Source organism: Cryptomeria japonica, chromosome 1 (assembly GCF_030272615.1).
Source record: "Cryptomeria japonica chromosome 1, Sugi_1.0, whole genome shotgun sequence".
Classification (NCBI taxonomy): Eukaryota; Viridiplantae; Streptophyta; class Pinopsida; order Cupressales; family Cupressaceae; genus Cryptomeria; species Cryptomeria japonica.
The window spans coordinates 703,957,810-704,029,898 of NC_081405.1; the positions used below are offsets into that span (position 1 = coordinate 703,957,810).

General features: G+C 33.7%; 3 protein-coding genes and 1 long non-coding RNA gene across 8 annotated transcripts in view; 3 read left to right on the top strand and 1 right to left on the bottom strand.

The window, feature by feature from the left end:
- The window catches only part of LOC131858669 (uncharacterized), a 720-nt gene extending 310 nt beyond the window's left edge, over positions 1–410 (bottom strand). The window contains exon 1 of the mRNA XM_059211959.1: positions 1–410. This exon is cut by the window's left edge and continues 310 nt beyond it. Within this exon, the coding sequence (XP_059067942.1) occupies positions 1–410 (410 nt within the window).
- Positions 411–26,216: 25,806 nt separating this feature from the next.
- On the top strand, positions 26,217–30,642 carry LOC131036287 (uncharacterized). Its single transcript, XR_009104071.2, has 4 exons — positions 26,217–26,269; positions 26,448–26,527; positions 26,661–26,745; positions 28,854–30,642. It is a non-coding gene; the product is annotated as an uncharacterized LOC131036287 (long non-coding RNA).
- A 21,806-nt stretch (positions 30,643–52,448) lies between these two features.
- Positions 52,449–57,957, top strand: LOC131036288 (uncharacterized). Of its 4 annotated transcripts, none has more exons than XM_057968141.2 (4): positions 52,449–52,712; positions 52,844–52,942; positions 53,100–53,327; positions 55,971–57,957. In XM_057968141.2, exon 4 carries the CDS (start codon positions 55,987–55,989, stop codon positions 57,607–57,609), a length of 1,623 nt encoding a protein of 540 aa, XP_057824124.2. In that variant the 5' UTR covers positions 52,449–52,712; positions 52,844–52,942; positions 53,100–53,327; positions 55,971–55,986; the 3' UTR covers positions 57,610–57,957. The 4 variants fall into 4 exon arrangements, with proteins under 4 accessions (XP_057824124.2, XP_059077549.1, XP_059077543.1 ...); XM_059221566.1 differs by having other exon boundaries at positions 53,100–53,321; positions 55,996–57,957; XM_059221560.1 differs by having other exon boundaries at positions 52,451–52,712; positions 55,996–57,957.
- A 12,348-nt stretch (positions 57,958–70,305) lies between these two features.
- Positions 70,306–72,089, top strand: part of LOC131876371 (uncharacterized) — a 4,146-nt gene continuing 2,362 nt past the window's right edge. The window contains exons 1-2 of one of the 2 annotated variants that reach the window (XM_059221569.1): positions 70,306–70,513; positions 70,670–70,897. The gene's annotated coding sequence lies outside the window, so the exon portion shown is untranslated. The remainder of the gene's footprint in view (positions 70,514–70,669; positions 70,898–72,089) is intronic. The other variant, XM_059221570.1, reaches the window with a different exon arrangement.

A 72,089-nucleotide genomic window follows, 5' to 3' on the forward strand; every position in this document is an offset into this window, starting at 1 on the left:
AAAGACCTTAAAACCTTTTTAACAACAACCTTTTCCTCCAGAGTTTCACCAAGACCTCTTATTGAATTTACAATTTCTGAAATCCTAAGAAAAAAATCAGCTATTTTCTCATCTTTAGTCATTTTCAAACTTTCAAATCTAGCCCTAAAGGTCTGCAGTTTTGCTTCTTTAACTTTATCATCACCTTTATAAATACTAGATAGTTTATCCCATATGGCTTTTGCATTTTTGCAATCCATAACTTTAACTAACACATCATTTGACAGACCACAACATATAGCATTTGATGCCTTAGCATCACATTCATAAGCCTTTTTCTTGTCAGAGGTTTTTGGGGAAGTAGCAAAGGTATAGGCAGTTTCAACTGCAGCCCACACGTCATAGCCTAAAGAGGTAATATGCCTTTGCATTCTAAATTTTTAGAAAGCATAACCAGTGCCATCAAACAAAGGTGCCCTAGTTGTGGACAGACCTTCTTGATTTGCCATAGAAGTACTCCTACCAGGAAATCCCTTAGCAAGAGTTTGGCTTTGATACCAATTGTAGGAGTACAATAAGCACTGAGAGGGGAGCGTGAATCAGTGCTTATGAAAAATAAAATTCAAAAGAACTTAAATGCAAATTACTTTAATAACAATCTGTCAATATAAACTGTAAAGCACACACATAGATTGAGAACAAAAAGTTGTCCTGAGTGGAAACCCTCTAGGGTAAAAAACCACTCGCTAAATGCCTCACTGGCTTATTAAAAATGCTCTGTACAAATGTCTCACTGACTGAAATGAATGTCTTACTGACAATGCTACCTCACTGGTAGACTTTTGTACATGCCTCACTGGCTTAAACAATATTCTCAAAGTAGTTCCAATACATACAGAGATTTAGCTCTGTTTCATTTCATAACTTCTTCTAAACTCATAAGAGTTTGAAGCAACTGATCTAAAAATGCCAAATATAGCAAGAAAGATTATACATCATAATAATATGTAGAGAACAACAAAAATTGTTCACATACACAATATCATTATGCACAAACTTTATACAAATGTGTTACAGCCAACTGAGTAAAAGATATGCTCATATAAATATAACTCTTTTTTCTTCTCATCAAGACGAAAACCTCTTCATGGTTAAATAGGTTTCATTGAAGAAGATACATTCTTTTGTTTCCTGCATCAACTGTATTTAAGGAACTGATAACTGTAACTATTACCAAATACTGCTGCAACTGAAATCATATAAGAACATAAAACCGTCATTCTTTTCTCAAACATATAGTTGTAGTAACAAACTGCAAAGAAAGTCTCCTAAAACTGTCGTATACACAAAACCATTTATCTTTATTTTACTTAACATCAAATGGTCAATGACTAAATGCAAGAACCCAAAAACCAAATTTACAACGAATGTCAACTGGGTTTTTTTTAATAACAAATGATAAACATACTGAATCGTTCCTTAATCACTGTAGTTTTTTTCTTAAACAATTTATGATAAGGACCATCAAATAACAGAAGAAGAAAGAATAGATACACCTGGAGATTTGGAAGAAAGATGTCAAAAAACATGCCATCAAACTGAGATTAACTGCCATTAAATCTGCACAAGTAAACCGTTGCAATTGCCTACGTTTTTCATGCAGAATGAAAACCCCAAATGTGAAGACCAAGCACTGAAAGAATGAATAAAATATGAGCACTTTAGCAAATATGCATCGTTATATTCAAGAAGCCCTAAAACCACTGACAGATATAATATAATGCAAAGTATTTGTCATGTAATAGTTTCACCGTCGCCGTGGGGAGGGCCAAAAACACAACTTGGTCCCTAGAGAACATCATAAGGCCAAGTTACTTTTTAAACATCAATGTGAACATATAAGTCATATTAAGTGACTTAACAACATGTTATCTGTCACTTTAAACATATAGTCACTACAACACACTTTTGACACGAATGCCAACAAAATGCCACGGAGAGGAACAATACAGTGGGTGTGTGACCTACTGCCTTTGCAAATGAGAAGGCGGGTGTACTATTGGAGGAGCTGGGTGGATCTTTTGAAGCCCACTAATGACTTGCAATCAAAGACTGTCAGGGGCAACATATCCATGCTTGTTGCTGGAGGTGCAAAGTTTTACTCTCTATCTTTGGCTGGGCCTATAATATTCGCTGAACGTTTGGTAGATGAGATTTGCTCTAGAGATAGCCCATTTTTGTTCAAATGTGACTCAAAATCTGATTCAACCTGTGACTCAGTTTATATTGAGTGGATCTTCCACAATGCTGAGAAATGCTTGTTAAAAGCCGGTCAAGTTGCATCAAAGGAGGTTAGGTAGTCGTTAAAAGAAGATGATACTTATATCGTATGTTGTCATGGAGATTGTAGCACGAAGGAAACAAAAGTCTTAACATCTGATTGCAAGGCAAACAAATCTTTAATGGCAGTTGATATTCATACTGCATCAGTAGATATCGATTGTAACACAGAGGAGGCCATAAAACTATTCATATTTGCTGCTTACATGGCAGAGCTCAAGTCAGGTTCATTGAAATCTTGTGACCGCAATTCTAATACTGTGTGTGTCCGCCGGTTCGTAGAGTCGATCAACGCCTATGTCAGAAGCGGCTATCCACCACTCTACAAATTACACTTGCAGAATGAAGTTGTCCGCTAATATTCCGTCAGATGATGCCTGAATGTCTCTTTTGAACTGCTTGACAGCTAATTAAAAGTGTATTAGATTGTTAGGATACCTTTTTAAAGTGTTTTCGTTAAGGTAGTAAGTAGTTCTTCTATCAGAGGACAGCTTTTCCAAATTATCCTGTAAGCAATTATAGTTATCTAATTGCTAAATTAAAATATAGAGTATAGGTCAAAACATATGTAGTAGCTAGATTAAAATGCAGAGCATTCTGTTATGATGATGGGGAGGTTTTCTCTTAGATGAGACTTAAAAAGAGCCTCATTTTGTTAAATTGCTTACTCAGGTCGAAGCAATATACATACCAAAGCCATCAATATTTTTGGATAATTATTTTGAAGCGCATGATTCATAGTGGGAAAAAATATCTGTCATGATCATGAAGTAGTTGCTAATGTTTGAATATTTGAATATCGGAATGGTTTTCTTATTGTTAGTTAGGCACTATGTATGTATGAGTTTATTATTTTATATATATAATAATGATCATAAACAAATTAATTGGCATTTCTTCTCTTTGTCAAATGTATATGTTTTTAAGGATTTCACACTTTTTATTTTGAAAGGAGATTTCTTAAACACATTATAAAAAATCTCCTATAGTTGAGTATGAGCATACTACCATCAATGTTGGAAAAATAGGAATCAAATTGCCTATATAAAATTCTATGGCAACTATGCAAAGACAAAGTAATGTGCTTAAGAATTCAACTCATCTATACTATACAATTCATAAAACTCCATGACAACAATATATTGGTCAACATTTACGAGGTCGGCGAAAGATTACAATCCTAGATGCTAAGAGAAGCTAAGAGAACCTTTAATATTCATGTTTGCAATATAATTATAATTTCTTACCCCATGATTTAGTACCAAGAAGGAAAGCCTCAAATGCATGAGGCAAAGAACACATTTGAATAGAAGTTTAATGGAGCACTTCATCATGTAATGAAAAAGGGAAATATGTCAATCTTAGTATTTGCACCTACTCTCAAACATAGGCATAGCCAACTCACATTTTAGAAATGGAAGCTTGGTTCCCATTAGAGAGAAGGGATTCATACCTCCTTTGGCAGTCATCAACAACTTAGTTAGCGCGTATGAGGCAAAGAACACATTTCAATAGAAGCTTACTTGATGCACATAATTATAAATGAGACTTACAAGAGTGACACATTCTTTGATGGTTGATCAAGGTCAAAGTATATTTACTCGATGCCGCAACATAAATACCAACATATTGTTTTATTAGATTACATGGTGAAGGGCCCCAACTTGTTACAAAATTGAACCAAAAAATCAAAAAATAGGCTTGGATATCAAGCCCTGACAACACCAAAGACCAAAGACCGATCGAAGGCAAGAAACAGGACAATCAACAAACATAAGGCTGAAATTGTTTACGTATAGGTGCAGTATTTTTCCCTATAGATTAAAATACATTGGTGTTCTGAAATCATTTTTTTTTTTTAAAGTAGAATGACTAAAATATAAACTATATATTATGAATGTAGGTATTTGATTCTTGGAAAAGAAAGGGGAAAGAGTTTGCCACAATTTAAGAATATTTATACATGTGAAAAATATCTAGAAAATAAAAATTTGTATTAGAATGGTTTTACGAAGGGAATCAAAACATAAGCATTTTATATATTATTTTTAATATGATAAAATAAAAGAATTTCATTTCAAAGTTAAAAATTGGAGGGAAAATTTTTGATAATCTAATTTTAATTTAGGATCTTTAATTTCTTATTGGCAAATACTTGTTAAAGAAGTTATGGATCAAGAATAAAAACAAATTTTCTTTCTTAAAAATATTCCTTCTAAGATTAGTGAGGAGGAAAATAAATGTTTGATAAAAAAACGTTTCCCTAGAAGAAGTTAGAATCACTTCATCTAGCATGATTGAGGATAATGCTCTATGCATTGACAATGTGTTGTCATAAATTGTATCCCTTAAAATTTTTACTCTAGGTTTGGTACCATTTTGACTATTGTTCCTAATTGTGCTTAATTTTGGGATCGTTTATATAAAATTGGTGCATTCCATTATTCATGACATTTTTCATGGCTCAATTTGCTAGGACTAAGATGTTAGGTGCCTCCACCTAGGAAAATTAGACCCAAGTCTCAAAAAATAAATGCGAGGAATACAAATTGCAGGAATTTGCCTCCAATGTTGGCCATCCATGAAAATTAAGTTCAAAAAAGTGTAAGTTGAATATAAATACAATTTAACCTAAATAAATATAACTCATAATAATTTAAACTAAATAATCAACTCAATGAAAATATTTTGAAGACGGATACTTTTAGTGGTGATATTTACACTAAATACTAAATTCAACAAGAATATTTTGAAGCCAAGTAGTTATCAGAAAAATGATTTCACCCAAAACTATATTTTGTTGGTTGAAAGTGTAAGATAGTTTTATACTTTTATTCTTAAAAAGCCCTTAATTTAGCTCATTAATAATAATTCTCTACAATAATAATAAATATGAATGATACATTCAATAATAGGTTTAAAAATTGCTTTACTTCTTTGTCCTTGAGGTGAAATATTCGTTGGTGTATAATATATTTAATGTCAAGATTTGACATTCCAAAACTGTAATTGCATTTGTCAAGTTGTGTTTCATGTACTTAGTGGCATTAAAACTATCTAGATAAGATCATTCTCATTGAACTTATGGACTACTTCCTCCCTTTAGCAAAATCTACTTTAGTAATCAATAATCTTTGATCATTCATGTTTTTAGCATAATATGGCACTAAGAAACACATTTGTATATTTTCTATGAGAAATTGTGAAACATTCTTCAGTGTGAGTTAAACTTTTTAATTTTAAAAGATTAAAGACACAAGAAAAACTTAAAGGGTTTAATGCATATAAATGTATTATATGTAGTGCATTTGTATCTAAAATGCTCTAATTTAAATACTTTTTAATCTAAAATGTTTTTACCTTTTGATAACTATATTATGTCTTAGAGATTGCCTATAAATCATATCTTAAGACACTCAATTCAACTATTAGGGACATAAGCTAATGGGAAATAGTTATATTTTATAAAAGGGTTGGCTTGGAAAGGCAGAAAAAGTCATTTGAAATGGGATGTCATGATAACAAGTGCATTTGAGTTTAAATGAAGAAATCGCAAATGTAATCTAGTCCAAAATGCATGAACAAATATATTGAAATTTACTCAAAAGCATTGGAGATTGAGATAGGATAATAGAAGGAAAATTCTATGTTTATGCTAGATAATGTGTAAAATATTCTTGATAAATTTCATCTTTAGTGTAAATACCACTGGTATTGAAACTATATTTTCCTTCAAAATATTCTCGCTAAATTTAGCATTTTGTATAAATGACCATACTTGTCATATTTTATAACAATTATATTGCTATTGAAATCTTAATAAATTTAGTCCATCATTAGTGGGCCAAGCACATTGAGGTCCATATGTACTACAAATAGGATTGTATCCATGGAGAGATCATTGGTATACACTATTGTTCAATTATTGATCTAGTTGTTGATATTTTGAACAAACCCTTACAAAAAGAAATTATCCTTAGCTATAAACTTTGTTAGGGGCATGCAAAATTTCATCTTCTAACCTTACATTCTAGCAAAGTTTATCCAACCACTTAAATAGTGCCCCACACATTATTTAAGTGTATAAATACATATTTTTTAGTAATATATTGATTCTTATTTAGGTGGTTGGATAGTAACTTCCTTACATTGTTGTCGATGACTATTGTGTGGTACTTTTTATACTCATTACTAGCCACACAACATGCTTGTGCTAACTCTTCACCACCAATAATTTTCTAGGAAGAATAAAAAATATAAAATATGAGGCTTCAAAATTTTGTAAGGGAAACTAGAGTTTGATAATTTTTGAGTCATTGTAGCTTTGTAAACTCTTCAAAAATAAATAGTTCTTAACTATAGGAAACATAGTGTTTACATATACTTATTAATTTGTTTGGTGGGTTGGTTACATCAAAAAAATAAATTTCAAAAAAATAAATTTACTTGTACTTATAATGTGACATGGTCCAAAATTTCCAAATAAAATAGTATAATATACAATACTTCCAAATAAAATAATAAAATATAAAACTGATAAACTTTAAAAACTATTGCACTGGCTACTAACAATTTTCCATAATCAGTGTGAGATGATACTAAAAATTTCAGAAAATAAAAGAGAAGTCATGTCACAATTAAGCAAAGACCATAAAAAAAGGAACATAGACAATCCCTTGCCTATTTTACATGATAAGACCAACCAAGCCTTACAATCTTGGTGACCATTGTTGTGTGGTAGGGGAGAGGAGCTATTAATTGAGCACCCTAACTTTGTGCTTCTCAACATCTAATGTGAAAATTTTTAATCACTCCCAATTTTTTACTGTAGCTTACTTGGCAATCCCCCTACTTATAACTAAGGTTTCAAGGCCACATCATCAAATATGATGTCACATCAACATGCTTTGTGTCCCAAACAACCCCATAAAAAGGTAAGACCAATGGTCATGTGAAAGGGACCCCCATAGTAGTGCAACTATTATGGCATCACATGATTGGTTGCTTTTTAAAACTAAGTGATACATTTCATTCAATTAGGGGTAGTCATCATCAGGAATAGAAACTTTAAAGTCACGGTTTTATTCATGCAAGTGTGGGTATTAAATAAACAACTCCTATCACAACCATTGGAACATGCTCAGGTACTAGGTCCTCTCCCCTACTTTCTATAGCTTGGTGGCTTTCACATTAAGTATGAAATTTAGCGAGAATATATTGAAACCAAGCAGGGGAAAGGACCCAGTACTTGAGCGTGTTCCATTTTTTTGTGATAGAAGTTGTTGTTTTAATACCCCCATACTTAGTGATTTAATGTTCAACTTTTGTACAACATTGCACCAATAGTTGTGACTTTAATCTTGTTTTTGATTGAGAACAAAATGGGTTTTATAGGGACCCAAAACCACAGAGTTTACAAGCAAGTAAAATTAAAATATTAAGAGTTCACTAATGAGAAAGATGACATGTACAAAAAACAAAAAGAAAACAAAAACAAATCGAAAGCCAGCACAAAACACCAACTAGGCTAACCTAAAGTTTTAATTATTTCAATAACCTCAACCTCAAGGGTGCGCATGTCTTGAGCAACCTTCTACAGATCCTATATGTCCAACGACGAAGCTTCAACTTTCCTCTTCAAATTCACTCTCATCCTCTTTGAAGGTCCAAAGTCTTCCTTTGTATTCTTTTCTTCATCCACTTCCAGGTCAACAAATAGAACCCCTTGTTGGGTTTTTTCAAGTTTTTCCACAATTATGCTCAGAGTAGAAGCAGTTTGTTTAACAACTCTATGGCTATATTCCATGATTTTGTTCATTGTACCCTTGATTTTTTTCATCTCTCCTTCAACATGCTTTATATTTTTCTCATTTTCTTTTTTGATTTTTTCCATAAGCTCTATTATTTTTTGGAGACATTCTACCATCAAATTCTTCTCCTCCTTAGTCCATAAAAAGCCTTCATTCTGGGAATTGCCTTTTGTTTTCATATCATCAAGCTTACTAGAAACTGCCCTATTCTTTATACTTGATTCCTTGATCTCGTGAAAAACCCCATTTTATCAGATGAAAATAATCAACAACCTCATTTCTAGCAATAGCCAAAATGTCATTTGGAAACTCTTTATTAGATTTAAAATAATGATCTTCATGTTTAAGAAAACCAGGAAATCTTGGATGATTCTCCCTATCTGTGTTCGGGTGTGAAGTATAGGAACCCTCCATAGCTTTAGGGGCTTTAGTGTTATCATTCAGGGAGTCTTCTGAGTATGATACCATTTTTCCACAGAGGTGTCCTTCTTCCTATTCTTTTCATCTTGAGGGATGCCTTTGGGGGTTTTAATCGTGACTTCTTTCTTACCCAAGGGTTTTCTCTGTTTCATTTTTTTGGACACATTCTTCAAAGAAAGAATCTCTTCCTCTTCCCAGTCAGATTCTGAATTTTCAAAATCCTCAGATAAACTAACATTTGTATAATACCCATTAGAGGTCGAGGCTGAGGTGGGATTAGAGGGAGCATGCATTTTGCTAAAGTAATCATGAATTAGCCTAATGAGACCTACATGCATGACGAGGTTCTTCCTATGCTCCTTAATGCTATGATTCAAAGAATAGAGTAGATAATGGGGAAAGGAAACCCTCACCTTATAAAAAAAGTGATTCAAGAGAGAAAAGTGATACCCATAAACTCTAGTGAATCTACCATGAAGAGTGATGTACTCCATAACAATTTTGAGTACCTCCCTTTATATGGTCTTAATCAAACCAGCTTAAAAATAATCGTTGGAGACTTTAACCAGAGTCTCCCTCTCCTCATTAATTTAAGAGAATTTTTGGACCGCTTCATCTGAAAAATTTAACCCCCTCAGTTGAAAGCCCAGTAATCTCCCCTATCAAATTCGCATCGACCTTAACCCTTCTGCTAGATAAAACAATCTCCTTCTTTCGATTTTTTTGGTGAATACTTAGTGATTTCCAGGTCAGGACCATGGAGCTTATCAATGAAGGAAAGTAGCTTGCCCCTGTTAATGCACCCCTAGACTTCAAGCTTAACCTTTCTCCTGTCGCATGTAGTGGGCTCAACTTGTTACCTACTTCCCCCATATCAACAGAAGCCTTTTTTCTGAAAATCACTATCTAAATGACTAGAAATAAGAGCCAACAAAAGAGCCAAAACACCGAAAAAATGTGCCAGTCCTTATCACCTTTAGGTGTAATTAATGCACCTCTATCATGACAACTAGTGTCGTCGTACCAAGTCCTTCTTCTATCAATCATTATTAAGAGAGGTAGTTTTCCCATAAGTGATATCATAGCCAATTAAGGCTCTGACATCAGCACTCAACTCATTGTAGGTTTGCTACATACATCGCCCATTAAGCTTGACCCCCTCATTGGTGAAAAAATTGGCCACTTGGTTGGCTTCCCTAAATATATGGGAGATCTTAACATTTTTAAAGTTGGAAAGAATGGATTTAGCATCATTTATCCAACTTTTCATAGTCCATGAAGGGGGGGAGTTGCCTAGAAGTCATTCAATAATATTTTTTGAATCTCCCTCTATCCAAATGTTTTTGAACTTCTTTTTATTAGCTAGGCCAATAATTGAATGAAATATACCATTTATTGTGAAAAGTAACCAATCATGTGATGCCACATCAGCTGCACAAGTATTGGGGCACCTTTTGCATACCTATTGGTCTCACTTTTTTTGGGCTATTTTGGACACCTTGGCAAAAAGCATGTTGATGTGGCATCATATTTGATGAAGTGGCCTTGAAACCTTAGTTATAAGAAGGAGACATGCCAAGTAAGTTGTTGTAAAAAACATTGGGAGTGATTTGAAATTTCCACATAGGATTTTGAGAAGCACGAAGTTAAGGTGCACAACTATAAGGTTCTCTCCCCTAGTTTCTAAGAAAAATAATTTTACCCAAAACTATTTGATTTGTTGTGAGTATAACATGGTTTTATACTTTTACCCTAAAAAATTCATTACTTTTAGTGTAGTAATAACTTTACCTTGAATAATACTAATATGTGAATGATACATTCAACAATTAGGAAATTGCTTTCTCCTTGTCCACTTAGAGTTCTTGATGTGAAATATTCAATGGTTTATAGTGTAATCAATGTTGAGATTTGATATTGTAAAACTATAAGTGCATTTGACAAGTTGTGACTCATGTCTTTTGTGACATTAGAACTATCTAAGATAACATAATGCTCATGAAGTTTGTGAAATATTTTTTCCCTCTAACAAATTCTACAAAGGTCATAAATTAACTTTGATCACTCACATTTTTGAATACTATGTAGCATTAAGAAGCACATATGGATGTTTTCTATGAGAAAGATGAATTATGAAACTTTCTTCTCTCTAAGTAACGACGTGTCAATTTTACAACATTAAAGACACAAAAGGAAAACTTGAATGATTTAGTGCATATTAATGTTTAAATGTAGTGAATTTATAGCTCAAATGTTCTAATTTAATTTTTTTTAAATATTGATTAATCATTAGATATCATGTATTATTTCTTAGAGATTGTATATAAATACATATCCCAAAATGCTTAATTCAAACTCTTAGGGGTATAAGCCGATGGGAAATAGTTACATTTTACAAGAGGGTTGGCTTGGAAAGTTGGAATAAGTAATTTGAAATGGGATGACATGATTAGAGATGCATTTGAGTTCAGTTAAAGAAATCATAAATGTAATCTAGTCCAAAATGCATTAATATATCTGTAGTGAGATTTGATCTAAAGCATTGGAGATTAAGATAAGTTAATAGAAAAACTATTCCAATTTTATGCTAGATTATGAATAAAATTAATTAAAATTAGATGTCAAAGCTTTTTGTATTTAAACAAGAGTCACAATACGTCAAGTTCCTGCTGATGGTGAGATTCAGGGATGTTTTAGATTGCAAAGAAGACTATGAAATTGATATATTGTGTAACATTTTCTTTATTGTATGAATGGGGATTACTTTTCAATCTGTAGAGGCCAGAGGAATAAATTGGGAGGCTTAAAGATTAATAAATAAACTTTGGTAAACAAGCATAAATGAGTTGGCATAGAAGTTGAGTACATGGCTGACTAGAGAACCTAAACCTAGATAACTAAATCGCTTTGTTATACAACATGAAAAAGTTCCTTTTGAGAGCATGGATATATAAAATAATAGTAAATGGTAAAATTACACAATACATAGTTAGCAAAAAGTAAATAGCATTGAGACCAACAAAATACTATTGGTCTAAAAGAGAAAAAACATAAAGGTTTAATGTTTCATAATCAACATAAATTGCTATTAAGTTGTAGAATATTAAATCCCCCCGGGACATATTCAAAATTATTGCTTGCCTTAACGAAATAAATAAAGGTATTGATTATGATGGCTTGAAATAAAAAAGACACCTTTGAATTGTGCTCTATTTAGTTACCTATCTAACTTGAATTATTGAATTGTTTGTAATTATTTATAGCTTCTCTATTACAAAGGATAAAGTTGTAATTGACTATACTTGCTAGTTACAATATGAAGAATTCCTTCCTATTCCCTACAAACCATGAATAATAGATTGAATTGTAGAACATGTTGAAAGGTCTAAAATAGTATTGGAACAAGTTAAATATTCCTAAGAAGATAATGTCCTTATGTTTATTTATATTATAGACATTGGGTGTCATAGATCAAAAAATGTCTTTGTAAATCTCATTAATTAACCATCAAGATTATGTCTATTATGCTTATTTAATTCTTATAAAAATAAAGCTTTTTTAACATTAAAAAACAATAATTTATGTTTGACTTAGATGAACATGAAAAATCATGCACATATCAAATAGGAAAATGATTTCATTTGTACTTTAATCAATTTGATGAGAAACAAAGTACTAGAATTTAACTAATAAGAAAAATGATAATTTATAAACATGTTTATAATCAATGGCAATGTAGTCTTCAATACTTGTTATCGATGCACTTTAATAAATACGTACACTCAATTAAAACATATCAACAAAAAAATCCTAAGCATTGAATTGTATCTAAATGATTAAAGTGTCAATGATATAATTTTGATATTTTATACGTGCATTAATTTTAATGTTTGACTAAGTACTTTACATTGCTTTTATAACTATAAAAATAATCTTTTTGTTATGTAGGAAGCTATCAACAACATGGAACATAAAAGAGGAATTCAATACCATAGCAAGACTAGGGAAAAGTTGATTAAATAATTGTACCATGTTTATCATTGGTGAAAAATTCAATAATAGTGGTTCTTATTTGAACTCTTTCATTGGCTTGCAACTAGTAGTTTTTATTTTTGTTCACTACAAAAGATGAACAATTCAATAACAATAACTAATTAAATAAATGAGAACAATGAATGATATTTTTGTTGTTTTCCTCCAAGTAATGCCTATCTTCTATTAGTTGATTTGAGCTTAGACAATTGAAATAGAATAAAAGAAATTTGTTGGACAAAGCAACATGTTAAACTCACATCCGTTCTTACTAGGAATGAAAAGGCCAAAATCCATGATATTATATGTTGTTGAGTTTGGATCCAAAAAAGTTGAACACAATCTAATCAAGAAAAAAACAACATATAATATAGTCATTGCTAATAACTCACAATAATTTTTTTTATCTTTAATATTTTCATAAATGTACATACTCATTAAACTCTCTTATTTTTATTGAAATTTTTTAGAATAATAGTAATTATTGTACTAATAAAAATTAATTCAATTGAATTAAAAATCATAAAGAATACTTATTTGCCAATTAAAATGTTTAAAAAAAATTATTGTGTACTCTTGTATGAGTCTTTCTGTTTACTAGAAAAGTAATGACTATGTTCTCTTCATCCACATTTTGCATAAATGCTTGTCAGAAGGGTTTCAAAGAGAACAACCAATTTTTTTCCTAAAAAAAAAATTGTGTAGCATTTTCAATAGGAAAAAAAGTATTTTATTAAGTTTGTTATTTTAAAAATAGAAGAACAAACAATCCGTGTGCACTCTTCCATTTTTGTTATTATTTTAGATGTTATGAGTACTATTTCTATGATACCAATTTATCAAACTTCATTTTGAAATAAAATTAATAAACATTTAATCATATCTTTAATTCTTAAGCCAATAATCTATTAAACAAAAATGTTTTATTTATCTAAACGATTACCTAATAGAAATAATAATTAATTTCAAGAATATAAATATCAAATGACAGTGTATGTTTGGAAGTTATCTTAAATATTTTACAAAAACTTACAACATACAATTGCAAACTAATAATACAAGGGAATCTGACGATTTATATAAGATGACAACATGAACCTGGAATTTAGAATAATTAAATATTCACAATGCCAAGCCCACTCCTCCACTAACCTCTCAACACTACTTGATTTTATTGATTGTTCCTTTTTAAATATTATGTCACTCTTCCTCTGTCATTTGAATGTAATGGTTTCATATAATTGGAAGCAAGTGGGAGGGTTCTATTTTATTTGGAGTAATAAAATAGATGACATATTTCATGGAGTAATAAAACTTTCACAAAAACCAAAAGATAGGCATATTTCATACATTTACCCGTCATTTACATGTCAAATTGTTTCAAAATTGTATTTTTGTTTACATCATTTTGATGTCATTGTAGATGCCTCTCACATAACAATTAGAAGTTACAATTATATTTATGGTCGTATGTTTTGAAATTAATGTTATTAAATATCATAAAAAATAGCTTGAAGAAACAAGCTGCCATATGTTAAAGACTACAGAGGGCTGCACCGAAGGTATTGAATGAAATAAAATGGATCTGTTTGACACTCCATTAACGCGTGTCACAACACACAGTTACGTGCGTGCAGAAGAGGGAAAGTCCAAGATCTACATGCAATCGGACATGTCACTTAAGTAGGAAAAAAGCACTTGCTAGAAAAAAAAACACATACTGAGAAGAAGACTCTTCATTTAGTTTGAGCTTATTTTCACTAATCAATGCAATTGGTGTAAGTTTTATGCACGTCTCTGAACAAATTCAGATCTTTAACAATTCTGTCTGATAATTATTGCTAAAGTGGGACATTTGGTTTTTCTTAATAGATATCACCTCACCAATTTTTCTTCTACAGGGTAGGAATTAAAGATGGGACCGAGGGTCGTTTTGTGTTTTTTTCTGGGTCCGATTCTTTTCTCAAACATTTCTAGCAGTGATGAGGGTTTGCCAAAAGTGCAATAATCCTGACTGTTTTCCTTAAATACGTGAATCTATCTCAATAACAATCTTGTAATGCTAAATATTTTTTCTAGATAACATGCAAATCTATAATAATGCTAGTGCTGTAATGTTAAAATTCAGTCCCTAAAGATAAATCTGATTGAAGTCGACAATTTATTTGTTTTGACTGAACTTGTCTTAGAATTTATTAAAAAAAAATCAAAGGGCAAAATTCTTAAATTTTTTTAGAATAATCAAAATTTCAATGATATCAGTTTGTTTGCGGCAAACTTCCTGAGATTACTTTATGTTGAATGCCAATTCTATGGTATTCTCTTTAAAGAAAGAGACATGAGTCAAATGAGTCAAATAGTATAAATAGTGGATTATAGAGGTTACAATTGAATGATCGACGTATCTAAATTGTTGCGATTGATTAACACTATCACGCCACTATTGCACGCCACTATTGCAGAAGAAAATTTATTTACATGACTATGAGAGTCAATGAGATTCTGTTAAATGAACAGACATGAAGTATGGTGCCCTAAGTAAGATGATAGTAGGCTCCAACAAAATTTGATTGCTTTAAAATTTGTATTCTACTCTGGGTTTCTGCGTTAAAGGATTTCATGCACTGCAATTTTTTGGTAGCTGCTAATGTGTCAGGTTGTCTCTATTCCCTCAGGATTGTTCTAGGGCTTATGGTTACCACTGGATTATTTTGTTTCTACCTTTTATTATCTGCATACTTTTATATAGCACACCTGTAGGCATAGCATGAATAGCCTTAACAAGTGATATCTTTCAAAGGACAAAAATGTATGGTGCCACTAACACATCACCTTCTGTGAGTTTAGAGTTTCTAGGATTTCTTGTTATAGCGGCTTCTGTAGTAATGACAGCCCAAGGCATTTTCTGTTACCCGTATTCTCAAACTATCAATATATACTGTGCCTATTTACGGAATCCCTAGCCCAAATCTTTGTGCTCAAATTGCTGCTCATGACAGTGCTTATGAAAGTAGATTAAATATGAAAGATTAATTCTGGACATGATTACGAGTAAGATGTTGCCAAATCCCTAAACGCAACACTTGTGATTAGTCCTAGATGTATTAAACTTAACCTTGTAGAAAATAACAATCGGTTTTATTTTCTTTGGACTCTGGCCATGCTGGATCCAATATTACAGCCTAAATGAAGAGATTCAAAACTTAAGATTCGTATGGTATACCTTGATGTATTATGGAAATCAAAGAAAGTTTCGTAGGCTTTGTGGCGGGACTTGAAAACTCTTACAATTTTTTTTTTATTATTTTTTCCTATATCTTAATAGTCAATAGTATAGAATGAAATTTGTAGATTACCATCTAAACATATGGTTTAACAACCTTCACTAATTAGTAATTCATGGAAGTAAGATCAATACGTTGAAGAAGTTTCATAGATTCAGAATTTCAGTGATAGTGCAGCAAATAATGCCATTTCGTTAGTTTTGTACTTAATGTTTGCTTTCAATGTTACAAATGAATTGACTACCATGTAATTGCTAGATGCTCTAAAATATACAAACCAACAAAATACCTGCAATAATTAATAATGTTGACAGTATTATTGCAGGCTGAAGAATTTGGCTATACCTTGGGGCACTGGCTAGGCAGCGGAGAAAATGGCCCGCCCCATGCCATGACGCCAATCAGCATGACCTATGCATCTATAACCGTCCAATCAAACCGTACACATCCTGCCGCCATCGAGCTACTCAGAGCCACCACGATCAACTTGTCAGCCCGAATGAATGACCTGCTATTAATCCTCAACGCGCGCGCGGTTTACCTGCCCTTTCTTTAATGCTCAACGCGCCTAAATTTCCCTCTCCAAATGGACTGGGAGCGGCAAAAAATCCCCATTTTCTTCCACAGATTTTGGCAAACAAGCAGCAATGGAGACTCAGACAACCAGAAGATAGAGCCGATCGATGAAAAATGGTTGCTTAGTTCAGAAAGTTTTAACAAATAGATTAGCTGAACGAATTACCTGCTATTAATAAAAATAAAATGTTTTTAATTTGTTTTAAATAATTTTTTAAAAAGATTTTGTTTCCATGTTTTTGGATTATTTTAATCAATTGAATTATTTTTTAAGAAATTGTATGTTGATTTAAACAAAAAAATATTATCAAAATAAATATATTAATTCAAACATGTTTCTTTTTTAATGGAAATAAATTAATAACAATTGTTGTTGTATGTAAAAATATTTTTTCACTTTAGTTTGAATTTATTTAAATAGGTTTTAGTTTTTTTTTACTTTATGTTATCTTGGTAGACAATTTTAAAATTCTAAATTTTATTAGGCAATATGAAAGTTTTTACTATTTTAATGATTATATATCATTATTTTTTCCATGTTTATATTTTAATTTTTCTAACATATTTTCTGTATCAATTGATTTTAGATAATATTGTTCAACAACTATATTTTTAATGTACTATAATTTTAAATTAAATTAATGATTTTAAAAAAATTAAATAGAATTTTTTTATAAAATAAAAGTGATATTATTCATAAAATTAAATTGATGTTTGATACATGAATAAGTTAACTATTTTTTCTCTCATTTATTGTTGTACTTATGTTTATGATTGATAACTTAGTTATACCAGAAGAGAAACATCTTGCCCTACTTATAAAGAATAGAATTGTTAATTTTATAGGATAAAATAAACAATAATCTCATTTTAATGATGCTTTTTCTTTTCTAAAATGGAGATGGAGTTCCTTAAATGAAAAACTAGCATATTTGAAGTCTTCATTCTTTGAATATTTCAATATGAAGTTCTATGTTCCATGAAGATTTAAATAGAACCCACTTCATAGTTAATCAATTATTAGTTTGAATGAGTTTTAAATTGGGACAAGATTCTATTTGGATAAGATATGTATGTACAAGTACTAGTAATGTTGATATTGTCTTTACCAATACCTTGATCTTGCTCATTTATTTTGTTTCTCTTTAGAAGATCTAAAATCTTCAACACATGTTTGCATATGTTTCCTCTTTTCACCCACTCACAATCACACACATAAAAATCAAATCCAAATTTTCTTACAAAATACCATTTGGTTGGAACAGTTTGGCTTCTTATCTTATATGTGTTATGGAGAAGATCGTATGGATGACAATTTGCATCTGGTTTTTTTTTTCATCTTTCTAATGTAGTCATGTAATATTGTTCCTTTTTGAAGTTTGTTAGAAACCCAGATAGTTGAAAATATCTTTTATCTTTATAGAAGGGCTCTACCCTATGAAGAAGTACATAGATAGGTCAGTCCATTCTCCTTGTACATTTCTTAGCACAATCACTTAAATGGTGACTCTTGATATGAAAGTGGTACGATTCTATGGAAGCATTAGTTTCTTGATTTGCATGAGGAAAGCTTCGAAAGTTTTTAGCCCACATTGCTAAACATACAAATATAACGATGTCAAGTAAAATCAACTTAAATGATGTAAATACATAGAAACCATAATGAATAATTTGGTGAGCTTACCAATATGCCTCTCATCATGACACCAAGTTTTTTGAAAGTAATCAATAAAAAAAATTCTTCTTTGAAATCTTCCATGAATTTGTTTATCAACTGAGTAATAATGCCTTCATCATCACTCTTTGAGTACATTATTTCACCCAATCTATTGAACATACTTGTTGTAATATCCTTATTGTTGACATACCTAAATTATAAAAAAAACCACTTAGATATGATTTTGCACTATGTAATATTCGACATATTTTAATTAAAGATTGACTTACCTATACACATTCTTCAACCATGCCCTTCGTACATGCCAAATACATAAAAGTATCCGACAATTAAAGGATAATCTACAAGTTACATTATAAAAGTTCATAAGTAACATTCAAACAAAATTTATTGTTCATAAGTAACATTCAAACTAAATATTAAGTAATTAAAATGGGTTGAAGTTATTTTAAATTAAAAAAAAAATTTAAAGTCAATAAAAACCTGATTGCCTCAATCTCAGCACTAGCATCATTTGTCATGAATGCATTGACATGCCACTCTTATTTACATTGTTTTCCTCTTCTATAAACCTTTGTAAGCCATTCATTTATATCATCAACTTTATTTTTTGAGGATATGGCCCATGCAATAGGTATGTCGGTCTCTTGTTCATCGAATACAAGCAACGTATATAACTCATACTGCACATGAATAAACTATATCAATAAATAAAAGATATCTATGAAGAAATATACATAGAAAAGAAGTATCAAAGATTAATTTAAGATACATAAATATGAGCAACATTATTTTACTTACACCATATTTATTTGTTGAGAATGTGGAATCCATTGCAATGACGAATTATGTGAATGTTTCACTATCATTTCTCGCATCCATGGTGTTTGGATTCCCATGATAAATGGAATATTTTCCACATTGTTTGGTCTTTTATAGTAAAAAAATTATCTTTCTCCTTTGTATGCCACAAGCTTACACTTTTTGTATCATCTTCATTTTTTTGAGATCGAAGGGAGCATACTCTTTTCCATGCATTCAATACATCTTTTCTCAACAAACATGTTTCCCTCTTATTCATCAATTTAGTCAAACCATGATCTAAGTAGTGTTGTCACATATTGTGTCAATCCCCACACCCATTAGTAGTAAGGTTTCAATATACAATTTACACTCATTTGATAATCTTGGTGCGGAATTGCTTCTTGGATCACTAGAAGGATCATCCTTTCCATGAAAAAATTCATCATTAGCATCACAATGGGTAAATTAATTGTATGTAATAATAGCAACATATGGTCTACCATACATAACCCTGACAAGAAAATGAGCCCAACAACCCCTTTTTTGGATGAACTTCCGTATCCTTTTCTTATTTCTATTTTTTTCTCTATTGTCCTCAGGGCCAAAAGCACACCAATAACTATTTATAAATTCACAAAAAAATAATATATTAATTGACATAATAAATAAAAAATATAAATTGTCACGTGTTCAATTATTATACTAAATATAGGCAAACCTTGAATATGTCTTGGTAGTGTGACTAGTATAATTATTCGAATTGGACTCTCTATGCTTCTTGCGTACAAAGTTTGTCTCTATGCTATCCAACAAACCTTCTCCTTTGACAAAGTGAGGGAGCCTTTCAAGAGGGATTGCAAGACATAAGTCCATTTGACCACCAACTCCAATAGGTGTCCATTCAAGGTCATCACTTGAGAAATGATTTCCTTAGTTTGGAATATCTTGGACACCTAGTTTGATAAGTGATTTCCATTTGTTGTTTTTGTTTTTACCCATTCTGAATAATATTAAGATAACTTTAGTGACCCTCTATCTTATTCATATATATTGGAACAATTATATTGATTTTTCTTATCACTCCATAACACAATTCTCTTTGCCTTAGTGTTCACACTTTCTTTTGAGTATCAAAATAATATTAGAATGAAATTCAATGACACGTTGCAAAAAATTATAGAAATAGAAACCATAAAAAATAATTTACTAATATTGAAATTATAGAAATATCATGAAATCCTCAATAATATAGAATATGAGGTTATGGTGTGGATGTAAATGTGATGTTATTAGTCTATGTATGTAATGGGGATGGTATGGATAGAGAATAGTGTAAGTCTAGGATAAAGGATGTATATGATATAAACGATGGTTTGACCTAAGATGCATACTCTGATTGGTCTAAACCTAGGAGATAAATGTTTATGAATGTTTCAACCTAAGTTGCACAAAGAATAATAATTGAAGTGTATAAGGATGCAGACATAAGATGTTATGATATCTATATCCTAAGATATGGATGCCAATGAATACATGATGCCCTTTTGATAGGACAAACAGATGGCAACAATATAGATGTTGATCAAACCTATGATATGGATGTCTACAATGATGTGACCAAGTTATGATATGACACTTCGAAAACAAGAGTGAGTTGCATTAAATGACAAATTAAATATCATTATTAATGTTGAATATCTTACATCCAATCGTAACAAAATATCAAACAAACCTTTGAACCACATTATATGAAATTCTATATTATTGAGGATTTAATGAATATATATATATATATATATATATATATATATATATAGAGAGAGAGAGAGAGAGAGAGAGAGAGAGAGAGAGAGAGAATTTCATATATTGTGGTTCAAAAGTTTGTTTGATATTTTGTTACAAGCGGATGTAAGATATTTTGTTTCATGTTTTTCCTTTTGTGTGGTTTAGTAATGAGTGGCATGTACCTATGGACTCTACTTTTCTTATTTTATTTTAGGTTTTTCATTTTTTTCATTTTTTTCATTTTTTTAAAATTAAATTTGACTATCAAAGATGAAGGATAATGTTTGATCATGTCTACATGTAAATGGTTTCGATTAAATGTGTTGATATATGATGGTTTGACCTAAGATGGATACTATGATGGTCTATACCTAGGAGATAAATGTTTATGGAGGTTTCAACCTAATTTGCAAAAAGAATAATAATGAAAGTGTATAAGGATGTAGACATAACATGTTATGATGTCTATATCTTAAGATATGGATGCCAATGAATACATGATGCCCTTTTGATAGGACAAAAAGATGGCAACAATATGGATGGTGATCAAACCTATGATATAAATGTCTAGAATGATGTGATCAAGTTATGATATGACACTTCGAAGACAAGAGTAAGTTGGATTAAATGACAAATTAAAAACATACAATTTATAAGACATCAAACTAAAAAATTAACCAAACCATTAAACTCATAAAAAATTTAACATTTTTAAAAAAATTCAAAGAAAATGGGGTTATTACATGAAAGTTAATGCGTTTCAAAGATTGAAGAAGAAAGCTACCATGGACAAACTTACTTGATTTTTGGTGTGCAATATGTAGGGATGGCCTTGCTTCACCACGTTTGACTTGGAAATAGCTTTTAGTTGCCTACAAATATTTAAAAATATAATTGATTAGTAATTTAAAATTCATTAACATAAGTTTAAACAACAATTAATCATTAAAAAATTAAGTCTAAACCAAAGTCAAATAATAAAAGTACAAAAATTATTATATAAGATATATCTGACAATAATTAAAAATCTATTGTTGCTTCTGGATTTGATTGTGTGACTTCATTTGCATCAACATTTTGGATCACATCAAGATGTTTAGAGAATGCCAAGATATAGTGTGATCCATCATCAAGATGTTTAGAGAATGCAGGAGAAGAATGAATGTGAATTGATAAAAAATCTATGAAACCAAGAATTTGTGAATACATATAAATTTAATATTAATTTAATTTATTCAATAAATAATTAAATATGAATATTAGCTGTAACATTTCTTGTTTGTCTTGGGTGGGATGGTGGTGACCCCATTAATTTGAAACAAATTAGGAAAACATATCTATAATATATTTTTATTTAAATAAAAAAAACAAAATGTTTCATAAAATCTGTTGGTATCAATTTTTTATCAATTTTACTAGAAATATAAGAAATATTTCCAATCAGATTTTAAAATTCTTCCTTTTTTAATAATAAATTATAAATATTAATTTAAAATTTTATTTTTTTTTCTAAATTTTAGGTATACCTAATAAAGCTAAGTTTGACCCGTTCAAAATCATTTCATGCTCCATTTTCAACAACTTATTTCATATTTGACGAATTAAATAGCTTAGAATTTCAGACAACAATTTGAAAGCAAAATACAGTTTTCTCAAGCAATAGTGTTGTCTGAATCTCCATAGCTACTTGTTTGCCAAAATCTGTGGAAGAAAATGGGGATGTTTTGCGGCTCCCAGTCCATTTGGAGAGGGAAATTTAGGCACGTTGAGCATTAAAGAAAGGTCTAGTAAACCGTGCGTTGAGGATTAATAGCAAGTCATTCATTCGGGCTGAGAAGTTGATCATGGTGGCTCTGAGCAGCTTGATGGTGGCAAGACGTGTACGGTTTGATTGGACGATTATAGGTGCATAGGGCATGCTGATTGGTGTCATGGCATGAGGGGCATGGGGCGGGCCATTTTGTCCGCTGCCTAGCCAGTGCCCCAAGGGATAGCCAAATTCTTCAGCCTGCAATAATACTGTCAACATTAGGGGAAGAGCACCAGTAGCTGTCATAGCTAACTCCGCGCATCCACAGATCTTAAACGGTACATCGGATTTTAATTTTTTTTTTTAGTTGTCTTCGTTTGCGACTTAACTGTTTATAGCTATTGATCTGGCTTCTGGGTAGTAACGATGCACGTTGTGGAATCAGTTATGCGCACAAAGGTCAAAAAGTACACATTTCAAAGTGTCCCCTGATACCTAACTAAAGATGTTCCAGTAACCGTCAACTCAAAATCGCTAGTACTTGTTGACAAATGTCCCAATAGTGGTGCACAAATGTTCCAATAGTCGTACACAAATGAGACAAATGTTCCAATAGTGGTGCACAAATGTTCCAATAGTGGTACACAAATGAGACAAATGTTCCAATAGTTGTGCACAAATGGACCAATTAATGACAAAAAATGATTGGCTATTGGTACAAAATAAATTTATTAATGGCGTTTTCACTATGACAGTTATTGGGGGGTCAACATGACAATAAAGTGACGGTTATTAGAACTATGTTATCTATTGATGCTCTTCCCCTATTAATTATTGCAGGTATTTTGTTGGTTTGTATATTTTAGAGCATCTAGCAATTACATGGTAGTCACTTGCGTGTCCGCAGGAACTTAAAAAAGCCCAAAATAAGTGTTAAATAAAATGATAAAAGAATGAAATATATACTTTTCCCCTAGGTATAACATTAACCAACTGTATTATTCCTCTCCGTGCTGTGTTCTATTCACACTGGCATTGTTCAAGCGAACCGATGAATTCATTAAATGATACGAGTACAACGAAACGAACGTAGATAATTACAGCATTTAAATTCAGTTCCATCGAAAGGTGTTTTACGGCATGAAACACGTATTTAATGAATCCTTCCAACGAACCGCTGAGTACACACAATCTGGTCCTTTGGATTTACTGATAGCTTTTTTAATGAGGATGTAATTTTCTGTGTGTAGTAGTAGAGGGAGAGCTTTAATTTTTTACAACAAATGTATTGTACGAAGATCCTCCATATGGAAATGTGCCTCCTTATACAAGTACTAATGTACTCTGTCAAATTTGCAATCTGGTCCTTCAGATTTACTTATAGCTTTTTTAATGAGGATGTAATTTTCTGTGTGTAGTAGTTGAGGGAGAGCTTTAATTTTTTACAACAAATGTATTGTACGAAGATCCTCCATATGGAAATGTGCCTCCTTATACAAGTACTAATGTACTCTGTCAAATTTGTTTTCCCTGCGTCCACAGCTTACCTGTTTTGTTTCTGCTATAAATCAATCAATTTACCTACTTCTTTTTCACAATTCCAACTCTATCTGAGCTGTCGTCTCATTATTTTACAGCTCATGTCAGTCATATCAGGCACACCGGTCATATTGGAGGGAAAGAGAACTGCTTAACCATTTCTGGTTTAGTAGGCATGAGCTCTGAGTTCATGTGTATGTGTACGAGTTAAGGGAGATAAATGTGTATGAAAGATTGATGAGTATAATTTGAAATGTTAGTAATTGATTCAAAAAGTATACACAGTTTATTCAGAAATTCATACATGTTTCTAATTTTATAAATTTATTATTTATAATTTTATAAATTTACTATTTATCAGTTTGAAAATACATAGTTGTTTTGGAAGCATGGAAATTTGAATGAATTTGATATAGAGTGTATCATTCATTGGACTGTAGTCTATATAATATGTTTTGTTTTTCAGAATTAATTAGTAAGAGTTTGAAATAAATTTATTATTAAATTATAATTTTAATAAGGGTTTAACATTAAAAGTTTATTACGACCAGCTATTTAGAAATATTTATGTGATTTTTGCTACATTCCTAATTAATATATTGTTATCTTTTTGAAAAAATAAAAATAAATAAGTTGACAATTGTATCACTTGAAGGTGGATATTTCATGTAAATTATTAAAAAAAATTATAAATATGTTGATAGGTGAGCTCTTCTAGAGTATAAATCTAGAATCAACAATCTCCCTCCTTAACATAGGTATATGACAATCATCAATCTCAGCCTTGTGTCAATACTAGGAATAATGTTAACATGAAATTGTAGTAATAATAAGTTGGTTGTTTTGTAGCAAGTTTGTTTATGCTTGACAATGAAGTTGTTAGGTTATGAGTCCATTCTTGTGAGTTTTAACATTTCCTTTGATGGTGAGTGGTTTTCAATTCATCTCGGGATGACAAGAATGGCCAACATTGAATTTATGATTAGACCAAGCAAGGGATACCTAAACATAACATTTTTGTTGGTTAGAGTTCATTTTCCATAGGTAAGTTAGTAAGTATGGAGAGTGTTATTATACTCTTTAATGTCAATTAGGTAGCTTTGATTCACCTATTTTGGTCTACAAAGGTGTCTTCTTTGTCACCTCTTATTTCATCATCCCTTGACCTTGGTTCTTCTCACCTCCTTGAACGATGTGATATCCTTTCCCCTTCCACTCTCTCTCTAACTCTATTTAACCTTTATTGGTCTACAATTTCACTCATTTTCATTTTACAACTCTCTCATCTTGATGATGGATCTTTGAGTATGATTTGAAATGTTGATGAAAACAAAGCTTACACAATATATGATATTGCTATCACGGTTCAACTGTGTAGTTTTTGAGTCAAACTCATTGACCCATGTTTCATGAGTAGTGGCTCACAAGAACCCATCTCTCATAGCCACTACTCATGAAACATGGGTTCTTGTGACCCACTACTCATGAAACATGGGTCAATGAGTTTGACTGACCCATGTTTCATGAGTAGTGGCTCACAAGAACCCATCTCTCATAGCCACTACTCATGAAACATGGGTTCTTGTGACCCACTACTCATGAAACATGGGTCAATGAGTTTGACTCAAAAACTACTCAGTTGAACTGTGATAGCAATATCATAGTTTGACTTGTAGTAAGTTGAGCAAAGATATTCATAAGGCCTTGGCTTACATATTCAACATTATCAAGCTTGAAGGTTTTTAGAGAGACTATATCACTTTGAAGAATTTATAGTCAAAATTTATATTAAATTCATACTTAAGATCTTAAAACCATGAATTCATAGATCATAGCAGATCTAATATCATATAATCTTAAAGTCTTGTAGATTTCACTTAAAAAATGGACGGAGAAGACCCAAAGAACAATTTAGTCTTAAAAGTCTTGTAAATTTCACTAAAAAGATGGACCGAGAAACCCAAAGAACAATTTTTTTATATCTCCTTAATGTAAATGACCACCCTCAAATTTAATCCCTTCTCGTAAGAGTGTGAATCCTATTTGTTCATAGTAAATGATAATAAAGTGAACGCTATGTGTATTTTATTGTTTTTGTTTGGAAATTTTTGAAAGTACGTTGAGCGCCAAACGGATAAATTTAGTTTCCCAAGATAACCCCACCAAACGCATTTATAAGTAATGCGAAGTGGGGAGGAAAACTCTTATGCGTAGAAGAGACTTAACAGATCTATGGCGATTGAAAATTTTGGGCCTAATTGCAATCTCAAAGGTAAGCTCTGGTTCGTCTATGTCGTCTGTTTCTTCTTTATTAAAAGAAATACACACATCCAAAAGCCAACATATTCAGCATTTTATAAACCTTCTTCCGAAAGGGTTTTTCTGTGATTAATGCTCTATTTTTGCATTAACATCCTATTAACACTTTGCCTTCCTAAACCTTTGAACAGCCATGGAACTTATCATTTACAGAGGATAACCGCACAAAGGCGTTTTCTTGCTAAGGTTACAACATATCTCATGTCACTGGGTAAAGTACGGCGAACCTAAAGAAAACCCAAAAACATCGTTTTAGTTTGCCCTAAAATTCTTACGCAAAAAGGCTTAGGGTTTTTTCCTTGTGTATTTTTTCTTTCGAGTCTCTGACCCTCGAGAGTTTACAGTAAGCGGGTGTTTACAGTCGGCGATTGCGGTTTAAAAACTGCGTGTTGGCCGGTGGGCGCTCACTATTGCAGATTGCAGTGAGAGGTAGGCAGCGTCCCCATTGCTATTTTAGGTTTGATTTTTATTTATATTTAACAACTTATTACAGATTTGGGTATTTCATGATAAAATTTCTGAGTCAAGTTTACAGTATATAATGTAACTTTCAATATTAATTGATCTATTTTTATATATAGATCTATTTTTTTTATTTTGAAGCATAAAATTAGGTTTAACAGTCTTTTATTTGTAATTTTTTCTTCATACTGATTTGAGAAGATAACTTTTTTATTTTTATATATTGAAAAATATTTCGAATTTAAAATTATAAATGAAAGTTGATAAATAATGTAAATAAGTAAATACACAGTTAACAAAATGAGATAAAAAATATTTAAATAAAATATAAAATATTTAAACATAAATAAAAATAAAATACAAAAATATTATAAGTATGTTAAAAAAAAAATGTTATTCGTCGTTAACTTCTTGTCCTCACTAAAAGAAATATTATGATTATCTTAAAGTAGAAAATGAAGGGTCAGGGATTTGCTGTGGACATGTTAACTTATAAGATGATTCTTTTAGAAAAACATGTTTAAAGCAATATTAATCAAAAAGCAAAGATATTGTAATTTTTCCTTTTTGTAGTACTTTTTGGACTGTTATACTTTTTTTTTTAAATATTATTTTGAAGTTTTGATCAATAAAAGAAACATTGATCTAAATTATGAAAGAGGAGACCATTTACACTTTTAAGAATTTGAAGTTTTGAAAATAAATTTAACTTAAATGTTTTTTAATGATGTTATATAAATTTTGAAGTATCTAAATTTTTTGTCTTTGATAAGACAGTTCCCAAATTTTCGATTATATTTTACCGGAAAATTGCCTAAATACGGTCAGACGGCCATCAAATTTAGGCTACAACGAGAGGCAAGGTCACTTCAGTTGCTGTTTACTGTCACATCAAAATTACAATCATCTATCGTCTGTACAGTTGTTTACAACCTGGACAGAACAGACGATAAGACAGGAGAAGACAAATATGATAAAACCTACCATCTGCCTTTATTTTCAGAATGAATCAGCAATTGCTTCCATGACGGGGACTATTTGTTTTTATTATTAGAATTTTTTATTGTATATTTTGATTTTTTCACAAAAGGAAGGAGGATTTATTAGTTGAGCATCTTTTAAAATATTAAAGAATAAATTTAAATTTTTTAATTTTCTTAGAACAGTTTATCTGTCAAGTTTCAATTAAGGTTTCAAATTCATATGATGAAATATGATGTCACATTAGCATGCTTTTTGTTGAGGTGTTCAAATAACCTCCTAAAGTTAAAATGATAGTTGTATACTAGATCATACTTAATTGGTGTGCCAATGTGACATCACATGATTTGTTGCTTTTTAGATAGAAGCAATACACTTTGAGAACATTATTAAGTTTAAAGTTGCAATTACTAGTAATATGGTATTCAAAATATTAAACAAGATTCTTAAAAAAATAGACTAGAAAAAATATTTAGGCAATCAAATGTGGTGATTGTATAGGTCTACCTCTATGAGTAAATTTTTAAAATAAATTTTGAGAATTTATTTTTAAAATCAAAACGTTATTTTATTCAGCAGAAAGAAAGATCAATTTCTATGAATTATTTTATCTTGTCTTGTTCTCTTTTTCCTTATTGATAGATCACATAGTTTCATAAACTCACACAGTTGATACCAGAAACTAAGATAATATCATTACTTAACTAGCTACTTTTGAATTTTATTGTGTATGAAAATTTTCTAATCCAGAAATAATTAGTATATTTTCATGTGAATTTGTGAAAATCTGATAGCATCAATAGATATATATAAAATGATAAAAAAAAATTCATACACAATCTAGAAGAACCAGTGAATCTAATAGCCATTAATATGATTACTTACCAAACTCATCTTGAAACAAAAGCATGGACAAAATATGAAAAAAAAAAGAAATAGTAAAATTTTTATAGTACTAGTTCGGTGATTGTATAGGTTTACATCTCCAATAGGTTTTTATTTTTATTTTTTTTTAATTTCATTGTCTGGGTTGTCCTCTACCTGTAATATTCTTTTAATATACATTTTGACATTTGATATCCTCACTGAAACAGATAGGGATCTGTGAAAATTATAAAAAATGCATCAAAAGGCAGAAGAGGAAAGAAGAATGAAGTGATCCGAAGAGCACTGAAGTTAGTCCGGCATATTTTTGGTGGAGAGGAGAAAAGAAAGAACTGACCCAGTCTGATTGTGTCTTGTCACGAGTTTTCATGGCATAAGAAGGAAGGAAGAAAATCAAAATTTCCAGAAGAGGAAAGGCTTATCGTTGTGGTTCATGGGTGTAGAAACTATGCAAGAAATTAAGGAAGTTGTCGAGACAGTATTGTTGCCATTGCAACTTAGCCTTGGAATTTTTCTGATCATGAAAACGACGCCTCTTTGGGCGGTAGTACATTGCACCCTTGCCTACTTGCTCCACTGCTCCCATTTCCCTTACACAGATTCCAAACAGCCGCAGGGATTCGATGGTCGAATCTTCAAAAAAGTGGTCTCTCATGCCATCACAGCAGGAAATGTGTCGAAAGTGAAAAAGGAGAAGGATACTGACAATCTTATGAATGCAAAATTTGAGAATGGTAGGTCAGTCTCCGTGAACTACCTGGGCAAGAAATTTGTACTGGAGCGAATGGAAGGAAACGAGATGTTAATGAAGAATGGGCCTACATATTACATCACAGATAAAATGTGGGAAACTGTGCAGTACATTGGAAAATAGCCTCCAGAGACCGTGTTTGTGAAAAACCATAAAGAGATATGGGAAGAAGTGGTCACGGGCGATATTATGGAGTTTGAAGAAGTGCTTGATTCGGTGATATTGGATAACCGCAAGGTTATTCGTCTGGACCACGATTACTTTCTGCCTGTCAACTTGTTGTCGGAATTTAAGTTGTTGATGACTTTAAACTTCGTGGATCTGTTCCTGGATACTCAAAAGCATATTCATTGGCTCATTCCTGCATTGCTAACATTTACAGCGGTAGTGATGGGGTTCAGCACAACACTGAGGCTATCTGTTGGTGGCTTTATCGGTAAAGTCTTGTCCAGAGGAATACAGTGGGTGTGTGACCTACTGCCTTTGCCAATGAGAAGGCGGGTGTACTATTGGAGGAGCTGGGTGGATCTTTTGAGGCCCAGTAATGACTTGCAATCAAAGATTGTTAGGGGAAACATATCCGTGCTCATTACCGGAGGTACAAAGTTTTACTCTCGATCTTTTAATGGCTGGGCCTATAACCTTCGCTGAAGGTTTGGTAGAGGAGATTTGCTGTGGACGTGGCCCAATTTTGTTCAAATGCGACTCAGAAACTGATTCAAGCTCTCACTCAGTTTATATTGAGTGGATCTTCGACAATGCTCAGCAGAAATGTTTGTTAAAAGCCGGTCGTGTTGCATCAAAGGAGGTTATGTTGAATAAAGCAGATGACAGTTATATCGTATGTTGTGATGGAGATTGTAGCAGGAAGGAAATAAAAGTCTTCACATTTGATTGTCGCAAGCCAAATGAATCTTTAATGGCAGTTGATATTCATACTGCATCAGTGGATATCGATTGTAGCATAGAGGAGGCCATAAAACTATTCATATTTGTTGCTTACATGGCAGAGCTAAAGTCAGGTTCACTGAAATCTTATGACAGCATTTCTAGCACTGTGTATGTCCGCCGGTTCGTAGAGTCGATCAACGCCTATGTCAGAAGTGGCTATCCAGCACTCCACATAGTAGAGTTGAAGGGTGTAGTCGTCCGCTAACATTCCGTCAGAAGATGCCTAATTTTCTCTTTGATAGCTAGTTAAAAGTGTATTAGAGTTTTAGGATAACTCTGTTTTTTTTCAAGTGTTGTGTTACGGGTAGTAAGTAGTTCTTCTATCATAGGATACCTTTTCAAAATAATCCTCTAAGCAATTGTAGTTATTGCTAAATTAAAATATATAGTTAAAAATATATGTAGTATAAATCAATTGTTTTTGGATTAGATTGTGTGTAAATTTTTGTATCAATTTTTAGGATCACATTTGGTGATCTATCATCAAGATGATAATAGCTAGATTAAATATTAAATTATAGAGTACTATGTTATGATGATGGGGAGGTTTTCTCATTTAATTATTGCAATATACATACCAAAACCATCAATATTTTTGGATAATTATTTTTAAGCGCATGATTCATAGTGAGTAGAAATATTGTCATATTTTGGATAATTATTTTGAAGCACATGATTAATAGTGGGGAGAAATATCTATGTCATGATTATGATGTATAAAATGTAGTTATTATTTGAATATTTGAATGGCTTTCTTATTGTTAGTTAGGCACTATGCATGTGTGAGTTAATAATTTGTACATATAATAATCACCATAAACAAATTAATTTGTATTTATTTGTGTCAAATGTAATTTCTTTTAGTTAAGCATTATGTATGTGAGTTAAAAATTTGTATATATAATAATGGTCATTAATTAATTAATTTATATTTAATTTTTGTCAAATGTATTTTTTATTAAAGGATTTCATACCTTTTACTTCATAATGAGGGGGTTTCTTAAACACATCACAAAAAATCTTAGTCAAGTATGAGCATACCATCAATGTTGGAAAAACAAGGATTGAACTAACCATATGAAATTTCATAGCAACTATGCAAAGACAAAGCAATGTGCTTAAGAACTCAACCCATCTACACTAAAATTCATAACACTATGACAACAATACATTGGTCAAAACATTTATGAGGTTAGTGAAAGATTACAAGCCTCAGTGCTAAGAGAAGTTAAGAGAACCTTTACTATTCATGTTTGAAATATAATTATAATTTCTTACCCCATGCATAACCTGGAGCTCAGAAGGAAAGCCTCAAATACATGAGGCAAAGACCACATTTGAGTAGAAGTTTGATGTAACACTTTATTAGTAATGAAAAGGGAAATATGTGAAGCTTAGTCATGTCATCCAATTGGATTGGAGAAAATTACTCAGTCTCATCTAGATATTGCAACTCATCACACTTAGTATTTACACCTACTCTCAAACATAGGCTTAGCCAACTCATATCTAGAAATAGAAGCTTGGTTACAATTAGAGAGAAAGGATTCACAACTCCTTTGGCATTCATCAACAACTTAAATAGTTAGCACCCAACCTAAGCGCACTTAATACTTGTTAATGCAATTATCCATACCTAGATCACGTGCATGCTCTGTGCTTGCACTCCAACCATCAACACATGAAATAAATTTGAAGGCATCTCCATTGAGTAATTGAATTCATTTTTTCACCTAGTTTCATATTCACCATCACAACTCTCTAGAAAATTGTAATGCTACAAATAGACACATAAAACATATATTCCTTTTATGAATCCATTGGTATCTCTTTTGTCATCATCGTTTTCATAATACGATTACCATGAGGAAGATGGGAAGCCCCACACTGGAGGAGCAAACCATCATATACATTGACATGGTCTTTGACACAACCATCCTCAAGAGCTAATTGCTCTCACTCAAAGTATATACTTACCTCAACTTCTTCATCCTCAATGCCTATGGCCTCATTCAAGTCCCAAGAAAAATGTGCACCTTTAGGATTAGGGCATTCCTTCTTTGAGTTAAAATTTGTTGGCATTAGTCTTTTTTTAATCTTCACATATTCATTATTATTTTTGAAGCTTGTTTTTATATTAGATCACAATCACAAGTCCCACTTGTGGGACATCACATTTTTTAAGGTGTTGAGTCCCAAAATTTTCATACACCTTTATTTGAAGGTGCTTTGTCATTGTTCAAAAAATAATAAATAATATCTTCTTTTATTGATGAAAAGTAAAGAAAGTGAAATGACTTTTTACTGTTATTTCACTTTCATTGTCCAGTAGTGCATTTGCTTAGTGAGCTCATGGGTCAGCTTCAGCAAGTTTCCCATCAACATCTATAGTGTTGAATTATAAGTTTTCATCCAATAGTTTACAATTAAATTTCCACATGGTGTCAAATGGAGGTTTGTCATACCCTATTACTTGAAAAATTTGCTTTCTACCAAGTATTTTTCAACACGGTTTTATATGGATTTTTAAACCCTAAAATATTTAATTAAAATCCTCAAGAGTTACTTTGAAATCCTAAATATAGATTTTGAAACCCTAAACAACTATTTCGAAACCCAAAAATGTTAATTGAAATCCTAAATAGCTACTTTAAAACCTAAAATATTTAATTGGTCTTAGTATATTCCTAGTTGTTTGCTTGATACATCTAAATCAATTGACACTCATAATCAGTCATATGGTTAAGTGATATCAATAGGATTATTTATTACTATTTATACATTGATTCTATTTTCTTAAAATTCCTTCAAAATTAGGCCCTTACTTATTTTAATGGGGTTAACGTTATGAATGAAACACATATTATGCCTTATAGATTGAGTTCATCTCTAATGAACTTTAGATACATTCATACATACATCAAAAGAAACTAAATTACTTTTATCATGTTTCTCTAAAATATCATCATTATCTATGGATTAAGTTAGATTTGACCTTGATGTGTGAAGCTAAATGTCATGGAGTCCATAGGTTTGTTAAGTGTAAAAGTTAAAATATCATCATTATTGCTAATAGAGACATTAGTGCACATGAAACTTGCCATATCCTGCATAAACTCCCCTTAATTTCTTGTACACGCCAATTTGTCTCCCTAAATGTTGGAAAAAAGGTCTTTCAACGTGCCACAAACTCTCATCATCCTTCTGAGGCTTCAATTTCTTACATATCAACTTACATAAAAAGACCATCGCACTTAGCCAACATTACTTTACTTCAATCAACCCAACAATATTCATACAACCAACATTGCAAGAAAGGTCAATGGAAAAAACACAAATCTCAAGCCATTGTAAATGTCTACCCACAATATAAATCCTTGCCTACTGAAGATGACAGTACATTTGAATCTTTTTGTTGGAGTGAATTGTTCTTGTACATGCCTTTCCACAACATTGTTGTAGACATAGGAACATCAACAAACCAAATTATAACAAATTAGAAACTCCTTCATGGTACTTATTACATCCGATGGCATGTTAATGGTGTTCAAGTATATTCCACTGCTGAAAATGATGAAGATCCACACTTAGAAGATCTTCCACAATCTACTAATCAAGACCTTTACGAATGGGTGTTCCTTTCACAAATGGGTGCTTCAAACACCTTTGATACAACTACCCTTCAAATGCTTGGCAGATGTGATTATGACTTGCATTTTGATTGGAATGTATCCCTACCGGATGAATGGCTTCATACTACTGCTCCTTTGCTCATTTCAAGCAAAAAAAGTCTACCAGTCCTACTTCTTGCCAACATTGGTATGCTTCACCCCAATAGTTATGAACTTGTAGAGAATCAACAACTTGCACTAGATATTATAAGCTCCCACAATGCACACAACTTATCTGCCTCACCTTTACAATTGATTATCCAAGGCACAATAGGTACTGGAAAATCAACCCTTATTAACTGCATACAAAATAAGCTAAAGGGTAAGTGCACCACGATGGTGAACAAAAAGGGGGGTATAAGTGGCCACTTTTTTTTTTTTTTTTGAAAACAGGTAAACCTAAACTTCAAAGAGCTATTTGAAGGTCATGCACTCAAAACTAGGAGTTGAAAAAAGAATAAGAATTTTAGTACTCTGAATCTAGTTTCTAAACTACTATTTTTAAAAAAAATTGGATAATATTAAGAGGGTCAAACCTTTCACGAACGAAAAACTGTTCCTGATTTTTTCAGAAAAATATAACATAGCTGTTTTCGTGCGCTGCACAAACTATATAGTTAGATTTAGTATTTCGCAAACCCCTTTGGTAGGATGATAGGTAAAAGTGAGATCTAGAAGTTGTGTATTTTTTTGTAATTTTTCGTCGAGTATTTTATTTTTTATGATTTTTAGAAGTGACCGCATCCTGAAAATTTGGTACTTGTTCGTGCGTTGGGCATAACTTGCATCAAAATAATCAAAAATGCAATTTTTTTTTAAAAGTGTATAGAATCTAGTGTAGAACAATAATATATAATTTATTTTGAATTTGGACAAGTATATCAAAAGTTATTAAAAAAATGGTAGACATGTGTCTGTGAGGACTGTCAAGGTACTGATAAAGAAAATTAAAGTTTACTATGCTAATGTTGTCCAAAAATTAAAACATTTATATGGTCAGAAAACTAAGAAGATGTGTGAGATTATGGTGGTCATTTTAGAGATACCCACTTCATCATTTGTAAACCTGATGACGATGAAGTCAAGAAAGGATGAAAAACGTGTAAAGGAACAAAAAAGGGGGGAAAATGGGCTTGCAAGCCTTAGGGTCGTTTTCCAACCCTCTTACCAAGGCAAAACCCGTACAGGTTTTGAAGAACCAAAAGTACTATTCGCAGTTCTTCATAACTCGTACGGGTTATGAAGAACTAGAAACATTTTTTTGGTTTCACAAAACCCGTACGAGTTATGAAGACATAATAATGTATGCTTGTAAACTTAGCATTTACTACACATGTTTAAGACATACCTAGATAATATGTGTTTATGTATGTATATATGCATATTTATAGTTATATACATATATTTATATAGATATATGTATATAGGGTCAGTGCAAGAAGATGAGTCCACTTTTTGGCCAAAAAGTGGAAGTGTTTTCCCTGATTTTCAGATTTTGTCTCATTTGAGCTTAAATTTTGAAACACTTAGAGATTGAATCTTGGAAAAAGTCAGTAATATAAAAGATAGCCCTCTGAGTGTAGTTTCCAAATATATAATTTATTTTAATACCCACATAATAAAAAATAACTTTTTAAATGGAGTTCTGAAAACTATGTTTTAAAAATGCCTGTTTCAGAACCATACCATGCATGTGTACGACCCACACTTTTTGACACAATTAAAATTATTTTCTCAAACCGTTTTGGGAAATGGTTTGTAACACACTGAAGATTGATGAGCATATTTTTTTGTATTTTTTTTTCTAATATTTTTTTTTTAATTAATTTTTTAATTGCCGTAATTATCTTTTTAAAAATTTGACGTGTACGACCCACATAATTTGATGTAAACTTAACATTTTTTGATTTTTTTTTTTTTTAAATACAAAAGAATTTTGTGTAGATTGATGACATATAATTTTTTTTCCAAAATTCTTTAAAATAAAAAAGTTATTAAATTAACAAAATTAGTTAATATTTCAAATTTATGGACCTGATTTAGTATAAATTAAATGAAAAATAGTTAAAATAATCAATTTTTAAATAAATTTACATATTTAGAATCTAGACAGTATAATCTGAAATGGGTTTTAATTTCGTATAAAAATTCTCTAATTAGAGGCGTGTAAACTATTTCTGAAGTTCATATTTGTGCTTTCATTCATGGAGATTTGAATTTGCAGGTCCATGTCTCAGGTGTGGCCATCCCAGGCCTATCCCGGGCCTAATCCCGAGCCAAGTGGCGGGTTGTGGAATCAACTTCCACAAAACGGGCCCCCGTTTTCAAACAAGGGCGGATTGTGGAAAAAAAGGAAAAATGCCATTTAGAAACGGGGGCCCGCTTTTAAACAAAACGGGGGCCCGTTTTTAGAAACCGGCCCCCGTTTTTTAAAACGGGCCCCCGTTTTGTTTAAAAGCGGGCCCCCGTTTTATAGCAAAACGGGGGCCCGTTTTTAAACAAAACGGGCCCCCGTTACCTTTCGGCTCAGGAGCCCGAAGCACAAACGGGCCCCCGTTTATAAGAGCGCATTTTCCAATGTGCGGACTTCCGCGAATTTGTGACTCATTACCTTGCACTTGCCCTATATGTTTGTATACATGCATGTACCACTTCTTTTCCTCTCTCTCTCTCTCTCGTCTTACTTCGCCCATCATTGTCTTTGTCTATTCTAAGCCCTAATTATCTTCCTTAAGTTCTATCTCATCTCCCTCCCCCTCACACTTCTCTATTTTTTTATTCTCTCACCCTTTTCTCCTTCTTGTTCTCTCTCTACCTCATCTCTCTCTCTCTCTCTCTCTCTCTCTCTCTCACTCTCTCACTCTCTCTCTCTCTCTCTCTCTCTCACACACACACACACACACACACACACACACTCCTATCCTATTCTCCCCCTCTCCCCCTTCTCTCTCTTTCTCTCCCCCTCCCTCTCCCTCTCCCCCTCTCCCTCCCCCTTTTGTTATCTTAAATCTCTCTTTCTCTCCCTCTCTCTCTCCCTCTCCCTCTCCCTCTCCCTCTCTTTATCCTATTCTCCCCATCTCTGCCCTCCCTCTCCCTTCCTCTCTCCCTCTCCCCCTCTCCTTTTCCCAATCTCCCTCTCTCTCCCTCTCCCCCTCTCCTTTCCCCAATCTCCCTCTCTCCCTCCCCCTCTCCTTCTCTCCCTCTCCTTTTCCCAATCTCCCTCTCTCTCCCTCTCCTTTTCCCAATCTCCCTCTCTCTCCCCTCCCTCCCTCTCCCTCCCTCTCTCCCTCTCCCCATCTCCTTTTCCCAATCTCCCTCTCTCTCCCTCTCCCCCTCTCCTTTCCCCAATCTCCCTCTCTCCCTCCCCCTCTCTCCCTCTCCTTTTCCCAATCTCCCTCGCTCTCCCTCTCTCCCTCCCCCTCTCCTTCTCTCCTTCTCTCCCTCTCCCCCTCTCCTTTCCCAAATCTCTCTTTTTCCCAATGTCCCTCTCTCTCCCTCTCCCTCCCCCTCTCCTTTTCCCAATCTCACTCTCTCCCTCTCTCTCTCTCTCCCTCCCCCTCTCCCTCTCTCCCTCTCCCCCTCTCCTTTTCCCAATCTCCCTCTCTCTCCCTATCCCCCTCTCCTTTCCCCAAACTCCCTCTCTCCCTCCCCCTCTCCTTCTCTCTCTCTCTCCCTCTTTCCCTCTCCTTTTCCCAATCTCCCTCTCTCTCCCTCTCCCCCTCTCCTTTCCCCAATCTCCCTCTCTCCCTCCCCCTCTCCTTCTCTCCCTCTCTCCCTCTCCTTTTCTCAATCTCCCTCTCTCTCCCTCTCCCTCTCCCTTCCTCTCTCCCTCCCCCTCTCCTTCTCTCCCCCTCCCCCTCTCCTTTCCCAAATCGCTCTTTTTCCCAATGTCCCTCTCTCTCCCTCTCCCTCTCCCTCTCCTTTCCCAAATCTCTCTTTTTCCCAATCTCCCTCTCTCCCTCCCCCTCTCCTTCTCTCCCTCTCTCCCTCTCTCCCTCTCCTTTTCCCAATCTCCCTCTCTCTCCCTCTCCCCCTCTCCTTTCCCCAATCTCCCTCTCTCCCTTCCCCTCTCCTTCTCTCCCTCTCTCCCTCTCCTTTTCCCAATCTCCCTCTTTCTCCCTCTCCCTCTCCCTCTCCCTTCCTCTCTCCCTCCCCCTCCCCTTCTCTCCCTCTCCCCCTCTCCTTTCCCAAATCTCTCTTTTTCCCAATGTCCCTCTCTCTCCCTCTCCCTCCCCCTCTCCTTTTCCCAATCTCTCCCTCCCCCTCTCCCTCTCTCCCTCCCCCTCTCCATCTCTCCCTCTCTCCCTCTCCCCCTCTCCTTTTCCCAATCTCCCTCTCTCTCCCTCTCCCCTTCTCCTTTCCCCAATCTCCCTCTCTCCCTCCCCCTCCCCTTCTCTCCCTCTCTCCCTCTCCCTCTCCCCCTCTCCTTTTCCCAATCTCCCTCTCTCTCCCTCTCCCCCTCTCCTTTCCCCAATCTCCCTCTCCTTCCCCCTCTCCCTCTCTCCCTCTCTCCCTCTCCCCCTCTCCTTTTCCCAATATCCCTCTCTCTCCCTCTCCCCCTCTCCTTTCCCCAATCTCCCTCTCTCCCTCCCCCTCTCCTTCTCTCCCTCTCTCCCTCTCCTTTTCCCAATCTCCCTCTCTCTCCCTCTCCCTCCCCCTCTCCTTTTCCCAATCTCTCTCTCCCTCTCCCTCTCTCCCTCCCCCTCTCCTTATCTTCCTCTCTCCCTCTCCCCATCTCCTTTTCCCAATCTCCCTCTCTCTCCCTATCCCCCTCTCCTTTCCCCAATCTCCCTTTTCCCAATCTCCCTCTCTCCTTTCCCCAATCTCCCTTTTCCCAATCTCCCTCTCTCTCCCTCTCCCCCTCTCCTTTCCCCAATCTCCCTCTCTCCCTCCCCCTCTCCTTCTCTCCCTCTCCCTATCTCCCTCTCCCTCCCTCTCTCCCTCTCCCCCTCTCCTTTTCCTAGTTCTACATAGCCCGTACGAGTAGAACTAAGGCCAAAACTTCTAGTTCTACATAACCCGTACGGGTTATGAGAAATTGTGAACGTTGACATATAGGTTTCCATAACCCGTACGGGTTATGGGAAAATTTTTATATATTTTAGTCCCAACGACCTAAAAAATAGTATTGCAAGTTGTTTGAAGGCCCCACTGCTTTTGCACATGATTTTCTAGGACAGTAACAGTCAGGTTTTCATATTCTTTTGTCACTTTTGCTTTGGAATGATTGATTTTTAAGTTATTTTATAATTGTTACTTTAGATAATAACAAAATCATGATCATTTGTTGTTTTTTTGCTTTGATTATGATTTATTTGTCTTGTATTTTGGTTTTTTTTAAAGTTATTTTATTATTGTTACTTTAGATTATAACAAAATGATTATCATTTCTTGTTTTTTTGCTATTTGATTGTGGATTGTCATCATGATGTTATGTGTAGGACAATGGGAAAGAATAAGAGAGGAACAAATGAACAAAGAGAGGTAGCAAAGGAAAGACAAAGGGAGCGTATGAAGAGATTACGTGAAGGTATGTCATCTAATGCACCTAATGAAAGTGATGAACATTCAACAATTGAAATTGATATTATTAATGCACCAAATCAAAATGATCAACATACACCAATTCAAATACATATGATGAATGCACCTAATGAATGCAATGAACATACACCATTTGAAAATGATTCGGTGAATGCACATGTTAATGAAATTGAAGAAGATATACCATTTGAATTTGATGTGATCAATGCACTTAATGCACCTAATGAAAATGAAGAGCATGCACCAATCTTAACACCTCTTAGAATAATTCGTAGAAAACCAAAGTTCCTAATAGATATTGATGAAAATATTGTGAAGCCAATGCATGATAAAATTTCCGAAAGAACTTGTAGAAGAACGGTTAGAAGAATTTGGAATAACTATTTTGAAAACTTAAATCAAAGTGGAAGATGCCAATTAGTTGTTGAAATGATCAAAAGTCTGAAATTTAGAGAGACAATGAAAATTTTGGGGTTAATAACATCCGAAAATAATAGTGAAAGAACCATTATGAAAAATCTTTTTGATGCATACCAAGCCATTGGTTCAAAATCACGCACTAAAGATGCTAATGTTACTCATCGTGTCCTCACATCAACCATAATGGGAAAGGAAATGAAAAAATCTCGTTTAATAAGCAAAACAAGCAAGTCATTAAGGATAAGTAGAACCACATTACACTATGCCTTAGAGAGGTGAGGGAAAATTGAGGATCCTAACAATAATTCTCTTTGGGCATTCTCCGGTAGACTCCCACGCAAGGACAAGGTTGTTGTTGATGCACTAAGAACATTAATTGAGAGATTTTGGCATGACAACACAAGGGTTTCACCCAACCAAAGAGATGTCGTTAGAAGGCGAATTGGAATTAGTAATCGTGAGCCACATCCAAAACACTATTTAGATACAACTCAAACACAATTTTATGAAAGGTTTCTTCAAAGCTTTCCTCAGATTAAAATTAGTCAAAGATTATTTGAGATGACAAAACCATTTTATGTTAAGATTAATCATGCACGTACTACATGTTGTTGTAGGGTCCATGTTGAATTTTCCATGCATTATGATATTTATCGCTATATCTATTGTACTTTGCACACTAACGATGTTTTGCAGGAATGTGGTCTACAAGCACCTCCTAAGTCACCGAGAGAATTTATTTCAAGTGTAATATGTAGACGAGATGATAGGTGCATTTATTATAAGATGATGTGTTTGAGAGGTTTTTGTCCTACATGTGGTGGTTTGCAACAGTTGCATAGATGCCTACATCTGGATAGCACACATGAAATTGGTAAGGAACTAGTTTCTATTGGAAAATATAAGTCAGTAACATATGGTGTTAAAGATGGAAAAGAATTAAAGAGGTGTGAGTTAGTGAAAAGGGATATATGCATAGCTGATTTTATGAAGATGTTTCAAGAGAAACTAGTATATGAGTACATAGGTCACACACATAGAGCTAGATGGTTAGATGAGCAATTCAAGTTGTGTAAGGACACTTTCCCCCTTGGCACTATTGTCTCTTTCGTTGATTTTGCTGAGAATTATACACTAAAGCTGCAAAATGAAGTACAATCTATGTATTACCACTCTACACAAGTTACAATTTTTGTACACATAGCATTCATGCATGCACATGATAGCATCGAGGAGGACAGAAAGGTTATAAGAGAATATCACTTCTATATCAGCGATGATCGTACACATTCCTCAGAGTTTGTGCAAGGATGCTTTACAGTCTTCTATGATAGTTTAAGGGAAAGAGATATAAGATACAACCAACACTTAATATGGTTGGACAATTGCACCGCACAATTCAAGAATGCAAGGATGTTCTATTGGTTGACTAGGATGCATGTGACAAGTGGTGTGCAATATTTTTGGAATTTCATTGAGGCAGGGCATGGAAAGATGCACTATTGTGCCACCTCTCACTGACAGCTTTTGACGGTTTTTGATGCAACAGAAAAAATCTCACCATAAGAAAACAAAATCGAGTTGCCCAAAACTGAGATAGGATTTTGTAGGCAGTGATAACACGACCCCATAGGTTCAAATGGATCGTCCATAAGTGCCACGGTCTCCGAGTTACGCTATGTCAAAGTTTGACCATTTTTCCACTTTGAGCGCTCAAGGGAAAACGTTGCTACGAGGTGGCTCGTAACGATCAGACGCCTTAGGGAGCGAGATAAGGGCACACCTAGCGTAAACCCGACCACCCGGACGCGCTCGGGCTGATGGTTCATTCACATGTCAAGTAGAACGAAAGATGCACTATTTTGCCACCTCTCACTGACGGTTTTTGATGTGACAGAAAAAATCTCACCACAAGAAAATGAAATGGAGCTGCCCGAAACCGAGATAGGATTTTGTAGGTAGCAATAACACGACCCCATAGGTTCAAACAGATCGTCCATAAGTGCCACGGTCTTCGAGTTATGCTATGTCAAAGTTTGATCGTTTTTCCGCTTTGAGTGCTCAAGGGAAAACGTCGCTACGAGGTGGCTTGTAACGATCGGATGCCTTGGGGAGCGAGACAAGGGCACACCTAGCATAAAACCGGCCACCCGGACGTGCTCGCACTGACGGTTCATTCCCATGACAAGCAAAATGAAAGATGCACTATTTTGCCACCTCTTGAAGAGGGGAAAACTAGATTAGTAGGTCAAATGATAAAAAACATAACAAAATAAACATGCAAAATGCTAAAATATCATGAAAAAACCATTTCACCTTGCTATTTTACTTTCTCCTTCGGATTGAGCTTGATGAAGTGAAGGCGCCCCTTGATAATGCTCCACTTGATGTGCTCCATTGATTGCTGGATGTGGATGGCTCTCCAATGTTGTGCACAAATGGAATGGATTTGGAAAATGATAAGGATGAGATGATCAAGTTGCCAAGATTATTTCCTGGGCTCAAAAGGGAAGCATAAGCTTACTGGATTTCGAGATGTCTTTTGAATGAAGGGAGGGAGCCCTTTATTTATAGGAAGAGGAGAGAAAAACAGATGGCTAGGATGGATTCGAGATGAAGGGCTAGGATTTACTTGTGAGCTCACACAAGGTCCAAGAGAGGGTGTGGAGACCAATAAATATGCCTTAAAGGCAGTTCATATCTCCACACTCCACAAGGTGTATTGGAGGGATTAAAAATTTTCCAAAAAAGGATATCATGGGGATTGTAGGAATAAAAAAGAATTAAAAATTCCTTGGGAGAGGGGATGCTTGGAGGAATGTGAGATTTCGAAAATCTTACATTTACCTAGGAAAAGAGTATTTAAAAGCAAGGAGTTGACTTTGCGGCTAATCATGTTGATTAGCCATTAACGATTCGTTAAGAGGGGATTAGAGGAAATGTTAGGTGGGATTAGGATAATTTGACTAGGAGAGAGAATGAGTGGAGGGAATAAAAAATTAGAAGAATAATGTTAAGTGAGTTTAGGGAGTCTCTAGAAGAATTTATTAGGTTAATGATGAATTAAGAAGATGATTTGTAGGAATCATGTAGGTTAACTAATTAATTGAAATTAATTAGCTAAGAGGAAGATTTGTGAGGATTTGATTTTTTAGAAGAATAAAGAAAAGGGATTTTAAATAAATCAATCACATGCTATGGTGACAATATTAATATTGAGGAGAATTTGAATTAACATAATTAAATAATTAACTATGTGAGGAATTAAAAATAATTAAGATAATTATTTTTAAGTGTCTACACCTCTCACTGACGGTTTTTGATGCGACAACAAAAATCTCACCACAAGAAAACGAAATGGAGTTGCCCGAAACCGAGATAGGATTTTGTAGGCAGCCATAACACGACCCCATAGGTTCAAACAGATCGTCCATAAGTGCCACGGTCTCCGAGTTACGCTATGTCAAAGTTTGACCATTTTTTTCGCTTTGAGCACTCAAGGGAAAACGTCGCTACGAGGTGGCTCGTAACGATCGGATGCCTTGGGGAGCGAGACAAGGGCACAACTAGCGTAAACCCGACCACCCGGACGCGCTCGCGCTGACGGTTTGTTCCCACGACAAACAGAATGAAAGATGCACTATTTTGCCACCTCCCACTGACAGCTTTTGATGGTTTTTGATGCAACAGAAAAAATATCACCACAAGAAAATAGAATCGAGTTGCCCAAAACCGAGATAGGATTTTGTAGGAAGAGATAACACGACCCCATAGGTTCAAACAGATCGTCCATAAGTGCCACGGTCTCCAAGTTAGCCTACGTCAAAGTTTGACCTTTTTTCCGCTTTGAGCGCTCAAGGGAAAACGTCACTACGAGGTGGCTCGTAACGATCGGATGCCTTGGGGAGCAAGATAAGGGCACACCTAGCGTAAACCCAACCACCCAGATGTGCTCGTGCTGACGGTTCATTCCCACGACAAGCAGAACGAAAGATGCACTATTTTGCCACCTCTTACTAATGATTTTTGATGCGACAGAAAAAATTTCACCACAAGAAAACAAAATGGATTTGCCCAAAACTGACATACGATTTTGTAGGCAGCGATAACATGACCCCATAGGTTCAAACAGATCGTCCATAAGTACCACGGTCTCTGAGTTACGCTATGTCAAAGTTTGACCATTTTTTCCGCTTTGAGTGCTCAAGGGAAAACGTCGCTACAAGGTGGCTCGTAATGATCAGACGCCTTGGGGAGAGAGACAATGGCACACCTAGCGTAAACCCGGCCACCCGGATGCACTCGCGCTGACGGTTCGTTCCCATGATAAGAAGAATGAAAGATGCACTATTTTGCCACCTCTCACTGACGGTTTTTTATGCGACAGAAAAAATCTCACCACAAGAAAACGAAATGGAGTTGTTCTAAACCAAGATAGGATTTTGTAGGCAGCGAGAACACGACCCCATAGGTTCAAATGAATCGTCCATAAGTTCCACGGTCTCCAAGTTACGCTATGTCAAAGTTTGACCATTTTTTCCGCTTTGAGCGCTCAAGGGAAAACGTCGCTACGAGGTGGCTCGTAAAAATGGAAGCCTTGGGAAGCGAGACAAGGGAACACCTAGTGTAAACCTGACCACCCGGCTGTGTTCACGCTGACTGTTTGTTCCCATGACAAGCAGAACGAAAGATGCACTATTTTGCCACCTCTCACTAACAGCTTTTGATGGTTTTTGATGCAACAGAAAAAATCTCACCATAAGAAAACGGAATCGAGTTGCCCGAATCCGAGATAGGATTTTGTAGGAAGCGACAACACGACCCCATAGGTTCAAACGGATCATCCATAAGTCCCACCTGGACGCGCTCGCCCTGACGGTTCGTTCAACTCTTCTTTTATAGGTGATGAAATGATGAACTTCACTCCATAAGCATGAAATGATGAACTTAAGCTGAAATGTCTTAATTGGTTCTTGAAATGATGAACTTCACTCCATAAGCACGAGTTTATGAAATAATAACTTCACTCCAGTCTCTTCACGCATGAAGGACTCAAAGCAAATTCACTCAATCAAAATACAAAATATCAACATTACCGGTATCAATACTTGGGTATACACAATATGAGAAATAGATAGTTTAAAAGTATACGCCATATGAGTTACAAGTAATGAACAAATTGGATCACATTTCAAGACATATACACAACTAACAAATTTGATCACATTTCAATAGCAAATAACTAAGTTTCAGGAATATCATGTTTCATATATATCAATGAACAAATTGGATCGAATATCAAGTTTCATACATATCAAAATGAACAATAATCATGTACATATATCAAAAACTGGCATAGATGCCAAATCAATAATAGTTACAAAAATGTGGCATGTGTCATGTCTGTCAAAGTCGATATATACATATACAAATGTTGAATATATAAAAAATTGGCCCTTCAATGACCACAACTATAACTATATGTCTCTATCCATATCTATGACTGTGGTGGATCATCAAAATCGAGCCTCTTCGAAGTAATACGTGGCTGCAAAAGGACAATTCAAATGTCTAATAAGATATATTTTCTCAATATAACATCAAAACAACTAAATACTAAACTCTAAATTGTTTGAAGTTGAAATGTTGATTACCTCATCTTTGTCTTCTATATTTCGATGAGGCTGAGGATCCATGGGATGTCCTGCAGGAGGCTGTAACTGGTAAAACAACATTAATACATGTTAATGACATATATGTCAAATAACACATAATAACTAAAAATGAATAGACTAAAAAACTAAAGCATACCGGAGCCTCAGATGGATGTGTTGTGGTTGTAGAAGGCAAAGTCACAGATGAATTAGTTACAACCATTTCCTATATCCATGGTAAATTATCCAAATGGAGTTAACTAGACAGTTTTAACTCCGTTGTGCACTCAGTGAAAAGGAGTTGATCTAAGACAGACATACCTTTTGCCTTGGTCGTGTTGGATCCCATAATATACGTGTAGGACTTCTACTGAAATGGAATGGTAGAATAACAGTAGGAAGTTTGCAAGGGGCCTGTAATAGTTTAAAGACAATCATACAAGTTAATAACCCAAAGTTGTTGACAAAATAGATTAAACAAATATTTTTAACATGTGTAGAAAAAATGCACACCGAAGCCTCGTATAGTTCTCCTGTAACCTTAGGAGGCCTTGTCAAATCTGATGCAACTATTACCATTTCCTGTATGAAAAATGATAACATATGATATAGACATAAAAGGTTTAGTTATTTTGAACAAGCAAGAATGCAATCCAAAGTGAATATGAAGATATCACCTATTCCCTCTGCTGAACCTCATCGACATCAGGTGCATTCATTAATTCCGTAAACCCCATATGTTTTTGTATATAGAAGAAATAAATTAAGTGCATTTATCAATATCTACATATACATGTTTAATCATAATACATTTCAACAATTGAATTTAAATTGTAGTGAATTACCTTATGTCGTTTGGGTGTCCGAGAGGATATCTTTTTTTGCCTCGGAGTGCTAGAGGATGGCTTTCTCACACGAGATGTCCTTGAGGCAGGTGGGGTAAACTAATGGAAAAAAATTAACATAAGGGAAAAGAGCATGTATTTAATATATCACTTAAGTAAAAAATATATAAATCTAAATGGTACCGCATAGCTATCTTGGCCAAAGTCAATGGCTGAAAGCATGATATCATCAAGTTGGGACATCTCAGCCACTGATAAGCCCTACAAAATATCAAGTAATGATACATATAATTAACAAAATATATTTTGAATCCAATGTATTAATATATTTTTAACAAATTTACAAATCTTTACCTCTAGTGGCGAAACTACTCGTGACCGTGGAGTTGACTAAACAGTATGTGGTGTACTCCCACCACCTGTTGCACCCTGCAATGCATTTTATTTATATGTCACTTTAAATTGTTCTAAAAATAAAAATTCATTTCTTTTTATAAGATTTAGTCACTTAATTGATAACATGTCATAAACAGAATTAAACACACCCGTGTCTGATAAAGAGGGTACAACATATTGAGCAGTTCGTCGGTGAGGGCCACATCCTCTGCAGTGGAAGCATGGCATCTACTCCCGCAACATGTACACAAATGAGATGTCCCACCATCCTCATCCGCATCAGTGTCTACACCAGAACATACACCCTGGTAGGTGGGGCACATATGCTGAATGGGCTGGCTTGTGCCAAATGATGCATGAGGTGCTGCTGATGAAGGAGGTGCCACCGAGGAAGGAGGTGTTGCTGATGAAGGAGGTGTCACTGATGAAGGAGGTGTTGTAGGTGCTGGTACATCCTCTGCTCCGACCAGCTGTGTCCCATGCTGAACAATGACATCAGTCAATGATGTAGCTGCCTGAAGAGTCTGTAATTCTATAGAATCCTTCAAGGATATAGGGACAGTGACATGAACCATGGGTTTAGGAGCTGTACGCCTCCTATATTGTGGATCTACCACCCTATGGGCCCCAGGTCTATCCTGCACAGAGCCTCTCCCTCTACCCTGAAATTGTCGGATGTCAAAGTAATTCAGCTTCTCGCCGAGGATAAACTCACAATACAACTTTCTCAAAAAAAATAGAGGCACCTCCCAATTATTACAAGGTGGTTGATCAAAGACCATATACCACCTATCCCAAAAAGCATCTTTCAACCTAGCATGAACACACCAATGTATAGGAAACCGAGTCGTATTTAGTTCTAGGTTGTTACTGGTAACAGGATCGGTGAAAAGAGCACATATGTCAGCTTTAACTATGCCCTTTTTCTTCACTTGATCATATGACAACCCATCCGCATAAAATGCTCGACATTTATCCCTCCATGAACCCCATTTCGTAACCTCCCTAGATACCTCATTTGCACTATTAGCCATTGTTTCTAGTGTTCTGGCAAGGGTTGAGTGGTGCTCAAGCTTAGAGGTCCTCAACCTATTCACCAATATAGAAATTTGGGCACTATTTTGTGTAAGCCGATTGATGATATCCTCTTGTGTGGCATCTACATGATCTAATGGAGGACGTGGAGGGTTTCGGGGTGGTGGTGGTTGTTGAGGAGCAACATTTTTAGGATTTTGAGGGTTTTCTTGTTTCTCTTGTGTAATGTTAACAGGGTTTTCTTGTGTTGCTTGTGCAGGAGGAGGTCTTTGTTGTCTATTTCATTTTTGGGGATTGCTTGAAGAATCTGACATCAAATTAATAAAAATAAAACTTAAATCAATTAAAAAACCCTAATTTAATTAAAATGCAAAGAAAAACAATCAAACAAATCAAATCTTACCTGTTCGATGGGGTGCCATTGTTGAAAATTGCTTTTGATGACGGGAAAATAAAAAATTGTTGCAAACCCGTGCGGGTTCGATGCTTTTTTTTGCTTCTCCTTGCTGCTGTTCCACGGATTTTGGCGTTGAAAATGGCCAAAACCCGTGGCCTAAACAAAAGAAATATGTTTCTCAAAACTCGTACGGGTTTTGAGAAACTTTAAAAATTTTTTATTTAAAAAAAATGTTCCTCAAAACCTGTACGGGTTTTGAGGAACTTTTGGTTTTTTTAATTGTTTTTTATCTAGGCTTGGTGTTACCAAGCCTAGCACGTTTTTGAAATTTTAGAACCTATACAAGTTATGAAAAATTTTGTTTTTTTTTGGCATGTGGCCACTTTTCTGTTCACCATCTTGGTGCACTTACCCTAAATGTTTCCAACAATCCAAAATAATTTCCATTGCTTGTGCTTGCACCAACATGTGTCTCTGCAAATAACATTCAAGCAACAACAACCATGCTGGGCTACGCATTCCTATTAGAGAGTATCGTCCTTTAACAGGACATTCCCTATTAATGTTTCAAGAGAAATGCAAACATTTGAAGTACATTTTGATTGATGAGATGAGTTTCCTAGGCCCCCAATTACTCCTCAAAGCTAATAATAGATTGCGCCAGGTATTTCCTGCCAAACAACACGAGCCATTCGTAGGCCTCTCCATTATCTTGGTCGGCGATCTCGACCAATTGCCCCCAATTATGGACAAACCATTGTATGCATCTCACTCTACACCACTAGCTTTGTGACACTCCTTCACCAATGTTGTGACCTTAGATGTTTGTTTCCTCCAACAAAGCCTTTCTCACTCACAAATATAGTTTCGCACTATTTTGTAAAATGTACGCAATGCAACCCCACTAGAAACAGACTGGCAAAATTTGTAGTCCCGCTCACCCTCTAGACTTACAACCAATCAAAACATGCACTTTGACCAAAAAATACATTTATTTGCCACTAATGCAGTTGCAAATTCACACAATGTTAAAATGCTAAAGCAATTGCACTTGTTGATAGCATGGGCACCTGCAAGAATAACTGCACACAAAGACAAAAAAAGTGATGAAGATGAACTACTCCCAGTTGAAACTTTACTTTCTATAGACCAACAAGTCATGCTCATTGCCATAAAGTTGGACTTGTTAATGGTTCTTTTGGACAAATAAAAATGATTGTCTACGATGTAGGTTCTAATCCACCATATTTGCCAAAATACGTGGTTGTCCTCTTCCCACATTACACCGGCCCACAATAGGATATTGCCAACCCGAGATATGTTCCCATTCCACCAATTACTAGAGGCAACCGCACACAAATCCCACTAACAATGGCTTGGGGTATTACTATCCATAAATTATAGGGCCTCACACTCGACTTTGCAACAATTGACATTGGTAAAACACAAAAATAGGGTCTCACATTTACAATGCTCTCTTGAGTCAAATCACTTGAAGGCATTTGAATTAATCCACCCTTCACTTACGAGAGGTTCTCCAAATTGCAAGGTGGTCCTTCAACCAATGCCAAGAAGAAAGAAGAAACTCAATTGCTAAAACTATCAGAGAACACCAAGAACAAACACTTCCGACAAGATCCATCGATGGTATCATGCTCTCAGACTATCAACTATTGTATTTCGTTTTTATTATTCCATACATTTCCACAGGTCCTCACCACTGCACCTTGCAGGATCAGCCACAAATATAACACGTCACATACCTACTTGAAAAAAATCCACGTATGCTTTCATTTCTTTATGCAATGCTTTTACAGTTTGACATACTTCTATTTTTCATTTTGTTTCACAGGGTAACAAAACAGGTATGCACACCACCCCCATCAACACAGTTCAATCTTTTTTTTGGTATTCATTCCTCTCTTTCCATTATTTCCTTTCTCGCATAAAAGAATCTCATCTGTTACTGATTCATTTCACTTCTTACCATCTATGTAGGACATCAAGATAACTTCATTTTGCTGCACACAGAAAAAGAAAACAAAAAAAAGCCTATTTCTCCCTGTTTCGCCTTCCACTTTTTTATCTCTAACTTTTTGCTTCCTGTTGTTATCTTCATCGCATATTACACAACCTCAACATAGTTTCCTCCAGCATGTTAATCACTTGATACTCATCTTAGGTACGTATCTCCCCCTTCTCTTTTTTCAATTTCCACGTTTTCTCCAAATTTGGTTTCAGTACTGGTTCTTTTTTCTTCTCATACTTTCTGGGTCCTTGCAGGTACATACATAATTGACACAATGTCAACATAGTTTCCTCCAACATGTTAATCACCTGCTACTCATCTCAGGTACGTATCTCCCCCTTCTCTTTTATCAATTTCCACGTTTTCTCCAAATTTTGATTCGTTGCTGGTTCTTTGTTCTTCTCATACTTTTTGGCTCCTTGCAGGTACAGACAAAATTGACTATGTAACATGCTAGCAATACCAGCATGGGGGTTGGAGGATGGATCATTTCTCTTTTTGGGACCAACACATCAAAATGGTTGCGTTTATACAGTCTACAATACTATCCTTTCCTATTTCTATATAACCAAAAAATATGATCATCATTGGTTGCAAACTATACAATACAACATTGTAATGACAACATTCTGATAATGTACATCATGCTATTGTTGGTAGCATGGGGGTTGGTGGGTGGTTTACTTCATATTTGGGAATAACTTATTACATTGATTGGGCTATTCACTTTGCACAATTGCAATACAATATTGTGCTTTCCTAATTCTGTATAAGCAAAATTATGGTCAACATTGCCTCCAAATCAAAAAAATAAGCAATGTAAAAACAACATTCTAATACTTTGTGCTACTGTACATCATGTTGCCATTGGCAGCATGGTGGTCGGTGGGTGGTTTAATTCATTTTTGGGAACAACATATTACATTGGTTGGGTTCTCTACTGCTCTACTTCAACTCTCCTTTCAGTGTGTTTCGCAGCTCTCACCAAGAATTGACACACCGCAAAACAAATCCAACAACTATGCCTCACCTATTGACGTCCTATTGCAGCGCTTCCCCTGCAACTGCTAGTATATTTAGAAAAAGATAATTGAAAGAATGGTAGAGATTAAGATAACATTTCTTTAATTTTGTACCAACTCCCCCCTAATCTATTTGGTTCTTTGTCTTATACCACCCTTTCATTACTCTTCTTTTGATTATCTCACTATATTGGATCTTTTTACATAATCAAATCTAGAAATACCATATATATTGCGAAAATTTGATGTTTTATATCTAAAATATAAATAATTCCTAAAGTAAAAATGCTTGACATTTATTTAAAAAACAACAATGTCATGACCTCTTTCCATCAATGTCACAACCATTTTGATGATAAAACTGAAAATCTAATATAAATTTTATATTATACACAGAATTTAATTAAAAAAAACAAAATGATAAAACTTATTTAGTATTGTAATAATATTATAAATATAATCACCGTTTGATAAAATAGGCTCAAAAAATAAACTGATAAAAAATCCAAAATAACATCAAATAAAAAATATTTTCCCGCAATGCATCTGTCCCGCCTGTATGGAGGGAGTACATTTTTTCTCGAATGGGAAAAGTAGTGGCTGAGATTGAATGAAACCCTATGTCAAAATCAGAGACGGCCAGAAAAAACAACTTACGGATAAAAATTAAAGGCAAAGCTGACGACTTAAAGACACGGACGACTAAGATTGATCACATCGTCTTACATGTATTCATAGCCGTTGATTTCAAAGTGCGGGCCCTGCACTTCGTATAAGAAAACGACTCTCAAGTTAATTACGAGTTATTTCATTTACCATAATTAAATTAGCATTGACGCAATAAATACCTGGCATCTGTTCTAAGCATATCTTTACTAAAGCATTCACAGACTTAACATTCAATGTGCCCCGCTGGCAAGGGCTTAAATTTCTGGCATCCGTTCTAAGCATATATGTACTAAAGCCCTTGCCCACTGGTCACATTGAATGTTAGGCCAGTGGGCAAGGGCTTTAGTACAAATATGCTTAGAATAGATGCCAGAAATTTAAGTCTGTGAATGCTTTAGTACAGATAAGCTAAGAACAGATGCTTCACACAAAAAAACATACCTGACATCTCTGTACTCTGTACTAAAGCATTCACAGACTTAAATTTCTGGCATTTGTTGTAAGCATATCTGTACTAAAGCCCTTGCCCACTGGGCACATTGAATGTTAAGTCTGTGAATGCTTTAGTACATATATGCTTAGAATAGATGCCAGGTATTTATTGTCTGAATTCTTTTGATTTAAGCCCTCGCCTATTGGTCACATTGAATGTTAAGTCACAGACATGCTTAGAACAGATGCCAGGTATTTATTGTGTGAATGCTTTTTTAATTATGGTAAATTAAAAAATGTGAACGCTATGTATATTTTATTGTTTTGTTTGGAAATTCTGGAGAGCACATTTAATGGCTAAACACAAACCCCACCAAACTCAGTGAATGGGGAGGAAACGCGTCCGCTTATATGTAGAGAGTTACAGTGCAATTTTCCTTGTACAAAAATTTCGGGGCCCCAAATGCTTGCGGATCTCGAAGGTAAGCTCTGGGCCCTCTTCCTCTTTGTTTAAAGAAATGCACATAACTATTTGTGAAAATATTCAGCATTTTATAAATCTTCTTTCGAAAGGTTTTTTTTGTGTGATTAATGCCTTGCTTTTCCGTTAACACTTAGCCTTCCTAAATCTTTTTGCAGCAATGGAAATTACAGTTTACAGAGGATAACTGCACGAAGACATTTACTTGCTATGGTGAAAACCAATGTCGTGTAACTGGGTGAAATTACGGCGAATCTGAAGAAAACCCAGAAACATCGCTTTAGTTCGCCCTAAAATTCAGGCGGGAAAGGGTTTAGGGTTTTGCTCTTTGCGGTTGCAGATTCCAGTGACAACTGCAAGCAGCAAGACTGCTAGTAGAGGTACAGGTAGGCAGCGTGCCCATTTCAGTTTTAGGTTTGGGTTTAAATTTATATGTAACAAATTATTATAATAGATTTCTGGATTTGCTGATAAATATTTAGGATTTTTTTCCGTCAAGTCAAATCAAATTATTATATTGTAAGATTAGTTTTTAAGTAGAACTCATTGACTCATGTGTTTGATGTAGTGGTTTATACAAACTCATTTCTTATCAGAATGAATGGTATGCCTAGCACTCATTGCATCTAGCAGGGGAAGTCATCCATTTCAGTACTACTCTAACTCAAACCTATTTCTTATGAGAATGAATGGTATACTTGACACTCATTGCATTTAGTAGGTGAAGTCACCCATCCCAGTACTACAACTCAAACCCATTTCTTATGAGAATGAATGCCGTATGCTTGGCACTCATTGCATCTAGCAGGTGAAGTCACCCATCCTAGTACTCCAACACAAGGGTAAGCCCATTTAGCTTCCAACTCCATTTGTAAAGTCAAGGGTGCTTAATTATGGAGTTTTGTACAAAGTTAAACCCATTTAGCTTCCAACTCCATTCATAAACTTAAGGGTGCTTAATCATGGAGTTTTCTAATTAAGCCCATTTAGCTTCCAACCCATTTGTAAAACCTTCGAGTGTTGCGCCTATAACCTTAATCATGGAGTTTTCTCCAAAGTTATGCCCATTTAGCTTCCAACCCATTTGTAAAACCTTCAAGTGTTGAGTCTAACTATTTATTATACGGCTTTTAACTCAAATAAGGAAGGTTTTCCTAGTCAAATTTACAAATAATTATCAACTGAAAATTTATTGTTTTCAATTTTTTTAGTTTTAAATATAGATTTTTAATTTCTTTTGATTTTGTTTTTTTATATAATTTACTATATGAAATGTAAAACTTTTCTTGTTTTAATTTTTATATTATAACATACTTAATTTAAATTTTTGAGAGATGTAACATAAAATTTATTATAACATATTATCTATTTATGTTTCATATTTATAGTTTATTATAATATATTTAAATTTAATCATTACAATAATTTTTAAATCTATAATATTTAATATTTATAAATTATAAATTTCTAATAATCAAATTTATTAAGACTTGTTAAAGCTAATTCTATTTTTATCTTTTATGATGTATGTTAAAATACAGCAGTTTCTAAAACTTTCGATTGTAATTTCCGAAAAAAATTGCTTACATACGTCCGTATGGCCATTTAATTTAGAGGCAGAGCCAGTAGGAGTATGGTCACTTCAGATGGTGTTTACTGTCACATCAGTATTACTGTCATCTGTGGTTGACAGCTATATTATCTGTACAGTGCTTTACAAAAAGTATAGCGGGAAAAAGACACGATTAAACGTCCCACTAACCTACGTTCACCTAATACCTATCAGCAATTATTTCCAGGACTGGGACCATCTCAGCAACATGTATTTTTTTATAATTATTTTATTAATTATGAGACATTATTGGACAGAAGATTTATTGTTAAAATATTATATAAAAATTTTAAATTATTTTAATTTTTGATAATTGGTTTTGTTAATTCTTTTGATTTTATTTAAGGTTTCAAGTTCATATCATCAAATTAACATGTTTTTATTTTATTAAGATGTTTAAAATAACTCAAAAAAAATAGACTGATATATTTTGTGCTGGTCCAGTAGTTGGACATGTTTCAGTTGTTGTGATAGTAGTTGTTGATTTAATACATATATTTTTGTTTTAATACTCTTATTGTTGATTTAATGTCCAATTTTTTTTTTGACATGGCACCTATAATTTTGACTTTAATATCCACAATCCACTGAAATCTGAAATGTACCCTTCCTTAGTTGTAAAAAGCAACCAATTATGATGTCACATCAAGTGCACAAGTATTTGGACACTTCCCCAAAATGACATCATATTTGATGATGTGGTGCTAAAATCTTAATTATGAGTAGGGGACTTGCCAAGTAAACTGCTTTTAAGAAATTGGGAGTGATTTGAAATTTTCATATAAGATTTTGAGAAGTGCAAAGCTAAGTAGCTCAACTAGGGGAAATGACCCAGTAGTCGTGCACCCTAACTTCACGCTTCTCAAAATCTTACTTGGAAATTTCGAATCACTCCGATTTTTTTACAGCAGCTTACTTGGCAAGTCCCCTGTTTATAACTAAGGTTTCAGGGCCACATCATCAAATATGATGCCACATCAGCATGCTTTTTGCCAAGGTGTTCAAAACAGCCCCAAAAAAAAGTGAGACCAATAGGCGTGCAAAAAAGACCCCAATAGTTGTGCAGCCGATGTGGCATCACCTGATTGGTTACTTTTTACAATATTAGTACATTTCTTAACAACTATTGGTACATTTCCTAACAACTGTTGGTACATTTCCTAACAAAAATTGATATTTTTTGTTTCAAACAATAGGTTTTATTTGTTCAATTTTTGGAACAAAAGGTATCAACAACCCTCACAACAATTGGAACATGCTCAACTACTGGGTCCTTTCCCCTAGTAGATCCTCTTCTTAGAATATGTTTGAAATAAAAAAAATAAAAAAGAAAGAGGAGTTATTTTTATGTTTTTTAATTCCATTGTTTGTGTTGTCCTCGACTAGTAGGTGATTTTTAATATCCTCACTTTGACAGATTGGGATCTTGGAAAATGTATCAGGAGGCAGAAGGGGAAGTTGCACAAAATATGGCTGATTTTAAGGAAGCTGTGGAGAAGGTGTTGCTGCCATTGCAACTTAGCCTTGGACTTTTTCTCATCATGAAGACGACGCCTCTTTGGGCGGTCATTCATTGCACCCTTGCCTACTTGCTCCACTGCTTCCGTTTCCCTTACACAGATTACAAACAGCTCCATGGATGTAGAGGTAAAGGTCGAGTCTTCAAAAAGGTGATGTCTCATGCCACCACAGCAGGAGGTGTGTCTAGATTAAAAAAGCCCAAGGATACTAACAATCATAGGGAGATGAGTGCAAAATCTGAGAATGGTAGGTCAATGAAAGTGGACTACCTGGGTCAGAGCTATTTACTGCAGCGAATGGAAGGAGACAAGATGCAAGTAAACTTTGAAATGGAGCCAAAGGATGGAGAGAATATGCCAAAGAAGGGTGGGCCGGCATATTATTACATCACAGAAAAAATGTGGGAAACTGTGCAGTACGTTGCAAAAGTGGCTCCACTGACCGTGTTTGTGAAGAACCATAAAGAAATATGGGAAGAAGTGGTCACGGGTGATATTATGCAGTTTGATGAAGTGCTGGATTCAGTGATATTGGACAACCGCTCGGTTATTCGTCTGGACCACGATTACTTTCTGCCAGTCAACTTGTTATTGGTGGAGATTAAGTTGACGGCTACTTTAAACTTTGTGGCTATGTTCCTAAAGACTCAAAAGCATATTCATTGGCTCATTCCTGCATTGATGACCTTTACAGCGGCAGTTATGGGGTTCAGTACAACACTGAGGCTGTCTATTGATGACTATATCGCTACAATCTTGTGCAGAGCACTACAGTGGGTGTGTGACCTACTGCCTTCGATGATGAGAAGGCGGGTGTACTCTTGGGGGAGCTGGGTGCAGCACTTTAGGCCCAGTAATGACTTACAATCAAAGATTGTTAGGGGCGACATATCCGTGCTCGTTGCTGGAGGTGCAAAATTTCATTCTAAACCTACGATTGAGCTTATAAACTTCCCTGACTGTTCGCGGGTAGATGAGATTTGCTCTAGAGGTGGCCCAGCTTTGTTCAGATGTGACTCAAATTCTGATTCAAGCAGTGACTCAGTTTATATTGAGTGGATCTTCGAGAATGCTCAGAAATGTTTGTTAAAATCCGGTCGTGTTGCATCAAAGGAGGTTTGGGAGTCTTTAAAACCTGGTCATGTTGAATTAAAGGAGGTTAGGTTGTCGTTAAAAGCGGATAATACTGATATCGAATCTGGTGATGGAGATTGCAGCACGAAGGAAATAAAATTCTTCACATCTGATTTTCACGAGGCACAGAAATCGTTAATGGTGGATGATATTCATACTCCATCACTGGATATCGAATGTAGCAAAGAGGAGGCCATAAAACTATTCATATTTGCTGCTTACATGGCAGAGCTACAGTCAGGTTCATTGAAATCTTATGACAGCAATTCTAAGAATGTGCATGTCCGCCGTTTCATGGAGTCGATCAACACCTATGTCAGAAGCGGCTATCCACCACTCCACAAATTATACTTGGAGGGTGTAGTTGTCCGTCAGAAGATGCCTAAATTTCGCTTGTTTTGATAGCTAAATGAAAGTGTATTAGATTGTTAGGATAGCTTTTTCCAGTGTTGTGTTACAGGTAGTATGTAGTTCGTCCATCAGAGGATACCCTTTTCAAATTATCCTGTAAGCAATTATACTTCTCTAGTTGCTAAATTGAAATATAGAGTATTCTGCTACGATGATGGGGAGGTTTTCTCTTAGATTAAAGTTAGAAAGAACCTCATTTTGTTAACTTGCTTACCCAAATCGAAGCATATGCAGTCCTCATTGCAATATACGTTGCCAAAGCTACCAATATTTTTGGATAATTAATTTGAAGCGCGTGATTCACGGTGGGAGAAATATCTATGATGATTACGGAAGAAACTGTATTTGCTATTTTTTGAATATTTGAATGTTGGAATCCCTTTGTTATTTATGGTTAGTGTTAACGTGTAATCATCGGGGGCTCATTAACATTAATTTAGTATTCTGTTTTTTAAAAATGTTTGGTAGGTTGGGTAAATTTTTTCAAATTGATCACCGCCTCTTTTATATATGTATTGTTTTTTAATTTTTGTATTATTTAGTTGTTTTTTCATTGAATAATATATTGTTTCAGTATTTTTTATTTATTTTATGTCTATTCAATATTGGCGTGACTGTGATATCGGAGCACAGGGATATACATATATGTGAAGCTTTTGAAGATTGGAGTACTCTACAAAAGCTGTAAATTGATTTAGGTGAAATCAATTTTATAATTTTTTTCCAAGGTTTTTTTCCTTGTTTTCTTTTTGTAACTTTAAGCAAAAAAATTGAGAAATCATTTTGAATCTGCAAATAATGCACATTTTTTAATTCATAGTGCACTTAATTGTTTCAATGATTGGGGAAACGCTAACTTGAAAAGATAATTGACTAGAATAGCATAGAAGAATAGCAAATAGATTCAATGATTTATGGTGTAAAATTTGTGATGGAAATGTCCAACCTAAAGCACTAATTGATTCTAAAGAAAAAGAAATTTAGCAATATCAAAATTCAAAAGCTTTGGCCTTGATAAGAGCTTCTGTTAATGGAGATGTGCGTCAAAATATTGAAGGACGTACATTTGCTTGGGAAGCCCTTCATAAATTAAAAATCTGTATGATTCTCATTTTGAATTGATGTTTATTTAGTTATAATTAAAATTATTTAATCTTGAATTGAAGTATGGTGATGTTATGAGTTTGACTTCTAGAATAAGAACCATAAAACAAAATGTTGATGTTGCAAGTGGTAAAGTTGATATCTATCTCACAACCTTTATTAAGGCACTTCTTCTTATTTATGGTGAAAATGGACAACAATAATAACAATATTGAAAGGCTAAATGAATCCAACCACAAAACCCTAGCCTAACAATCAACAAAGATCCACCATAACATATGAAGATTACCTAAGACAATGCAAATCACATGAAATCACAAAGATTATACCATCACATGTCCAATAGGGTTTTGATCTTCATTCTTCCTATCTCCATTGATCTTGTTTGATATATTTGCTCTCAGATTTTATGTGCACAAGAGCTCAACAAAGAACGGAATGTGGTTGCAAGTAAGATCGTAGTGTAGCCAAGTCTTCAAGATTGTCGATTAGTCTGAGTGATTAGGGTTTGATAATGAAGAAAGCATCTCCTTAAATAGAAGACACAATATGAAATGGAGGGATAAGATTGAGAGGTGTAAAAGGAGGTCGGCTAGGATTAGAGGGTAGGTAGAAGGAATAGTAAAATAATGAAAGAGGTAGGTAGTGTAGGAATTAAGAGATGAATGACATGTGTCATGAGTAGAAAAAGATAATGAATTAATTAAATAAATAAAGATTTATTTAATAAATAGAAGAAGTAGGATAATCAAATAAATAAAAATATTTATTTAATTTAGGAAAAGGATAATTTAAATAAATAAATGTATTTATTTAAATGAGAAATAAGGCTAGAAGAGGATAAATGAATTAATTAAATAAATAAGAATTTATTTAATTAATAGAAGAATTAGGCTTAGATAATTAAATAAATAAAATATTTATTTAATTAGACATGACAATTTTGGGTGTCTACACTTCCAACACTTCCATTTAGCTAGAGTTCCTTCAAGCAAGCAAGCAATTGAGAAAACTATTACTTTTGATCAATTGGTTGAAAAATTAACAAAACGTGAAAAAGCTTTTGTAAAAAAATTTGATAACATTCATGAAAATGTTTGTCTTGCTCATCAAAAAGAAAAGCCTCCAAATAAGAGCTCTTCAAGTGGTGGTCATAGTGATAGAGGAAAAAGTAGAGGTGAATGGAAAAATAGAGGAAGAGAAGGTGCACATAGCAAAACTCATTTTCAAGATAACAATCAAAATGATAGGCACCATTTGTTTTGTAAAAGATGTGGTATAAAAGGTAGTCATGAAACACATGAATGCAAACTCTTATGAGATAAGATAGAAAAATTTTAAAAATTTCTTTCAAACAAAAGATAAAACAAAAATCCGCTATGATGATAAAATTTCAAGAGCAACCCATTTTGCTTATGGTAGTGAGAGTGATCAATATGCACTTTTTGTTTTAGATTTTGTCTATTGTAATTCATTTTAATTCCTCATAATATGATGCTTGGATCTTATATATTAGAGCCATGCAACATATGACATTTCAACATAATTTTTTTGAAGAATTTCAAAAAAGTGTTTATGGTCCACTTTCAAGCCTATTAAAAAAGGAACCATTCGACTTAAATTGACTAATCTTTCAAATTTTGTGCTTCATGATGTGTATCTTCCTCAATTGCAATGTAATTTGTTATCACTAGTATTAATTCAACAATGAGGCCACTCTATTCTATTAGAAGATGGGCAATTTGTTGTTAGAAAAAGATCTAATAATCATGTTGTATTTACTGGTTGTTAAGATGGAATATTATTAAAACTAAATGTCTCTTCAGCCCTTTCTAGAAGTTTTGCACATCTTACTAAATAAGGTAGTTTATCTTCTAGTCTTTTATGGCATGAGAGATTTGGGCATATTAATTATGATAGCATTTGTATCATGCAAAAAGAATGGTGTTGTAGGGTTTGCTCATTTTGCCTACAACAATTGAAAAATGTGAATCATTTATTCTTGCAAAACAACAGAGAAATTCCTTTTGTCACTCCACTTGGTGAGCAAAAAAAAATTGGAACTCGTTCATTTAGATTTATGTGGGCCTTTACCAATGACTTCAATTGAAGTATATAAGTATTTCATATCGTTCATTGATAATTATAGTCGCATGACCTATATTTATTTTTTCAATAGAACTAGATGCTTTTGAAACTTTTAAAAAGTTTCATGTTAGGATTGAAAATCAAGCTCAATCTCATTTAGTTTGCATAGACAATGGTAGATAATTTACTTATCTAGATTTTGAGGATTATCTTTGTCAAAATGAGATTCAACATCAGCTCACTATTCTAGGTGCTCTTCAACAAAAAGATGTTGTTGAAACAATGAATAGAACTATCATGAACATGGTTCGAGCAATGCTATATTTCAAAGGCATCAAGTTACATTTTTGAGCTGAAGTAGCAAGAACAATAATTTATCTTCAAAATAGATCCCAATCATCTGCACTTCATCGAGCCATTCCATATGAAATTTGGTTATCATCCATCAGTTCAACATCTTCAGATTTTTGGCTCCACTTGTTAATAGTTTTGATTCCTAAGGAAAAAAGAAGTAAGTTGCATCATTGAATTTATAAGTGCTTTTTTTTTTGGTTATTCTGAATCTTCAAAAACCTATAGGTTCTATGATGAAGTTAACAATAAAATCTTTATAGCACGTGATGCTTTATTTTGTGAATTTTTCCAAAATGATGCAAATATTGAATGTCAATCAAAATAGCTTGATAAAATTATAAAATATTCACCTTGGATAGAAAATCCTTGTAACATTTTACACTTAAGGGGTGTGCCAAATCATTTAGCCTCACCTTGGGTGGACTCGTGTAAAACTTATATCACAACCTGTCCCAACTCAAGATGCCCCATCTCTAGATTTGCAAGAAGAAGCTCCCTGCCATAATGATCTTCTCTCTAATGATGGGCTTGTGATTTCAGAACGATTAGCCACTAACACATCTAATCAAGAAATAGAAACACCTTTTGTCCACCTCGAATCTTCTCATAAGTGGGCAAACCAAGTCCAACAAACTTTGAAATATTTAAGACCTAATGAAACTGGTAAAATAGGTACAAGAAGTTCTTACAAAGCAAGGCTACAAGCTCAACTCAATTAGGAGATAGTTTAGAGTCTATTGATGAACTCAATCTCATAATAGAGTTAGAACCAACTTCTTATAAAGAAGCTTAGAATATTGTGTTATGGAAGTAAGCTATACACAATGAGCTCATATGATGCACTTTTGAAAAATGGCAATGGGAGTTAGTTGATCCTCCACTTGGTTGTAAAAATATTGGTTGCAAGTGGGTTTTTAGAAACAAATATAAAGCAAATGGTTCACTTGACAAACATGAAGCTTGACTTGTTGCCAAAGGCTAGGCTAAAAAAGAGGGCATAAACTATGATGAAACTTTTGCGCCTACAATTAAATGGACTACCATTCATGATTTGTTGGCACTTGCAACCAGGTGATCCCACATACTAGTATACACTTTTTGGTACATTCCATTTTTTGTTGAAATCATACATTTTTTAGAGAATATAATGATTTAAACTTTAAGAGGTCCCATTTGAAGTAATTAATTGAGGAGAGTTGGATCAAAGGCTCTTAGATCAAATTATCCTTGATATAACCTCTCTACTTTTAAATCACATGTGTAATGGAGTCTCCTTCGCACCTATCAAAATGCTGATAAAAACCCACTTTTACATTAGATTTTGGGGGGTTAGATGAACTCATTTAGAAGTTTTAAAAAAAAAGTATTTAGTCCTTATTATAAGCTTTGCAAAATTATATAATATATTTAATCTCATTGATATATTTATGTTTTATTTCTTATGAATGTAGGTTTTTCATTGAACATTAAAGATTGTGTTTCACATGTAGAAAATTTGAAAAATAGAGAATTTTTTTAATAAAAAATATCTTTTCCCTAGGTATTTATGTCCTCATTTTAACACACAAAAAAGGAAGTTAATTCAAATGCATACAAAAAAAGTTATGCATTATAGAATACACTTTTGTCCAAATTACAATTACTCTGTCTTAACAAATTAATTAAAAAATATATATGTAACAAAAAAATTGAAAAAATATCTATTCACTAGATATTGGTGTGACAATTCTATATTTCAAAAATTAGAATTTCATTTTTGCTATAAAAAATGTTATGTATTACCAAATAAATGTCACTTCTAAAAAATGTCAATTGTTGTAATTATTGAGTTTTTAAAAGTTACATAACAATATGGACAATTAATTTTTATTATTTTTCAAAAAATGCCAATTGCTGTAATTATTGACTTTTTAAAAGTTACATAACAATACGGACAATTAATTTCTATTATTTTTCAAAAAAATATATTTAGAATTTATATGAAAAATCTCACAAATTAGTAGTTCACTTCATCTTCAAATTCTTAATGGTTTAGCTGCTATAAGTTTTAGAAAGTAAAAATCTGATGCAAAATGTTGATTTCATTGTCAAGTTTGGCCAAAACGTAACCCGGTATGGTGGGATCACCTAGCCTAAATTGGGTGGAAAGTTCATCAAATATACATCAAAATTGCATTCTTGAATGGCGATCTCAAAGAAATAATTTATACGACTCAACTTGAAGGCTATGCACTCGATGGTAAAGAACAGGTCAAGAATGCAAGCTTGTACAATCATTGTATGGTTTAAAACAATCCCCTGAGCTTGGTATGAAAAACTTACTGAGCATCTCTTGATGTTGAATTTCAAACATTTTGAATTTGATGATGCAACTCTTTTTGTTAAAACGGTTGATAGCATTGTTGTCTATCTTGTTGTTTATGTTTATTTATCATTGGTAATAATGAGGATAATGTTCAAAATGTGAGAGAAAAATTGAAACAAGGTTTTGATATGACTAATCTGGGTCATCTTCATTACTATTTGTTCCTCTAAATGATTCTTTCTCACATACTTTGTTTGTGTCTTAGGTGTTAGTTCATGTTCCTTTTCTTTTGCACTTGCCTCTTCTTTCTCCTCTGGAGTAGCCTTCTCTTCTACAACAATGAAATCAACTTCTATCTTAGTCTTAGCTTTAGGCATAATTTTAGCCTAATGCTATTCTTCACTAGCTTTGACATTTGCACTCTCCACAATCCTGTTTATCCTCTTGTTGTAACACCGATATGCCTTACTCATTGTATAATATCCCAAGAATATGCCTTCATTAACAAAATTCCCTAGATCTTCTTCATTTCTCCTTATGTAGCACTTGATTTCAAAGATTCTGAAATATTTGACCGCAAGAGGTCTTTCATTCCAAAGCTCATAAGGCATCTTTATGTGAGTCACTTTTATTTGAACCTCATTAATAATATAAAGAACATTTTTCACAACCTCTTTCCAATACACATTAGCTAGGTTAGCATACTTCATCATAGTTATAGCCATTTCAACAACAATCCTATGCTTTATTTCTACTACTCCATTTTGTTGAGGTGTCCTAGGAGCAAAAAAATATCTTCTAATACTATATTCCTCATAGAATCTATCAAATTCATTTGAAGAAAATTCTCCTCCTATATCAGGTCTTAAACATTTAAAGCTAGTGTTGGTCAACTTGATTCTTAACCATAGACTTGGATATTTAAAACTTTTCTAATGCTTTTCAAGAAAATAACCCATGTAAAATAATCATCTATAAGCAACATAAAATACCTTTCACCATTCAATCCTCTTGTCATTGTAGGTCCACATAGATCTATATGAACCAACTCCAAAGGTTTTGAAGTTGAATACTCCTTGTTCTTGAATGTACTCTTTTTTTTGTTTTCCTTTTTGACATTCCCTACACATAATATCAACAACTTTGATAATATTTTATACATCTATTACAACATGAGTAAAACTAATCTTCACCACATTGTCAAAAATTATATGCCCCATCCCTTTGTGCCACAACCAACATTCAATACTTTGTGCCAACATGCAATTTCTACCACTTTTATGCTTCACATAATAAACATTGCCATTAGTTCATATACCTTCTGCAGCTAATCTTCTGGAACTTCCTTTCTTGATATCACATCTAGACCCATGAAATATAAGCTTATAACCCTTAGTGGACAACTAACTCATAGTTAAAAGATTATGTCTCAAGCCCTTGACATATTAAACTAGTTATTTTCAAAAAACAATATTTTTAAAGAGTGATACTCACTCTATATAGCATAACTTTTTTTCTATAATAGATATGAACTTGATTCTTTTGAATTTGGTTTTTTAATATCCATATCTAGTGTTTGAAATTGGTTTTGTAACACTATCTTAATTATTTCATATTTTATTAAGATTTAAAGTCGAGTCAACTATACTTTTGACATATGTCCATTTGATATTACATAACTTGTTGTATATGTAACGAAAATCATTTTTTATTTATTTTCTATTGAAAAAAGGACTTCAATACCTAGTGCGTAAATATTTTTCAATTTTTTTTGGGTGACGTTTACTATTTTTCCATAAGCATTGAACTCAGAGGTTGATGTTCGATGTGAAACCTATGTTTAGTTAGTCTAAAAAATATCTTAATAAACTCAATACATAATAAAATAATAATCATCAGAAAGCTCGCTTTGAGTACTACTTGTATCCATTTGAAGTTGTCAAAATTCATCCATTTGAGCACCCAAATTGAGCTTAAAAGACCAGATTTTTGTAGAAACCAGGAAGGTTTTGGGGAGAGACATCTAATAGGCATTTTCAATAGAAGATATGTTTGATAGAAAGGGGGTTCGATCAAACCCCTCTCTATCGAACCCTACGTCATCAATATTAGTTGTAACTTCCACTTTCTATCAAATATGGCATTTTTTAACTACCAACGTTTGATAGAAACCCTAGTCGGTCATTTTTTCTTTTTCTCAAGCTATGAACGACTCCATATAAATGTAGATTTTTTTTTTTCATTTTCTACATCTCAAATTCAAAAATTAATTCGCATTTTTTTTACAAAGAAGGCATTTTAAAGTGATTTTTTTTTTTTTTTGTGGATTTTTCAAAAGACATTTTTAAAGGAAGGAGATGGGAAATAAAAGGAAAAGGGTAAATAAGGCTTTACGAAAGAATTTACCTGAAACGGAACAAAGATGTCATGAAGAACAATTGACAAGATATCGTGCGAAAAAAAGAGGTATGCATCTCTATCATTTGTAATTCACCAACCCACTTAAATTAATAAAATTATAAAATATATTAGAAATAGAAGGTGATTAAAAATAATAAGTACTCTCTCCCTCCCTTTTAGTCTTTTTAATTGATTAAATTAAATATTTTTAGTATTTTTCTCCGTCTTTCTCTCTCTCATTTTAGTCTCTCATCTTAAGTCTTTCTCTAGATACTTTTATTCCTATTAGATGAAATTTCTCTCTCCTAAATCACTTTACTATTCTCTTTCTCTCTCTCTCTCCCATTAAGACTCCCCTTAGGACCTATTATGGCATAATAGGCCCTATTATGGCATACTAGGCCATATTATGACATAATATGATCAATTATGTGATAATATAACCTATTATGACACGATACAACCTATTATGACATAATAGGTCATATCATGTCATAATAGGATCTATATTGTGACATAATAGGTCGTAATATCACATAATAGGTGACATAATAGGTCCTATTATGTGATATTAGAACCTATCATGACATAATATGACCTATTATGTGATAATAGGACATATCATGACATAATAGGGCCTACTCTCTCTCTCTCTCTCTCTCTCTCTCTATATATATATATATATATATATATATATAGGTCCTCTTATGACATATTAGGACCTATTATGTCATAATAGGACCTATTATGTGATATTAAGACCTATTATGTCACAATAGGTCCTATTATGTCATAGTATGACCCATTATGCCACAATAGGACCTATTATGTCACAATAGATCCTAATATCACACAATAGGTCCTATTATGTCATAATAGGTCCTATTGTGACATGATATGACCTATTATGTGATAGGACCTATTGTGTCATGATAGGACCTATTGTGACATAATAGGTTGTATTATGTCATGATAGGTTGTATTATGTCAAAACAAGAAACAAGCGATGAAATTGTGTTTCCCACAGGTTCAATGCATGTATTATTTTAAATTTAATTTTTTTAAACTTTTAATTTACTTACATCTTACATTCGTGTCTTCAGCTCGCTCTAGAATTCATTATATGTATTTTAAACTATATAAATTCAACCTTGAAATATATTCTCTTGTGTGTAGCTTCAGTTGTTGTACAAGGAACATGTACCTGAAGTAAATCAACATAGTTAAACATGGGATTCACTTTATTGATTATTAATGTGAAAACAGTCTATTAGTATATCCACCATGTAATTGCTAGCACCCTAACTGTTCATCCAATCACAAGATATGGCATTCAAAAGTGTAGATTAGATAGTAATGATCATGAGAAAAATATTACATGTTATCGAGGAGTAGGTTGAACGACTTGATGTGGCCTAGAAATAATTTGTATATGTCTGCAAATTGTGTGAAGGTTGAAAAATTTGACATTTATAATGTCTTAAGGGGATGTAGTAGGACACGTGGCTCAGTTGGGGATCTGATAATTTAAACTGTTATGTTGCATATATGTCTTTTGTCTAAAGTTTTAAATGATTTAAACTAGATTATGCTTTATGAAATTTTCATTGTTGTTATTTATGGACCTTGAATAAGGGGATGTGCATTACATACTTAGATATGATTTTTAAATGTCTTAAGGGGATTTTTGACTGGTTTACGACTTAAGGGGATGATTTAATTATTATGCACGTACACTTGTTCATGTCTATTTGAAAATTAAATAATGAATTGTATATCTTGGGAATTACATTTGTTCATAGACATTAATGAAAGTTTTATGAAATTACGTACACAAACATGATTTTTAAATAGCTTAAGGGGACGTTCAATTTGAAAATGGCTAAGTATGGGGATGATTTAAATTTCTATACATATGATCATATTATTAAAACTGAAGTATATAGATCAAGTTGTACATACAAATTAAAGATCACCTTGAATGTACATATATCTCTAGATCATCAAACATGCACGTCTGAATGTCATAATAGGACTTTTTCTTAAGGGGATGATTTAAATTATTACATGTGTACAATTGTTCATGTCTATTTGAAAAATAATGAATTGTACATCTTGGGAATTACATTTGTGCATAGATATTAATTAAACTTTATGAAATTACGTACATCTACATGATTTTTAGATGGCTTAAGGGGATGTTTAATTAGAAAATGGCTAAGTAAGGGGATGGTTTAAATTTCTATGCACATATGATCATATTGTTAAAACTAAAGTATATAGATCAAGTTGTGCATACAAATTAAAGATCACTTTGAATGTATATATATCTCTAGATTATCAAACATGTGTCTAAAAACATGTATATATAATTTACATCATGTCAAGTTTGTACATACATATATAAATAACCCCTGAAAAAAACATGTCAAACATATAAAGCATCTAATCATCATTTGATGCATATATATCTAGATCATCAAAAACATGTCAAATGTATACATAAACTGGATCATGTAAAATATATCATCAATCATCTAAATGACTAATATCATGCTCTGAAGGATGAATTGATCAAAAATAAATTTTACATTGGATCGAAAGTTTGTTTCGATAGAAGGTGGTGAAAATCGAATTCACCCAAATTAATACAAAATATTTTATCCAAAAAAATGTAACCCACTATTATAGATTCACCCACCTCCTTCTCCAACTCCTTCAGATTAACAATAACTGGCCCTACCATTGAAGACGCATTCAATGCAGAAGAAACAACCGATATACTACCCTGTTGAGGCTACAAAACCTCGGTGTGGAATAGGAGATCTGCCCTTCCAACCCTTCTCATACCCATTCTTGCACCCACCTGAGTCGTTCAACGCTTGCCTCAAAACCATGAGGGGAACGAAGCCCCTTGCCTTGCCCTGCCGTATAGAAGCTCTGTCCACGCCCTTGCTATAGCTGTAATGTTCAAAGCTAGAACCAATGTTACGGAAACGCTAAGGAATGTCTGCAAAACCCTTACAAGACCCTTCCTGCTTCACCACGACCGCCCAGCTCGCATGCCCGCTGTGAGGGAAGCGACCAGCAGGGGCTTCCATCCCGCCGAAGCCCTAGCGACAGTAGCAGTAGATGGCGACATCATCCCAGAACAATTGCTAGGAACTTGAATGTTATTTGACTTTATATGTTATTTAAATTAATATAAAAGTTAAAAATATAGATATGAGATTTCTATATATTATTAAACATTTTTTAATCATTCTTTTATTATTTTTAACATTTCATTATTATAATTTTTACAATTTGTATACTCCAAATTTTCAAAGAGGAGGATCATGCATAATTGCTATATTCTTTTGTACTTTTGCCTTTTTCAATTGTTAATTTCTTAGAAGAATATTAGTCTAGTGGTAGAGAATTTGTGCTCTTAAGAGAGGTCACAAATTCAAATCCCATAAGGGATAAGGTATGTATGTTTCATTTGTATCAAATTTCAACTGAACCTATAAGAATGCCTTATAAAATTTTCCCTAATATAGTTAGAAAAAGAGAATTGAAAGAATGGTAGAGATTAAGATAATATTTTTTTAATTTTGTATCAACTCTCTCCTAATCTATTTGGTTCTTAGTCTTATACCATTCTTCTCTTGAGAATTGAAAGAATGGTAGAGATTAAGATAATATTTCTTTAATTTTGTATCAACTCTCTCCTAATCTATTTGGTTCTTGATCTTATACCATTCTTCTCTTGACTATCTCACTATTATATTGAATCTTTTTACATAGTCAAATTTAAAAATAGGATATTATAGATTGCTAAAATTTCATGTTTTATATCTGAAATATAAATAATCTAAAAGTAAAAATACTTAGATTTATTAAAAAAAAAAAGGAAAACATCATGACCTCTTTCCATCAATGTCACAAACATTTTGATGATAAAAATAAAAATATAATAAAAATTTTATATTATACACAAAATTTACTAACAAAACAAAAGATAAAACTTATTTAGTATTGTAATAATATTATAAATATAATCACCGTTTGATAATATAGACTCAAAAAATAAACTAATAAAAAACCCAAAATAACATCAAATAATAAAAAATATCTTCCCGCAATGCATCTGTCCCGCCTGTATGGAGGGAGTACATTTTTTCTCGAATGGGAAAAGCAGTAGCTGAGATTGAATGAAACCCTATCTCAAAATCAGAGACGGCCATAAAAAACAACTTACGGATAAAAATTAAAGGCAAAGCTGACGACGAAAAGACACCGACGACTAAGATTGATCACATCGTCTTTACATGTATTCATAGCCGTTGATTTCAAAGTGCGGGCCCGAAAACGCCTTTCACGTTAATTACGAGTTATTATAATTTCATCATAAGAAGATTACTTGTTAATTTAAGCCCTTGCCCACTGGGCACTGGGCACATTGAATGTTAAGTTTGTGAATGTTTTAGTACAGATATGCTTAGAACGCTATGAAATTTTGGAGAGCACATTTATTGGCTAAACACAAACCCCACTAAACTCAGTGGATGGGGAGGAAACGCTTCGGCTTGTAGGTAGAGAGTTACAGTGCACTTTTCCTTGTACAAAATTTCGGACCCCAAATACTCGCAGATCTCGAAGGTAAGTTCTGGGCCCTCTTCCTCTTTGGTAAAAGAAATGCACATAACTATTTGTGAAAATATTCAGCATTTTATAAATCTTCTCTCGAAAGGTGTTTCTGTGTGATTAATGCCTTGTTTTTCCGTTAACACTTAGCCTTCCTACATCTTTTTGCAGCAATGGAAATTACAGTTTACAGAGGATAACTGCACAAAGACATTTACTTGCTATGGTGAAAACCCATGTCGTATAACTGGGTGAAATTACGGCGAATCTGAAGAAAACCCAAAAACATCGCTTTAGTTCGCCCTAAAATTCAGGCGGGTAAGGGTTTAGGGTTTTGCTCTTTACAGTTGCAGATTCCAGTGACAACTGCAAGCAGCAAGACTGCTAGTAGAGGTACAGGTAGGCAGCGTGCCCATTTCAGTTTTAGGTTTGGGTTTAAATTTATATTTAACAATTTATTATAATAGATTTCTGGATTTGGCGATAAATATTTAAGATTTTTTAAGTCAAGTCAAATTATGATATTGTAAGATTAGTTTTTAAGTAGAACTCATTGATACATGTGTTTGCTGTAGTGGTTCACACAAACCCATTTCTTATGATAATGAATGGTATGCTTAGCACTCCTTGCATCTAGCAGGTGAAGTCACCCGTCCCACTACTACTCCAACTCAAGGGTAAGCCCATTTAGCTTCCAACTCCATTTGTAAAGTGACGGGTGCTTAATCATGGAGTTTGGTCCAAAGTTAAACCCATTCATGTTTATAGTTTATTATAATATATTTAAATTTAATCATTACAATAATTTTTAAATCTATATTATTTTATATTTATAAATTATAAATTTATATTAATCAAATTATTAAGATTTTTTAAAGCTAATTTTATTTTTATGTTTTATAATGTATGTTAAGATACAGTAGTTTCTAAAACTTTCGATTGTAATTTCCGAAAAAATTGCTTACATACGTCCGTATGGCCATTTAATTTAGAGGCAGAGCCAGTAGGAGTATGGTCACTTCGGATGGTGTTTACTGTCACATCAATATTACTGTCATCTGGGGTTAACAGCTATATTATCTCTACAGTGGTTTACAAAAAGTAAAGCGGGAAAAAGACACGATTAAACGTCCCACCACCCTACTTTTACCTAACACCTATCAGCAATCATTTCCAGGACTGAGACCATCTCAGCCACATGTATTTTTTTCATAATTATTTTATTAAATAGAGACATTATAGGAGAGAAATTTATTGTTAAAATATTATATGATAATTTTAAATTATTTTAATTTTTGACAACAGGTTTTGTTTAATTATTTTGATTTTAATTAAGGTTTCAAGTTCACTTCATCAAGTTAACATGTTTTTATTAAGATGTTTAAAATAACTCAAAAAATGATTTTATGTATTGAGGGAGAGGGTCTAGTAGTTGGGGTGTTTCAATTCTAATTTTTTATTGACACATCAGTTGCACACATATGGGGCCCTTATTGGTCTCACCTTTTTTTGGGTTGTTTTAGACACTTTGACAAAATGACATCATATTTGATGATGTGGTGTTGAAACCTTAGTTATGAACAAGAGACTT

Excerpts from the sequence above, each read along its gene's own strand:
- LOC131036288 (XM_057968141.2), top strand. The coding sequence starts at position 55,987 with ATGTATCAGGAGGCAGAAGGGGAAGTTGCACAAAATATGGCTGATTTT.